The sequence below is a fragment of the Octopus bimaculoides genome, chromosome 20 (assembly GCF_046866305.1).
Source record: "Octopus bimaculoides isolate indiv1 chromosome 20, ASM4686630v1, whole genome shotgun sequence".
Classification (NCBI taxonomy): Eukaryota; Metazoa; Mollusca; class Cephalopoda; order Octopoda; family Octopodidae; genus Octopus; species Octopus bimaculoides.
Genome location: NC_142947.1, coordinates 7,656,083 through 7,713,967, shown reverse-complemented (window position 1 = coordinate 7,713,967; position 57,885 = coordinate 7,656,083). Strand labels below are relative to the sequence as shown.

The 57,885-nt window shown below is 38.0% G+C and overlaps 3 protein-coding genes across 3 annotated transcripts; 1 reads left to right on the top strand and 2 right to left on the bottom strand.

The window, feature by feature from the left end:
- Window positions 1-4,038: 4,038 nt before the first annotated feature.
- On the bottom strand, window positions 4,039-15,486 carry LOC106869853 (protein amalgam). Its single transcript, XM_014915776.3, has 8 exons — window positions 15,414-15,486; window positions 12,407-12,537; window positions 11,269-11,485; window positions 10,306-10,466; window positions 8,767-8,878; window positions 7,245-7,398; window positions 6,348-6,493; window positions 4,039-5,464 (listed from the first exon to the last, which is right to left on the bottom strand). The coding sequence occupies exons 1-8, from the start codon at window positions 15,472-15,474 to the stop codon at window positions 5,346-5,348; spliced, it is 1,101 nt and encodes a 366-aa protein (XP_014771262.2). The 5' UTR covers window positions 15,475-15,486; the 3' UTR covers window positions 4,039-5,345.
- A 6,219-nt stretch (window positions 15,487-21,705) lies between these two features.
- Window positions 21,706-40,813, bottom strand: LOC106869840 (salivary peroxidase/catechol oxidase). Its single transcript, XM_014915741.3, has 14 exons — window positions 40,607-40,813; window positions 33,870-34,033; window positions 32,710-32,827; window positions 31,944-32,152; window positions 30,449-30,628; window positions 30,044-30,086; window positions 29,150-29,271; window positions 28,526-28,627; window positions 27,743-27,856; window positions 26,875-27,340; window positions 26,209-26,421; window positions 25,615-25,781; window positions 25,089-25,191; window positions 21,706-24,074 (listed from the first exon to the last, which is right to left on the bottom strand). The coding sequence occupies exons 1-14, from the start codon at window positions 40,624-40,626 to the stop codon at window positions 23,753-23,755; spliced, it is 2,343 nt and encodes a 780-aa protein (XP_014771227.1). The 5' UTR covers window positions 40,627-40,813; the 3' UTR covers window positions 21,706-23,752.
- Window positions 40,814-47,868: 7,055 nt separating this feature from the next.
- On the top strand, window positions 47,869-57,471 carry LOC106869854 (large ribosomal subunit protein mL39). Its single transcript, XM_014915777.3, has 10 exons — window positions 47,869-48,023; window positions 50,741-50,941; window positions 51,565-51,704; window positions 52,082-52,181; window positions 53,103-53,164; window positions 54,193-54,305; window positions 55,056-55,203; window positions 55,768-55,842; window positions 56,212-56,259; window positions 57,225-57,471. The coding sequence occupies exons 1-10, from the start codon at window positions 47,951-47,953 to the stop codon at window positions 57,315-57,317; spliced, it is 1,053 nt and encodes a 350-aa protein (XP_014771263.1). The 5' UTR covers window positions 47,869-47,950; the 3' UTR covers window positions 57,318-57,471.
- Window positions 57,472-57,885: the final 414 nt, after the last annotated feature.

The window sequence follows — 57,885 nt, the reverse complement described above, 5'->3', positions numbered from 1 at the left end:
CACGTTCCTTGCATGGCTCTTCTCCCCCACCTGATATGGTCCAATCAAGAGTTTTGATGGCACATCTGGTGTATAAGAGAATTTGACATAGCTGCCCTAAACTGCGTCTCATTACGAGCCATTGGTTCATCTGGTATCGTGGAGAGGAAAGCGTCAAGTTTTGTCTTGAAGACCTCCACATCCATGTCTTGCATGTCTCTCAAATGTTTTGGCAGGGCATTGAAGAGCTGAGGTCCTCTGAAACCGATGCTGCTGCAGTATCTCGTTCTTATGTGAGATGCAGTGGACGGTACCTTTGGCACCATGCAGTGGTGACCCATGCGGGCATTCCTGTAGTACTTGATGCCAAAGTTTGGCACCAGTCCTTCCAGTATTTTCCATTTGTATATTATTACATATCTCTCCCGCCTGCGCTCCAGGGAGTAGAGACCTAGTGCCTTCAGTCGCTCCCTGTAGTTCATCTGTTGGACTGTGACGATCTTTTTTGTATAGTGCCGCTGAATTGCCTCGAGTTCTGCTGTCCGCTTAACACTGTGTGGTGACCACAACTGAGAGCAATAGTCTAGGCGGCTCAGAACAAATGTCTTCCATAGAGTCAACATGACTTTTTGATCCCTTGTACGGAATGTCCTCAGTATCCACCCTGCCAGTTGTCTGCACTTTGCTGTCAACTTGACAATGTGCATGTGAAATGATGCATCACTACACATGTTGATGCCCAGATCTCTTACTGCTTGTGGTTCTGGGATTGCAGTACCTCCAGGCCCTGTGTATGCCAGTTGGGAGGTACTTGTGGTCTTGTAGCGCAATACTTGAAATTTTTTTGCATTGAACTGCATATTATTTTGCTCTGCCCACTCATATATTGCATTTAGGTCATTCTGCAGGCTTACAATATCATCAGGATTCTTTATTGCCTGAGATATCTTTGTGTCATCAGCATAGCTAGTGACAGTGGTTCTCCGAGTGACCGTGGGCATGTCCAGAAGGGCCACTATGAACAGTAGTGGCCCCAGAACAGTTCCTTGTGGAACACCGCTCAATATTTGTGTTTCCCTAGATAGTTTGCCATTGGCTGCAACTGTCTGACTTCTACCATTCAGGAAGTCATGCAGCCACTCTCCTAATTTACCAGCTATGCCAAGGTTTCGCAGCTTGTGACATATCAAGCCATGATCAACTTTGTCAAAGGCTTTTGAATGGTCAAGTAGCTGCTTCAGGACCCAGTCATAATGCTGCAAGAGCTGCGTGAGGCAGCTTCTACCTGGACGGAAACCATGCTGGGTCTCATTCAGCAAGTCATTTTCTTCTAGGAACGCAATCAATCTCCTTCTGACAATTCGTTCCATGACTTTGCTAATATGTGAAGTCAGAGAGATGGGCCTGTAGTTCCCAGCCTCTGCTCTGCTTCCACCTTTATGGATAGGACATATGGTGCCTTCCTTCAACTTTTTGGGAAGTTTACCATTTGCAAGGAAACTCTGGAAGAGTATCCGGAGTGGTCCTGCTAATTCTTGTTTACACGACTTTAAGAGGACAGCTGGGAAACCATCAGGGCCAGTTGCCGAATTTGAGCTCATTTCATTTATGGCAGCTATCACATCTTCCTCTTCAATGTCGATGTAGGTAATGGATGCAGTCTTTTTCTGCTGAGTGCTATTGTCAAAGAAATCAGCTGGGTTCTTTATCTGCATGTGACTCAGAGGAGAAGTGAAGACACTCTTGAATTGTGTACTGAGCACTTCACTTATCCATGTGGGATCTGCAGTCAGTGAGCCATTAGGCAGGAATAGGGGTCCTATCTTATACTGTACCGTAGCAGTCTCTTTTGCAAATCTATAGAAAGCCTTGGGGTTTGTTTTTATGCTTTCTACTGCTCTCTACTCCTTCTCTGCTCTCTCCTTTTCATGGGAGAGTTTAATTTTGTTTTCTATTTCTAACAGTGTTAGTTTTAATTTAGCCCTTTTCCTATCCTCCAGTTCTCTATTTAACTGGTTTGAGACCTTTGTTCTGTGTCTCATAAGGATTTTCCTGTCTCTAGGAATTCTATTGGCATGTTTGCTGGTCTTTCTATATGGCACGTATTTGGTGCATATGTCTTGTATGGTTGACATAAAATGACTTAGTTTGAAAGGCTGTCATGCCAGTTTTGATTTCGAATCTCTCTGCGAATTGACTTCCAGTCCGCCCTGTGGAAATTCAGGTTGGATATTGCTTGAGTCCTCCTGGTGGGGTGGGTGTCAGTGGGTTGTCTAGGACCATACATAGTTAATTCTATAATGTTATGATCTGAGAGAGATGTGGGCGTTATTTTCACATTATGGATTAGGCTCACATTGTTTGTGAAGCAGAGATCCAAAATATTGCTTCCCCGGGTTGGTTGGAGTATCACTTGTTCCATGAACAGCATGTTGGATAGTTCTAGCAATGATTTTGCCTGGCTTTGTTCATGCAGTGACATCCCAGAGAGGATGTGACCTTCAGGCCATTTAACATTTGGGAGGTTAAAGTCGCCAAGGAAAAGTATATTGATGTGTTGGTCCAGATTTGTCAGGACCTCTTCTATGCGTCTGAGGCTGTCCTCAAATTTACCTTCCTGCTTTGCGGTATTTGGTGGACGGTATGTTGAGCATACAACTACATCAATTTGTTTTATGTGTACTATTAAAGTATCACATGCAGAGTTTGAGTGTGATAGTAGTAGTAGGGGTGTGACATCTTCTCGGATGTACATTGCAACTCCCCCATGACTTCTATCCCTTCTGTCTGTTCGGAGTATGGCATACTCTGGTATATTTATCTCCGCATCTGCTATATTAGGTGTTAGATGCGTTTCGGTAAGCACCATGCATATTGCTTGATTGCATGTTACTAGGTCTTTCAAGTATAGGAACTTATCTTTGCCGCCTGTTCGTAATAGACCCCGAATATTCAGTAGGAATATGGGTGTGATATCTGTGCAGGGGTTCCTGGTGTTAGCGGTGGCCATCCCTGATCCATCATCTGTGGTGGTCTTGGACAATGGTTCGTGTGGCGTTGACTCTGTACCCTCTGCATCCACGTTAACTGTTGTACCATTTTCTGGGCCATGCTTTAAAAAGCTTGCTGCTCAGCTACTGCAGTTCATACAGCCTTTTTTGGGGAGCAGAAGGAATATACGGACTTCTCTCTTTGTGAGTCCTGTTGGTATTATGTGTACGTAGATTTAAGCTTTCTGGTCTCCCTTTTCTGCGCTCCCGCTTATTTTGTTGTAAGTGGTTATCTACCTTGTTTAGCTGGTGGTGTTTGGGATGGGTAAATTTGCAGTTTCGTCCCTTTTCCCCGTGCCAGCAGGTATCATTTAGCTAGAATTTACAGATATGTTTCTTTTTCTCTGTGTGACGTGTTTGTGTTTACCGTCTTCTTGTCTGTTCTCCTGTCTTTGTCGTTTGTGGTGCAGCGTTGGCTGTATTCACCATGGTCATTGCATCCCTCATCAGTGGCTACAGCACTGGTGGCATCTGCCTTGTCTTGGTAATATATATATATATATATATTTTTTTTTTTATATATATATATTTTTTTATGGGTATATGTAGTGCTATATATATATATATATATATTTTTTTTATATATACATATTTTTTTTTTTTATGCGTATATGTAGTGCTATACATATATATATTTTTTTTTTTATGGGTATATATAGTGCTATATATATATATACATACATACATACAGCTAAGTTACGTGGGGGGATGAATTTTATTGATATCCATTGCCAAACCGCTAAGTTCGGGGGGGGGGGGCATTTTATCGATCTTCATTGCCGAACCACTCCAGTTCACTTCTCTGGTATTAGTGATGTAGCAACTCATTTCTGCAAACTGTATCGGCCTTTGCTTTGGATAACATCGGTGGCATGGGGATGAGAGTCATTATGCATAAGCAACTGCTGGTCTTCCATTAACCTTTCTAGGTGCAATCCCATGGCATTCATGATCAAACGGAGTCTTTACCCCTTCTATAAGTCATACTGACAATATTTAATGCGAGACATTTAAAATTAAAAAAAATTTTATTATATAAATGTTCAGAGTTTTTAGAAAAATATAAAAATTGCAAATAGAGAAACAGAAGTTTCATAAACAATAGTAAAATCATTTAATGTACTTTGTTATATAGTTATTGGATGATTATTCTATCTTATTAATGCAACGGTTTATCTACTTTATAGTTTTATATGTGAATGCGTCTGTGTTTATTGAATTATTGAGTTAGGTGTATATTTTGCCATGAAGGAGAATGTTATCAATCTATTTTATCCAAGCTGCCTACCTAGATGGCACGTACCTGATCAAAACTGAAGATATGGGGTTTTCAACAAGTACAGCTATTTTATGATTAATCTCAGAAGGGAACATTGTCATACCTGGCTACTTTGTTGATGACACTTATTTCCCAGAAGACAAAAATAGATTTGTTCTTTATTGTCTTCAGCAATGTAGTAGCATTCATAATTCAGTCAACTGAAATGATTCCACTGCTTGGCTGACGTTCATTTAAACCTATGGTTCCCAACTAGGGTCAATATGGCCCTTGTGGGTGCATGAGGGATTTTGCTGTTGAAATTTATCTGCAATAACTTGGTCATACTTCTACAATTTACAAAATATTCTCTTTTACTTGTTTCAGTCATTTGACTGTGGCCATGCTGGAGCACCGCCTTTTGTGTCGAACAAACCGACCCCAGGACTTATTCTTTGGATGCCTAGTACTTATTCTATCGGTCTCTTTTTGCCGAACCGCTAAGTTAAGGGGACGTAAACACACCACCATCGGTCGTCAAGCGATGTTGGGGGGGAAAAACAGACACACATATATATATATATATACATATATACGACAGGCTTCTTTCAGTTTCCGTCTACCAAATCCACTCACAAGGCTTTGGTCGGCCCGAGGCTATAGTAGAAGACACTTGCCCACGGTGCCATGCAGTGGGAATGAACCTGGAACCATGTGGTTGGTAAGCAAGCTACTTACTGTGCCTATATTACAAATTTTTTTATACAATTCCCAATAATATTTAATTATAAGAATAACTTTTTTTTCGAAACATCGAATGGCTAGGAAAATATATTTGAGTAAAATAGGTATCAAAATAATTCATAAGTATTTGAATTTTAGCTTGTAGGGGAGTTATGAGTTAGCAAGGATGACTCACAGTTTAACTGATTCTAATACTACTTCAGGGTATATATAAGAACACTTTAGGAACATTTTAATAGGCCAGAGCCATCACTTAGAGGAAGGGGCTATATATACATGTGGAGTGGGAAAGGTCGAGGGTATAAAAATAACAATCAACGGTTCATTAGGTGACGCTGAATAAAATAAGAGAAAAGAAAGAAACTGGAAGTGCCAAGAGACGATGCTGATGATGTCAAGGAACCAGTACGGTCTCTTATAGGTTCGCTGGATTCTGGAAGAGAAAAATGAACAGATTAAGTGAACATCTCAATAGAGCTAAAATATGTGAACATGTTAACTAAAATATGTGAACATGTTAACTATTTCATTTTAATGGAATCCTTATCTGAAAGAAACTAAATGGACAGATTGTTTTGGGTAAAATGTTTGAATGCTAATATTCCCAGTTAAAATATGTGAATGCATTATATGAACGGAAACAAACATACATGAGCACATTATGCGAATATATCAACTGATGTAAAAAATATGAAGATATTAAGTGAACTAAAACTGACTTGTCTCAAGATAACAGCAACTGTGAATAAGAACTCACTTGAGCTGTGACAATTCATCCAAGCCAACCAGAAATTATGAAAGTATTTTTTTTTTTACTTGTTTCAGTCATTAGACTACAGCCATGCTGGAGCACTGCCTTGAAGGGTTTTAGTTGAAATCAACCCCAGGACTTATTCTTTAAGCCCAGTGCTTATTCTATCAGTCTTTTTGGCTGAACCACTGAGTTACCAGTTGTCAAGCAGTGATGGGGGAACAAACATACGTACATATTACACACACTGGGTTTCTTTTAGTTTCCATCAACCAAATCCACTTGCAAGGCTTTGGTCAGCCAAGGGCTATAGAATAAGACACTTGTTCAAGGTTCCACACAGTGGGACTGAACCTGGAACCATGTGGTTGGGAAGCAAGCTTCTTACCACACAGCTACACCTGCACCTATATGTATGTACGTATGCATGCATGCATGTCAATAGTTAACACAGTTGGAATATTAATAGGGAAACTGCACTGGAGTGAGTATGACCAAAAATTGTGGCCAAGATGTTAAAGAGTGGAGTGAGTAGTAGAGAAAAGTGCAATGTTAAATGACTTACTTTCAAGAGAAATCTGTCTTTCATTAGAACCTTTAGTATTAGTTGCTTTACACACATAATTTCCGTAATCAACACTTTGTACTCCTTTGATGATCAGTTTACTGGTGACACGGTTGAATGCTCCAGAAATGAACACAATTTTATACCTGTCAAATAACAGTTACTGTACACTATCAACATTGAACATTATTTTACAAAGCAATTATTGCAAAGGTTTATGGGTTCCCTATTTGACACTTACTGAGACAAACCAGTGTGGATGCCACTATGTGGTTTCTCAAACTAATATAAATTAGCAGCTAAATGCCCTCAAATATACCCAAATGTCTTTAAAATGACATGGTAGACAAGGTCATCCTAAGATGGTGCTTTTTACATGCCACCGGAGCCTGGCAACGAACATGTTCAGATGGTGCATTTTACATGTCACCAGCTGGTCCCTCCATTGGATCAACCTTTGGCTGACTCTCTTCCTCCCATTCATTCTCCACATTCAGCAGTCTTTCATAATGGCTGAATGTGGACCAAACTGACCGTTGCCACTTCAGCAGAAATGGCAAATATATAGATTAAACACAGAGCATAAATTACCATCAGTAATACATAAAAGATAACAGTCATATATAGAATATGAATTAAACATTAGTAATACATGTCCTTTGCAGGTACCAGTGCCACATAAATGCTCCCCATGCTGGTGGCATGTAAAAAGCACCCAACACACTGTAAAGTGGTTGGTGTTAGGAAAGGCATCTGGACAATTGGAATCTGGACAGCTTGTCAGCTCTGGTCAAACTCATGCTAGCATGGAAAATGGACATTAAACAATAATGATGAAGAATACAGATGCATAGGTCATATTGAACATAAATTAATATTAGTAATAGATAGATATACCGGTCAGAATCTCTGTCTATAGGGGTTCCAATCCTGGTCCAAGTAATTAGTTCTTTGGTAACATCAGGGAAAGCTTCAATGAAACATACCAATTCTGTTCGATAACCAAGTGCCTGTGCAACACGACTTTTCTCAGGATTGATTTGAGGAGGAACTAAAAACAAAATTTTAAAATGAGTGATTATTTTATAATTAAGATAAATGATTAACCTAATTGACTCTAGAAAATTTTTTACTGTGAACATCAGAAATAACCCATTGTGAAGCGGTTATGTGGAAGTAGGGACTGTCACATGTGCAGATGGGAGTCAGGTTGGAGAGTCGCATGTACAGATGGGAGTTAGGCTGGAGAGTTACGTGCAAATGAGAGTCACCCCAGAGCAACAATTGCATGTAATGTACATCATACTGGAAGTTATACTGAAAAATTCCCAACTGCTATTCTAATGGCTCCAGACACATCACAATTCACTCGGTTACAATGTGCTTACTATACGTTAAGCCATATGCCTTTTCAACATGAAGCTTACAGCTTATCAGAAAATGCAATTGGCCAAACACTAAAATGGTCAATAGCTTCTTTAGTTGCATAACCAGTAAGTGACAAAATTCTATAATAGAAAAACACATAATTCTATTGTAGCAGTAAGTATTCTTTCTTTCACTTGTTTCAGCCATTTCACTGCGACCATGCTGGAGCACCACCTCCACTTGAGCAAATCGTCCCCACGACATATTTTGTAAGCCTAGTACTTATTCTATCAGTCTCTTTTCCTGAACCGCTAAGTTACAGGGATGTAAACACACCAGCATCGGTTGTCAAGCGATGTTGGGGGGAAAAGCACAGATACACAAACATGCACATGAACACACTTATGTAAATATGGGCTGCTTTCAGTTTCCGTCTACCAAATCCACTCACAAGGCTTTGGTCAGCCCGAGGCTATAGTAGAAGACACTTGCCCAAGGTGCCACGCAATGGGACTGAACCTGGAACCATGTGGTTGGTAAGCAAGCTACTTACCACACAGTCACTCCTGCGCCTATGAAGTTTTCTTTAAATAAATTAAATAAATATGAATATGAGGTAGAGAAAACTTAGATGCATGAGGGTACTCGACAACCACAAAGCTACACTTCACAAAGAGTCCTACCTCTGCTCCAACAACTTTTGCTCTTCTGAACTTGATAGTTTCACCCAATATGCTGGTTTTCCCAATTCATATCCTCCCCATTGTATCTCACTCATTCCCAAGGCCTTTGCATTAACCTACCTTCTTTCCTTTCTTCTCAAAATGTCTCAAGGCCCTCCTCAATCTTCTGCCATCCAAACATGGCATACAATACTTCCTCAAGAGCATTAATGTCTCCAATGTGAGAATGGACCCCAAACCACTTCTTCCTGTCTCACAACTAACCCTCATCACACACAACTTCAAAAGCCCTACAGTAATCATGGGCACTGCACCTTATGCCTGGCTAAACTAGATAAAAAAAAAAATTAAAACAGAAAGATACTCACATCGCACAAGGACTGAGATGACTCTCTTATCAACACCTGCTTCATTGACCGCTTGGCAAATATATTTGCCTCGATCTTTGGGTGTTATCTTGTTAATTGGCAGCAGCGTATTCTGGAAGAATAAAAATAAACAATTGTTTCCCTAAAACAATTTTGTCATTTATTTATTATCCTGCTTTCAGTTATGACCACATTGGCCCACCATCTTTTCATCATATAACTGACTATTAAACTTAATGCTTAACAGTTATTTCATCAATCTCAGAATGATAAAAGACATAACTGACCCTCCAATAGAATTTGAAACCAAACTGTAATTTTAATTTCTGAGGTGCAAGTAGCTTAGTACGCCATAGATATACACATCCTTCATGTAGTTCTTAGGGATATTCAACTTTACATAGAATGTGACAAAGCTGGCCCTCTGAATTACAGGTACAACTAATTTTTACCAGCTGAGTGGACTGGAACAATGTGAAATAAAGTGTTTTGCTCAAGGACACGACACACCACCAGGAATTGAAGTCATGACCTTATGATTGTGAGCTAAATACCTCTAACTATCAAGTCATGCTCCTTCGCACCATTATCACTTACCATGGTAGATTCATGGATGGTTGAGTTTTATGACAGCAAGCATTCTTTCTATGAAATCAGAAGAAACTATGTTTCCAAATGAGTTTAATAAACTAGAGGAGTTGTGTGGGGAGTTCAATATATGAAAATAGGACAAGCTTGTAATCCAGCCATGGTGTTTGTAATATATATATTTTTCATCTCCTTTCTTTCCATACATACATACATATATATATTTATATATATATATATATATATATATATATATACACATATACATGGTGCATGTAAGTAGTCATATCTAAACAGCACAGTGTATGTGTGTGCACAGCAGTCATAGTACATACACACACAAATACTTTTCACAAAAACAGATACACAGGTACATTGACACATACAAAACAAGCCACACACAAATGTATGGAAATAATTTCAATGTTTGATTATAACAGGTATTTCATATAGTGTACAAATTATAAATAAGTGGGTGATAGTGATGTGAAGGTGCATGGCTGAGTGGTTAGAGGAATTCAGCTCACAATTGTAAGGTTGAGAGTTCGATTCCAGGAGGTACACTGTGTCCTTGGACAAGACACTTTATTTTATGTTGCTCTAGTTCACTCAGCTGGCAAAAATGAGTTGTACGTGTATTTCAAAGGGTCAGCCTTGCCACATTGTGTCATGCTGAATATCCCTGAGGACTACATTAAGGGTACACGTCTGTGGAATGCTCAGCCACTTGCATGTTAATTGCACAAGCAGGCTGTTCCATTGATCAGATCAACTGAAACCCTCGTCGTCGTAACCGACAGAGTGAAAGAAAAACAGGGAGCACAGATTGTGGTGATGGCCTGTGGATGTTTTAATGACTTTTCCATGTCAACAGATATGCTTTATGATACGATGTGATGCTAACTTGAACTCCTTACCTCAGGATAAAGATACATACAGATAGACACTTACCCATCTCTCCATTCCACCGTCTGGTAAATCAGCTCCAGCCATTCGTGACCAGATGACCTTTGGAGGGGGCATTCCTTGGGCATTACAAGATAGGGTCAGTTTCTCTCCATAATCAATACTGGTGTCACTACTTGTTCTCATGTCAAGGATTTGAGGTTTTTCTACAAATAGAAAGCATCGCCATTACAGCAATCATAATCAACATAATTTAATATCTGCTTTTCATGCTGATATATGTTGGGTGGCTTGACAGGAGCTGACAAAGGGATCTTATCAAAGGTTTTCTCCAGGTCAAAAAATGCCAAGTACAGTGGTTTTCTCTAACTTCAATACTTCTACAGTTGTCTGGCTAAGATAGTATTAGTAGCACTTCTCCCTGGCATAAAACCAAATTGCATCTCAAAGTCTTAGTAAATACCTTCAGGTAGATGGCCCTGCTCAATTTGTAGAAAAGATGTAGGTAGAAACTCCATAAGATACACCTAGTGTAAGCTTTGAACACATAAAAGATGAAGCAATATCAGTGAAAGGTTAACAGGGAAACTAACTTTTGTATGTGAAAGATGCACAGCTACAATAAATGCAGAAAATGTGCAGAAAAAGACTCCATCAACTACTGGGGGGGAGGGGGACAAGTTAGAGGTAGTAGATAGCTTCCGTTATCTAGGTGACCAAGTTAGTAGTGGTTGGCATTAATAAGGGCATCCAGCTGTAGAAAACCATGCCAAATCAGATTGGAGTCTGGTGCAGCCTTCCAGCATGCTAGCCTGGTCAAACCATCCAACCTATGCCAGTAGGATGTATGATGATGATGGGTCTTTTTCTGTTTTTTAGACAGTAAAGTATGATTTGAGAGATCTGTGACTGCTATTTGTAGTACTCTGAATAACCTCATAATGACTCTGGTTGGCTAAGAATGTGGGTGCTGGGGGGGGGGGGGGGCGTATACATGCATGTACTCACCTACGACCCTCACAAAGCGAAAGTCAGAACTATATTGTTTCTCATCTATTTGGACCTTACACACATATTGTCCTTTGTCACTCTCTTGGATATTCTGGATGGTCAAACGCCAGGAGACTGCAGTCACCTGGACAATAATGTATTTCTGGGTGTTTGACGAACTGGTGTCAGTGCCAACATCATGTCTAACTTTGCCATCGATACGACTCCACTTCACCTGTGAATATCAATCAGTTTTACATTAAATTATTGTATTAATCAATAAAGATATTAATGAAGATGATGATGAAGGATAATGATAGTTATGATGTTGAAGCTGATGATGATAATAAAAACTGTCTCCCATCTCAATATGCTGCATTTGCCAATGTGTAAGACATACTCTCTTGCACAAGACAAACCTCTACGTTTTTGTGGAAAAGCAAATTCAATACATTTCATCATACACTTGGTATCCTATCCATAATATGGTCACATTAGATGCATAGTAATTTTTTGTTACATTCAAGAAAAAAATAAAGCATGGCTCATACAGTACAGATGTGCTGTAGCCAACAACAGCCTAAGTATTTCTATTAAAAATATTTATTGCAATAACAATAATGATCTAAATACAAAAGTGACAGACAGAATTAATGTCTTAAGTTTTCCAAAGAGTTTCGTGGGGATGAGGTGAACTGGAAGGAAAGGGCAGTGATGTCAATGGCTGATGGGCCCTACCGAAAGAGGAAGGGTGAGTGAGAAAGTGAGGGAAGTAGCACCAACATGGTCTTCTTTTGCGTTGGGAAGCCGCAGGGAAAGAATGTCGGGGAGACGAGTGAGCTGGAAAGGGCTTTAGCAGTAGGTTAGACAGGTAAGGAATGTCTTGAATTCAACACAGATGGACAACTGCTGTTCTATAAACATGTAATTTCATCTGACTAAATGAACTGGCTATCTACAGCCCATTTCATCCAACTTGAGTGGCGGGGGGAACAAACCAGAAAGGTAGTCGAAGGAGGTATGCTTTTAAGAGGAGGAAGGTTGAGAATGTAAGTCTCTACTGAGAAACAAGTGAACAAAGTAGATTTCAAGTGAGATCAGAAGAACAGAGACTGTTATTGTAGTGATTTTGACAATGATGGTGGTTAACCCTTACCGGAGTATTTGAATCTTTGTTCATGACAACGCACACCATTGCGACATCATCATTTTTTAAAGCAGTAATCGTTCTATCTCCAAACTTATCTTCAGGTTGCTTAATTGTCACAATTGGATCAACAGAAATAACTACAAAGAAATGAAAAAGTTAATTCTAGTTCAAGGATTTATTGACAGAATGTTTAAGCAATATACTTTACTTACCTTAGCGGAACAACTTTACAGGTTCATATCCAAGATGGTATTTGAAGTTGGTGCTTATCAATAATCAACTCCACATGTTAAACTTGTGTCCAAAACCTCTCCCATCAACTGTTTTCAGATCTGATTTGAACCCAGCCTACACATCTTACCAACTAAGACCTTAGATGCCTGGAGCTGTAGTCAGTGTAAGGCCTGCCTTGATGGCCGTCATCCAATTGTCCACTACAACAGCAACACCATTCCAAACATGGAGGTAGAAGATCAATAGCATAGGTGAAGGATGTCAAAACCAGCAGGTTCTAGGTTCAAATCACAATAACTTTTAGCACAAGGGGGCACACACTGTAAGACACCAGTGGAGAAAAACCTTCAAACAATGGAGATTTTTCAGCATTCATTAGCACAGATCATTTAGTCATAAACAAGGTACATGATGGTGGCACAGTTCACTACTGTATCTTGGCCACCTAAATAAATACGCTTTTGTTTTTAGCCTCAGGTCAACCTTAATTAAACAAGCTTATGGTCAAAAGCTTCCAATGGTGACCATTCTGTCAGAGGCTTGTAGGACTGTATTATCTAATCTACTCTTCTTTAAGGTAATTCACCTTAGCTTTATCTAGCTGAACAAGTCAGCAGTGGAGAGGGATGCTCTGAGAGTGTAACTGCTCGGGTGGGTAAAGTTCAGGGAGCTTTTATCTTTGTTTGTAACAAAGGGCCTCTCCCTCAGAGAGAAAGGCAGATTGTATGATACCTGTGTGTGAACAGCCATGATATGGTTTGTATGGTTGGATGCTCTTCCTAACGCCAACCACTTTACAGTGTGTGCTGGATGCTTTTAATGTTGCATACAAAGCTGACAATGGAACATATGGAAAACAGGAAAAAATACAACAAACGTAGAAACATTCATCTTTCCATCAATTATCGACCAAAAATCATAATTTCGATACCTTACCAATAATATTGTTCAATTTGGTGGCGTCAACAACAAAAACATTTCTCACATATAAATGAACGAACAAAAAGGACAGAATGAAACGAGTAAAAATGGACGGAGTTGTAGACTGAACAGTAAGAAGGGCGAGTTATGAGGACAACAGGAAATATATAAAACAAAAAAAAGCAGAGACGGTAACGAAAAATAATATACACAAACACACTGAAAGTCTTTTGGATACACGAATAGCTGTGACATTTGAGACAAAGATGTTAGATTAACAAACCATGAAGTGATCAGAGAACTCAAGAACTACGAGAGTTAAACTATATTTTCTCCGAAATGATCTTAGAACTTCTGCTTATATAGGGAACTTTAAACTTCTGTCTCCTTACGACATAGTAACTTCTTAAAATTTGGTAAGTTTGTATACAGTAACGGAGATACGTTTGCTTTACAATGTGTAGTTGTGGATTTGGTTCCAATACGTTATACTTTATTTAGGTAAATATTTCCTATCATCGCATTGGGTTGACAAAAGTTTTGTGAAAGTAGATAGATAGCCATCTGAGAGACGCAACATGCTCTTGGGTGCTAAATTTCGTCACTCGATGTAACACATCTTTAGGCCATTATCGAACTCCACTAACTTACAAGCATTAGAACCAGCAACTTAGAGTTCCAATCATAGAGACCCTGCTAATACTTCTCGACATAAACCCACTACGACCACAAAATAAAATTATCAAAATATTTCCAATTTAGATCAAGACCAGAAATTTTGAAGAGTTATAACGATCCCAATATTTCATCCAAAAAGACGAAAAACAAAGTTGACCTCGTCGACATTTGAACTCAGAACCTATAAATAGCTGAAACAAATATCGCGAGATATTTCCTACGACGCCATAACGATATTGCTATGCCACCGTCTAATAATAATAATAAATTCTTTTATTGGCCATAAGGGCTAATATAGGTCAAAACATTAAAGGACAACACAAGACAAGATACAAAGGGTTTTGCGAAAAAAAAAAAAACATTCGTGTTAGGGGAAGACACTTTAAAGGTTACTTATGGAAAAACTCATAAATACAGGTGTATTCTGAGAATTGGTCCATACCTACTGACCATTTTTCCGACATCCACCCATCTTTCAACAAATAATAATAATAATGGTTTCAAATTCTGGGAAGGGTTTAGACAATTGCATCGACCCAGTTGCTTGACTGGCACTTTATTTTATTGACTCCAAAAGGATGAAAACTAAAGCTAACCTAGAATATAACTGAAATAAATACTGCGGGTAATTTTCTTTGACACCTTAACGATTCTGTCAATCCACCATGCGAATAATAATAACAACATACCCTCTTTATTGACCACAACGGTAATAATAAAAAGCTTTCTTAACATCAAAAGTTGAATAGTTAAGCCATACAAAAAAGCTAAAGATGTACTGAGAGAGCTAAAAGGTGTGATGAATAGCGTTAGACCTTCTATACACCTGTCACATCAAGACCACACAAAATACACAATAATATCAACGTTAAGAACATTTCTAGAGTAAACTTAAACCATCAAATTTATAAAATAACTGGGCGTTCATATCAGGATTATTTGGTCTCATACATTTGTAAAACAATTTCATGACGGTTATAATGAGGTCATATACAAGATAATACAGACATACCATATATATATATATATATATATATATATATATATATATATATATATATATATATATGTATATATATATATATATATATATAAACGCAATTAACTTTCAAGTGAAACTATAAATGAATAAAGGTGAGAAGATATCATTAAGAGAGTAGCCGTAGGAAGACAGACTTACCTGGAGAAAGTGTAAAAGAATAGAGCAATAAAATATAGGTCAACCTTCGCAGGTTCTCCATTTTATAGGAAATACCTGTTGGAGGAGGACGCATGCGCTTAGAGGACACCTGAAGAGTGAATGTGGACAGGTGAAGAATGTATGAGCTGCTGTCACACCTGTAGCTGTATTTGACACGCACTTCACTCTAACTACTTCTCCTTGATGTCTCATGCTTATATTTAATGACAAGCCTTTCCACTATAGGCACAAGTCCTGAAATTTCGGAAGAACGTCCATTACGTCGACCCAATGTTCAACTGGTACTTATTTTATCGAACCCCAAAAGGATGAAAGGCAAAGTCAAGTATTTAAATTTGGAACGTAAAACCGGAAGAAATGCTGCTAAGCATTTCGTCCGGTACAGTAAAGATCCTTTTATTAATGATTTCTTTTATTGACAACAAGGGCGCAAGACATTGAGGACAGCATTGAATGATGAGTTCCACCACACACAAAAAAAAAATTACAAAATCATGTGGGGTTAACATCAATCAAGCGGGGATACTACCACATTAAGGATATAACAGAGGATATATAATAGAAAGTCGAGAAGTGAATAATAAATAAATAGAATCCCTGATTAATATCTTGTTTAACACCCGGCCACCAGTAAAAAAGTGTAATAGGTGTACAAAAAAAATGTGTAGTAAACGAATCTGAAAACGAAAATTTGCGCAAACGAACCGGGGCGGGAAGAGGACTTTCGGAAAATTCACACCCCCGATTTTTCCCCTCATAACTGTCAGGAAAATGGATATCTTTTAATGAAATTTTATATAAATACCTTTCAAACGGCATAGATTAAGATTATAAAAAAAATTGTGGGAAAATTTTTTTCCTGGGGAAAATCTTTTTTTTTTTTTTTTTTCCCTCAGGCTCTACATTTTCTCACACATTCTCTCCATACATATTTTTTTCTCAAGTTGTTTGTTTCTATCTCTTGATCTTGGACTGCTACAATTAAGCTCTCTGTTTCTTTTTCTTTTTTTTTCTGTTAATAGCAATAAACTTTTATTGCCTTCACAGTGTCTACCATTTTACAAAATATTAAATTAGAAAATTGGACAAAATAAAGAACACAATTAAAAAAAATTAAGAAGAAAAAAGAAAGAAACTAAAACAATTCACACCACCTTGGGTTGAAAAGTTGGGGCCGCTGGGAAACCCCTCTAATGGCTATTGAGGCACGCCAGCACAAATGCAGCGTTGCCGCGGGTGATGGCGAGGCTGATGCGCTGGAACAGCCAAGCGCCCCCACGAGCCTCACCAGTTACCTCTGGAAGGCGAGTTGCCAGTGAAGACAGTAATCTCGCAGTTAGTGAGTTCGACCCCACCAAACGTCTCGAACGCCACAGGATGGAAAATGTAGTTGGCTGACAGATCGCGGTATATCAGGATTTTGTTCCAATCGGCAACAGAAGCTGTGGATCTCGCCCTGGCCGCAGCATCCAGGATGTGAGAAGACGCAAAGGAGTCGTTAACAGTGACATCCTAGACAAGGTATCTGCCGTGGGACCAGGGTCACAGAATGAGACCGTCAGGTCTCTTCCCATCATTTTTGGACAGTCCAGATGGTTCCGAAATTGGAGGGGATGTTTACCCGGACCAAGATCTTCTTGAGTATCAGGTTCAACTCCGTATGACGCGCGAAGCAACCAGCATTCAGGCGGCAAGAAAGGTCGTGGAAGTCTATGGAGTCGATGAGCCTGCCACAACGACAAATCAAGCACGTGCATACGTCAGCTCCCACTCTGAGGGCAATGGAGACACGAAGTTCGTCCAAGCTGAGTAGGCCACCAACATTAGCCACGGGGATGGCATCAATCCAGTTACCTGAGTATTTGGCACTAGGAGACAGTAAGCAGCACTTTGAAAACTGGTCCGACTGGCTGAAGAGGGAGTCGAAGGTGGTCTTCAAAATTATGTTGTCCCAAGCTCTCTGACTCCGACAGTCGTCCACCTTCTCAGGAGCAGACAAGCCCAATTCTCTCCAGTGTTGGAGAGCTTCATCCAACTCCCTGTGGGAATTGGTCCGTGTTGGAGAGGAGAGGATGTTGCTCACCCAGGTGAAGCAGGCGTGGGTGGAGGAAAGGAAGCAAAGAAGAAAGAGGGACGAACACTTACGAAAACCAAGACCTCCAAATCGTTTGGGCAATGCAGCCTGATTGCGGGATGTTGGAGTGAGTCTGACATTGACTAAGCATTCGAGTCTCTCAAAGATTAGGTTCTCCAAGCGTTGGAGGCATGATAGGAATCGATAAGATGAGCTGGCTCTGAGTAAATATAGAAGCTTAGAGATCGAGAGGTAATTCCTCAGTATGAAAAAACCTTGATGGGGCTCGATAGCTTCAGTATTTTTCAGCAATTGCTCAAGGGCAGCCACCTTCGACTGGAAGATGGACTCAAAGGCAAGGTTAGTGATTGGGGCTCCTAGGGAGCACCAAGCCGATGGGGGAGGGACTGCAATGGAAGGGAAGGACTCTACAAAAAGTTAGTAGTTGGTTGATGGTGAGGAGTCGGGTGGCTGAGGATCCAGCGCTCACATTCGGAGCTGTTTTCTGGAAGACCCCGGCGACCAAGCTCCCCAACCACCATTGTTGCAATGGCGAGAACCCTGTCCGGAGGTCCCCCACCCCACCAAACAAGCATCGTCGAGATACTAGACGTTGAGGTCTAGCTCGACCCCTATCTTCGTGATGTCATTAATGCCCAGTACGAACCGAGTGGGTCGCCCTCCTGAACTCCTGAGGTGGAGGTGATGATTTGGTCACCGAAAGAGAGATAGGAGGGCTCCCGATAAGCCTGCCATGCAAGGTGGTACAGTTGTGGGACCTTCTCTCTTACTGAGCTGGAGACAGCATCGCAGCTGATCGAGTTGAAGGCATTCTTAAGGTCAAGTTTGAAGATGACCTTGGATGACAAGGAGGGCAAGTTGGCATAGACTCTGGTAGCGTGGGCAGCAGCTTCACATCCCAATTTGGTGCCCACTCCTACCTAGGTGGGGGAAAATTCCTCTTCCAATAAGTTAGAGACCGATTGTAAGCACACCTTTGCAGTGAGACGGCGAAGGGTGCAGCCGACCGCAATGGGACGCAGGTCTCCGTTGGGTTTAGTGAAACCGAATAATTTTACACCGAAGAATAGTGGGCGGATATAAGGGAGGACATTCACTGAAGAGAACTGGCTCAGAAACTGAGTAAAATTCTCCAAGAGCTCAAGTCCAGCGTCACTGGCCGACAAGGAGGTACCATCCTTGATATGTTGAGGCTGTAGTAACGCCGGCGCATGCGTAGTCTCACGCATGCGTGGGATTCAACATACCAAGCTTTCCCGCTTTGATCTCTCTCTTTCTCGGTCGGCCGGCCATGAGCATGGACGTGTCAAGCAGTGTCTCCAACATTCCAACTCTGGAGACAGTCTCTTTCTTGCTGGCCAGCGAATGAGCATAGACGTGTTTAGCTGTCTTTCTACATCTTTCGAACTTACGCTAGACAGCTCGCTCACATCTACATAACAACGTCCCAACAACTATGCTCACACACAGGGAAGCTGTAACAACAAACAAGAGCTAAAGATGTATATATTTACCACCTGAATAAATGTTGTTTAAGTTGATAGTCTGGAGTTCAGCGTTCCGTTATATTCTTAATTTCATATAGGAAAGTCAGGTATACATCTAATGATGTAAAACCAACTTTCCTATAAGGCCAAAGGCCAACAATTCCCGCATCTGATAACCATCTGTTATCAGAGGTGAAGACTAGCCTAAGGCCAGTTTAGTTGATTATCAGGGAGTGCCAGTGGGTGCTTCTCTTTCAAACGTCTAAGAGACTCAGAGTCACACGGAGCGATAGAGGATAGAGAAGAAAGGAGACGGACAGCCCGTTTTATGTCAAATTCACGGAATTTGGCATTGACTGCGCGCTTGAGGCGAATCGGTTGCCTACCGGTAGGTACCGTGTTCGATGTCAAATTAAAGTGAGAAATGGTCGGGGTGGACTCAAATAGCTGGAACTGTTGCTTGAGAGAAGATGTAAGGGAGCCCGATTTCACATCGTGCACGTGGGGAGAGATGCGAAGGAACAGATACAGTTTCTGCCAGTCGGACGCATTGTTGGATAAACATACGTTTTTCAACAAGCTGGAGAGCACGCAAGTAAAGCTATCCCGAGCTCCCTTAGGGATCCGGTTAATGAGCTTCGATTTCGATAAATCCACACTGGGCATGCTATATCTATGATCCAGTATCGTTTGTTTTCTTTCTCAATTAACACTATGTCTGGTTTCCTATTCCCCATATCATGGTCGCACTGAATCATAAAATCCCATAGGATCTTTGCATTATCATTTTCGATGATGCTTTCGGATTTATGTTCGTACCACTCTTTTGCTCTGTCAAGTCCATACTTGTTGCAAAGCGTCCAATGGACAATCCTTGCTATATTGTGATGACATCTCTTATATTCTTTCTGGGTTAGTGGCGTACATTGACTGGTAATATGCCATACAGTTTCGCCATTTTGTCCACAACTTCTGTACTTATCAATTTCTGATGCAATTGGTTCTTAATGCTTGCTCTTGGGCAGCACAGATTGGGAGCCTCCGTTTCCGGTTTTAAATCACGTTTAGTCATCTATAACCATCTTTTTTCTTTGTCTGTCTTATCTTCAACATCCCTACGAAATTGTCTATGCATTTTTTTCTTTATCCACCTATTTTCAGTTTCATTCATTCTCAAGTCTTTGTACAGTGCTTTATCTTTGCAATCTTCCATCCTACACAAGTCTGACCTTCTTACTTCCAATAAAAGTAGTTCTGTGACATTTTTTTCCTTGTTTTTCTGTCTAAGCTGCTTAGTTCGTCTACTGTCCATGCCATTACCCCTACTCCATATCTAAGTAGTGAAACCGCCCAGGTGTTGATAGCTTCAATCTTATTCTATCCGTTTAATTTCGACTTAAGGATCAGTCTCAGTCTGCGCAAGTACTCTACCTTAAATTTTTCTGTCATTTCTTTCTCCATCAATTTATCCATTTCCAATATCCCCAAGTACTTACAGCCTGTCTCTTCTATCTGCTTCATAACCTCCCCCAATGGTATCGCTAGTCCGTCCATATATTTGATTTTGCCTCTCTTCAAGACTAACACACCACATTTTTCAGTTTGAACTCCTTTCTGATTTCAGCACTGTAAGTATACACAGTATCAGCGAGGGAACTGACTTGGGATTCATCTTTACCATAAAGTTTGAGGTCGTCCATGAATAACAAGTGGTTGACTTTTTGTTGGGGGCTCTTGAATACATACCCAGCCTTTGCTTTCCTCAGAATCAGTGTTAGTGGTACAAAGATCAGTGGGAACAGGTAGTCCTCTCGGAAGATGCCTCTTCTGATTTCTATTGTCCCTAAACTTCTTCCATATGCTGTCAGTTCCGTCCTCCACTTCGCCATACTTTTTCCAAGCGATTGCTCAACATTCGATGCAATATTACATCGCTATACTAATATATCCTCCATTTGCCCTTATGAGGATTCCACTGATATCAACTGACATGACCATATTGTCATGGCTTTGCATCCACAGTCAGATACAATAAATTCCCTTGTTTAATGCAATAGAACCACTCTTTCTTCCTTTCTTTTCATCTCACTCCTCTCTTCTTCACCTCCTCTGATCACCTCCTCTGACCACAACCACCCTCCTTATAAACACAACAAACATGCTACATAGAAAATAACAACAAAAACTGGAGAAAAACATCTGTTTGACTTTGATAAAAATGCGTTTATTAGATGATACAATATGTACAACAGGTCCTTTTCTTTCATGGAAACCATTGAAATGTTACAACTGATAAATAGACAAACACGCATACACATATAGATAAATACATATAAACAAATTCTTATGTCTGTGTGTGTATATATATATATATATATATATATATATATATATATATATATATATATATATTTATATATATCCCACATTTGTGATATATGGTTTATATTTTTGCAGAATGTGACTTAAGCAAAATTGAAGGCTCAATCTTTAGCAAGGCAATTGAGCTTCCTCTATATTTAAATATATAAAAACGTGAGTGTGTGTGTGTGTGTGTGTGTGTGTGTGTGGTGTGGTGTGTATTGTAGGCAGATGGAGAAAAAGCAGTCGGTTATGGAACAGTAAGTATTAAATTTTTCCACCAAAAATATCTCCATTCCTTTACAAAAACACTACCTAAAACATCTAATTTAGAAATCAGAAAGTTTTTTTTTTATTCAAATCAGTTAAGAAGCATATTGTTTTGACAAAGTTATACTGAGAATCCATACAAATAATAAATTAGGAGTTTGAACAAAGAAACATCTTACAAACAAGGAACTGGAACCATTTAAAACAAACTTTACATATTGGTAAAAATAATCAACTTCAGGAAAATTCATGACAGTTTTCAAAAGTCTTTAGACACACTCTATGTATGATTGGACAAGACAAAGAAATTCTTTATGGCATTGACAGAAATATAAATAACAAGCTATTATCTAACATGACTAACATTTACAAAGACTCTGGCACAAACGCATTCAGTTCATAAACCTTCCAAACAAAGAAATTGCCATTATCTTCATCATAGTAAAATATTTAAATCTATGCAGACCATACATTACACTTAAAGATCACAAGTAAATATCTCTAGTATCCCTATACATAGTATTGGTCCACAATTTTCATTATAGAATAATATTTCATTTATAATGAAATGACTGTGTAGTATTAATGTCAAGCAACACTTCAAATTCACCAAATATGATAATGTAAAATTCTCTAAACCCCTTCTGCTCAAAGCATTTACTTTCACCAACAGCATTCTATCATATAATGAATCTAATATTAAGATCATGGAGACTGTTTTTGGTCTTTTTATGCTCACCATAAATTTTTTCTATTGGTTAAAAAAATGAAAACAAATTGTTTGGTGTTTGCATGGGATCTCACAATGGGGTTGAATTATGCAAAATTATTGGAATCTATATTTTAGACTCTTTGTATAAAAGATCGCCTACCTTACAAAGAGGTTTACATAATGATGACAGACTTACGGTCCTGGACAATATAAATGATCATGGACTAGGTATCTTACAAAAAAACACCTCATAAAATTATTTAATGAAATATACTTAAGGACTATGGTTAATTTATACAATCTTCAGTTTAACTATTTTTTCTGGATATTACCTTAAATTTAGATAAATGTATTCTGCACTTTCTGAAAGCTTAATGAAAGAATACTTTATACAAATAAGAACTTAAATCATCTAGCCTACCACTAGTCTACAAAATTTGTTCTTAATCATTTTGTCTTTAGATGAGGCTATGTTTATTAATGTTCTATTGTGGTTTTACAGAAAAATTATTACATGTAACCCACCAATTTTAAGTCTCCAAACCTAAAAATAGGTCAAGAAATATGTATCTATTTCAGAGGTATCTACACACACACACATACATACACACATATGTATATATACATTATATGTGTAGTGTTCATGTCATTTTAATCTTTAATATTCATCACATGGACATCTAACATTCATCTACAAACTTAACATTATCTAACCAACTTAGCATTCATTTAACATTCATTTAGAGTCATTTAGAGATACAATGCTATTCATTTCCTTTCCATTATCTCACCATCAATATCATCGTCGTCATCGTCGTCACTGTCATGTCACCATAAAATTGGTTCTGGGATATTTACTTCTCTGACATTCTTAATAATAACAATTCTAATTCCAGTTCAGGAATATTTTGAAATCTAGTTAGGCTTCACAGCATCTAAACAGTTTTTGATTTAGATCTTTTTGCCCAAATATGGAGAAGTCATTGAGAGCAGCAAGTGATAAGTATTGTCAACTGAGTAGCCATCTTGATAGTCTTTCAATTCTTTTTAATTTTCCACATTAATGAAGTTACTCTATCATTTTACCAGAACAAGCAAAAAATTTTTTAAATCACAAAAATAGATAAATATTCATTAAATTAAATTAGATTTGATACTTGTAAATATATTTAAACATATTTCTAGTCTCATGACAAAGAGATTTTCGTTTTATCTCTAGCTTCTGTTGTGACAGCAAGGCCAAGAGTGTTGATAACCAACAGTCGGTTACACAATACTGAGGCAGCTGATAGCCTTGCCTTCTTTGGTCACCTTCAGCTAAAACAAAACTTTGATTTAATATGTATTTTAAAAAGTCAATCTTTCGAGATGAGAAAACCCATGAAAGTGTTGCTCAAGCTACCATCACAGGTGCTGGCCGGTGAGATAAGAATACTTTGGTGGTTTGTTGCATAACTCTTTCTGTGGGCTGTTGTGTTGGTTGTTGATGTTGTTTTTGCTGTACTGGTGGTACATACCGGTTTTGACATGGACGGATTTCCATTGAAGAACCTTGACATGGACAAACAATCTTTGAGTTGTTCTGACAGATGCGCCGTCGAAGTTTTGTCCCTTGGTAACACAAACTCCAGCTGCCCCATGCAAGCCAGTGACTTGGGGGGCCCCATTTGCATAGATCTATTTTTGCCAGGGTCCCACATTTTACCAATGGGTTGCTGTGTAAATGAAAAAGAAAAAAAAATAAGAAAGAAACAGTTTGGTATTAATTATCTAATTATCTTTGTATGAACTTTAGACATGTTATAGACATGAAATATAGATGTGAAATATAGACACAATGTAAGCACTAAACATAGATGTGAGATGTTGACAAAAAGCATAAATGTTAAATTTAAACTTTACACCAAGGTAAATGAAAATATTATTGCCTTATCTTCTTACCCCACTTCTCTCTTTATATATATATATATATATATATATATATATATATATATATATATATATGCATAGGTATATATATTACATACAAAATTAAGATGAATGACTACCAAAGTGGACTCCTAATATGCTAACGGTAGATGTCAAATCGCCTTAAATTGGATTTTTTAAATATGCTAAGCCACTGGTTTTAATTGATTAATATCAATTTCTACCCTCATTATTTAATTCTTTATATATATATATATATATATATATATACACACACATATATACATATACATATATTTATGTATATAGCTTTCCAGGTGGGCTAACCATGTATTCACCTCTTCAGCAAGACACCTGCTGCTCTCCCTCTATCATAGTTTCTTATTCCTCCTGTCTGTACCCTGCTCAGTCGAGGGCTCTTATCTTGCTGGTTCTTGGCAACCTCACCAGTGCTGGTGGCATGTGAAAAGCACCTTGTACACTCTGTTAAGTGGTTGGCATCAGGAAAGGCGTCCAGCTGTAGAAATCATACAGACATAGAACCTCATCTCTTCTTATCAAACCTTCCAACCCATGCCAGTATGGAAAAAGGATGTTAAATGATGATGATTACGATGACGATGATGACAACAATGATGGTGGTGATGACGACGACGACAGCGATGATGACCATCACCACTATCATCGTCAGCAGCAGCAGCAGAAGCAGCATAATAATAATGTTGCCAATGATAAGAAGACTGCTAATAATGTGTATTGTGATGTTGATGGTGATGGTGATGAATATGTTGCTAACATACCTTTCGCTTGCTGCAACAAAACTGTTCTTCTGAATTTCTGTTATGCGTGTGTTTCGACATAAGATTTCCGTGAGTGAAACTTTCCTGATTTCCTGGAGTTGGACTGAAAAATAGAATTAGTGATCTCTCAGAATATCATAGACACTGTCATCACAGGGAGATATCACTAACATAATACACAGTGGCAATGACAACAAAAAGTATGGCATACAATCATGCAGGAACATTTAGAGAATAATATATATTCACATATCAACAGGGGGAAATAGAAATTGAAACCATGTGAACATGTGGCTGTTTTGCCCTTGGGTCAGTTTTGTCCTTGTCCTGGCCACACAGTTAAGGTGTAAAACCTTATTGAGATGACACCAGGTGATGGGTTGGGATGATGTTGAATTTCATGTACACCAAAGGTTAAAACAGTGATGATGATGATGATGATATTGTTGATAATGATGATGACAATAATGATGACGATGATGATTATGATAATGATTATAAAAACAGAAATTAATTAAAAAATTACCTCTGCTAAATGCTCCCTTGTCGTTGTTTTCATACCAAAATCGGTCTCCATTTTTCAGAACCTCGAACTGCTTAGCAATGATGTTGCCAAATGTGGGACCAACTTTCCCACCTAAGACAGGAATCTCAGAAATTCCAGCAGTCCACAAATCAATGTCATAGATATTCCTGTTGAATAAACAAAAATATAAATTATATATGTGTGTGTGTATGTGTGTACATATAGATATATGTATATACATATACAGATATATATATATATATATACACAGGGTGTCCACAAAGTCTGGGTACATTGGGATTAACACATACTTTAAGAAATTATTGTTTCTTATATTTAATTGTCTATGTTATGATTTTATTTACTCCATGTACCTGGACCTTGTGGACCCCCTGTATATATATATATATATATATATATATATATATATATATATATATATATATATATATATATATATATATATATACTACCCTACCACTACCACTTCTACAACCCCTACCATTAGTACTACTACTTCTACTATTACTACTCCTTTTGCTACTGCTGTTCCAAGGCCACCACTACAGTGGAAAGAATCAAGATGAAACTCACCTATAAATCTGTGAAAGGCGGGCTTGATTGTCTGTCGAATGGTTTGTCAAAGATTTGAAATTTGACCAACGTGGCTCCCCAGTCTTGATGGTCCACATTGGGTACGACATGATACCATGGTCCCGTCCTCGTTGGATGTGATCAGCAGCGAGATCAATCCCTGTTCCAGGAAAACTTTCTAAGTATTTGTTGGTCAATTCATCTGTTACATATCTAAAATAGACAAAAGGGTTATTAACTGATATGTTCACTGTGATTTGTAAATTGAGTAACCACATGGAGTTTCTGTTGGTGCAGATAGGTGTGATATTTATGGCCAAGCTGTGGCAAAAGCGAACTGTAGAAAGTGTGACTTATGGTAAAGGGGTCAGTGGAAAATGTGGCCAGTGAGGTTGTGGGAAAGGTGGCCAGCAGTAAAGATACTGTGGAAATTATGGCCAATGGTGAAGAGAACTATGTGGTCTATGATAAAAGAAATTGTAGGATGTACAATCTGCGGAAAATGTAGGAAAGGAGTCTGTGGGAAAGAAGTCTGTGGAAAAGGAGTCTGTGGGAAAGAAGTTTGTGGAAAGCATGACTTGTGGGAAAAGGAACTGCAGAAAATGTGGCCTCTACAACAATTATGAAATATGATGGTATTGATGAGTATGTTTTAAGTCAAATTACCGATCAACTGTTTGGCTGGAGTCTGTGAGCATTCCTTTAATGATTTTACTAGCAACATCCTCATTGCGGTAGAACATGTCTGCACGCAAGAATGTAGAACTCAATTTGTGATAGGTGTCAATGGTGAAGTTTGATCTTATCATCGAAGTGGAATATAGACCAGCAGCTACGGAGAAGACATTATATATACCAGCGCTTACTTGACTATCATAGCTTGTATAGCCACTGTTTTGGACATTCAGATCATGTTTGGCCATCAGCTGTGGACCTAAAATGTATGGCAAGTACTCATTGTATGTGATGTGTTGCATCTCGGCAATAACAATACGACGACTCTCCTGGAAGATTTTCTCATCATCCCATGTTGGGTGCATGCTTGACAGATGTGTGGCAATACGGTTGTGTTCACGGAGGAATACAGCATGTAGAGACAAGATCAATGGGTTCTCATTCAGACGATCATCGCCTTAATGAAGGATGAGAAAAGAGAAAGAGAGACATATTTAATTAAGAGTTAAGCAGAATCAAATGGTACATAATATAAATGTATGTGTGTCTGCATACATACATACATACATACATACATACATATATGTATTCATGTATATATGTAGATAAACACATACACACAGACAGACATTAACATAGGCAATAAAACAGAAGGCAATAAAATAGAAGTAAAATTTTAAAATTTATTCTTTCTGTGTGTCCTGGGACCAAATAATCTGCTGCTCAATATTAGCCCACAACCTGATGGTTGGAGACCCCAGCACTCAAGGATAGAGCGTCTCATTTGAATTAATGCTTCTCAAACATGTTCAACCTTTCACCTCTGACCTTATGATTAGAGAAAGACAAAAGTTCTTACCTCCTGTGAAACAGTAAGTGATATTCCCATTGACATTCTTCAGTTTACAGTTGGCAACATTGAACAGATCCAAAGGCATCATTCCATCACCTATGTCAGAGGTCTTCATCTTACCTGGTGATTAGAGAGAGACTTGTTTGAATGGTGGTGGTGGTGGTGGTATATTGGTGGTGATAGTGTGTTAGTGGTGGTGGTGGCGGGGGTATTAGTGGTGTAGGATATTAGAGATTGTGGTAGGGTGTTAGTGATGGAAGTGATAGTATTAGTGGTGGTGGTGTTGGTAATGGTAATAGTGTTTACGGATGTGGTAACAATAGTTGTAATATTTACATCAACAACAACAGCAGTAATAGCAGCAGTAGTGGTTGTACCACTACTACAACCACTACTACTACCTACTGGCACTTTGTCAGTTACAAAGGCAAAGGTTCCAGTTGATCCAGTAAATGAAACAGTCTGCTCATGAAATTAACATTCCAGTGGCTGAACACTCCACAGACACGTGTACCCCTAACGTAGTTCTCAGGGAGATTCAGTGTGACACAGAGTGTGATATCGCTGGCCCTTTGAAATACAGGTACTACTCATTTTTGCCAGCTGAATGGACTGGAGCAACATGAAATAAAGTGTCTCGCTTAAGGATACAACACATTGCTGGGAATTGAACCCATGACCTTATGATCATGAGCTGAATACCCTTACCACTAAGCCACATGCCTTCACTACTACTACTACTACTGCTGCTAGAAGTAAATTAGGAAGAAATAAAAAAAACCAACTGACCTGCAACCATTGTCCTCAGTGATTTTGTGGTTGCCTCATCTGAGCCATAGATTTGTGAGACATCGATGTAGTGAGTGTTTTGGTTAAGTTGTTCTCGGGGACCTTGAAGAGAAAAACATGATGGTGTTAATGTGATAGTAGTGAAACGCCACTGCCAAGCCCTTACAATATCACTACAACACCCCCACGACACTATTACAACACCATGACAACATCATTAACTAGAATACAGTTATGTTATGATGCCATTATATCTGGGAGAAGAGCAATGAGATGGCAGAATTGTTAGCATGCCAGGCGAAATGCTTAGCGGTTTTTCATCTGAGGTCGACTTTGCCTTTCTAACCAGTCTGAAAGGGCCTACAGACCCGTAAAGATGCTTCAGTACTGACCATCCTTCTTCAACTCAAGTTACCAGATCAAACTGGGGATGTTGAACTTCACTTCTGAATCTATCAATTATTTGAGGTATGCCTTAATCATTAACGACTTGTGTCATCAACAGGGTGACCACCACCAGCTGGACATTTTCTTTGCTAATGTGGACATCCTTCTATAGTTTTACAAAAATTGTTGACTTCAGAATAAAACAGATCTTCAGATTTGTAGGAAAACAAGACTTACCAAGTTTGCAATTAAGTGGAGGAGATGTGGCTGAGCGAGCAAATGACAAACACTTCCTATTGTAGGGTGTAAAGAAGGGGTCGACTTTACACATTTGAATGGGCATGCACATGTGACCTGACCTGAGGAATAAAAATATCGAGATTAAACAGTGAGTTTGCTAAAATACTATGAAGCTAATTCATATATTCAATACAGTTACATCCTCTGCAATTATTGCATTAAAACCCCTTTGGATAGAAAAAGTCCAATGGCAGAATGCCTGTCGTGTTTACAGGAGATGTGGATTCAAGTCCCATAGGCTGCCTTCAACTTTCTCTGTCTAAAAGGGTTTTTCAACCTAATATTTTCATGCTATTGTTTATAGCTTTATTTGTTTCAAGATTTGCCATTTCTAAAAAAGATTATACATAAATATACATGATGGTGCCCAACTGACCCTACTATACTGTATAGTTAGCAAAATCAAAAACAAACAATGCACATGCACAAATTTAATAATACAAAACTGCGACAATTTACCCATTACACAATGTATATATATATATATATATATATATATATATATATATATATATATATATATATATATATAAGTATGCATATTTAGTGATAACTGTTGGAACACCATCATGGAAAACAGATGTTAAAATATAATAATAATGATGATGATGATGATGATTCTATTTTGGTCAAGCCAGTCTCTTGCTACTCTGAGTTTCACTTCTAGGTGTATAGTGCATCTACAAGTGAGACTCAAAGTAGCAAGAGACTGATACTATCGAAATATAAATCATATTATACACATGTGTGTAGGAATGCATTCATGTATGTATGTGTGAATGTAATGTGTATATTTTTACATGTATGTATGTAAGTGTATATTTTACTTACATGTATCCAAATTTACAACAGTCATATCTCTTGCCACTTGATGCTGAAATAGAAAATAGAAAATGAATCAGTTACGACTTTTAACATCGTTACTACATCATCAGATATATAATTAATTGCAACTGAAGTAAGGTGGGATACAGCCGGTAAGAACAGTGCTACTTGTGGGACAGCTGCGATTGGGTATCCATATACATATGTACATGAGTGAGTGTAAATCTATGAATGTGTGTACATGTCTGCGTATATTTGTATATGTGTGTATGTGTATATGTATGTGCATGTATGTACATGTGTATTTGTGTGCATGTGTTCGTGTGTGCGTGTGGGGGTGTTTGGTTGGGTGTGTGTGATGGTGTAATGGTGAAAAGAAAGGGGGCAATGAAATATCTTCTCGCCACATACCTTGCATAGTGGGGACATAGGCAATGTCTCTCATTAGGAACTCTCCAAACACAGCAGCCAGGTGTGTGGTGTCGTGGTCCATGAGTGGATCTTCTATCTTCTGGTGGAAATATACACTGATATCCCTTGCTCCGGGTAATGCAGCGTTCTGGACACTAATATTACGGGGTGTAAAGACAGCTATGACAGCAAGAAAGAGAGATTGTTAAATGAGGAAATATATTAAAGTAGCAATACATACGTGTGTGTGTGTGTACAGGTAGGTGTATATATATGTATATATATATATATATATCATCATCATCATCATCATATATATATATATATATATATATATATATATATATATATATAATTTAAAATTTAAAGATAGGGTGAAATCTTTATAAGAATTTATCAAGTAGTCAACATGAAAAAAAACCTCATAAGGGAAAAATTATAATCATTCCCTTTAAATATATTTATTTATATGAAGGGCATTACTACACATAAATGCCTCACGCTGTGAGGGACTTGTAAAGTCAAAACTACTATAAGAAATATTGTGTACCGAACGCGAGGGAATGCTAGAAATAAGAGCTAAAATGCTCTAATGCAGCAGCCAAAGTACATAATTGTATACATATACACTGATGGAGACTATAGTCACCCCAAAACACTGATCAAGAATTCCCTGTACTGACTGGTCAGTTTCAATGAGCTGCATTCCCTCGTGTTCAGTACACTGTATTTATTATGGTAATTTTGACTTTAAGAGTCCCTCATAGTATGAGGCATTCATGTGTAGTATTTTTTATATATATTTATGTGTGTGTGCATGCATGTGCATTTGTATGAACACACATACACATGCATAGACTGGATTCTATATTTAATTAACTTTAATTAATTTTAACTTCTATGGTTGTCTTCTTTGCCTTTCTTGACCAGAATTAACATAATGTTTAGTTCTCACTATGGCTACAATTATATCAATTAGTCATTAACATAAGGATTCTTTCTCCTTACGATGACTGAGATGTTAATTAATTAAAACATCTTTATTCATCGTTATGCATGTTAGAAGCCACTTTAATATATGTATGGTTGTGGTCTGTGGTTGAGAAATTTGCTTCCAAAGTACATGGTTTCAGGGTCAGACCCACTGTGTAGCACCTTTGCCAGATTTCTTAAATTCTCAGCTTACCTGAACTCAAGATTACCCAATCCTTCAGGTTCACTTATGTCTCAGATGTTCTTAATACTCAGGTTCACTTACGTCCAGATGTCCAAATTCTCCAGATGTTTTCATCCTTTGATGCTCTAATCCTCAGTTATCCTATTAGAAAATCTTTGTCCCTTGACAAATAACCTAATATCCAGACACCCAAATTTAAATTTCCAAAAATCCTAACATCCAGATAATCTAATCAACAGATATCTTAATCCCCAGATATTTTAATTTCCAGATATCCAATTAGATCAACTAATCATCATATTTGTTACTAATACTCACTATCTTCATAATATGGAGGCCTCATTCGTAGCAGTGGTGTGTAACTCTTGCCCCAGTAAGGATAATTCAAATTGTTGCAGGAACCACTAGCTGTCCGATATATGGAGTTCTTGTCACAGGTAATTGCTTCACGGAAAGGACATGAGTATTGCAAAAGCTCTGGAGTGCTCACAAAGCGTATCAGTTCTTCAGCAACATTTCGACTGAAACTGAAGTTGGACAGAATATTATTAAGGAGTGACCAGTTAGGTGGTGAGAAGAGGATGGATGATGGGAAAGTGATGATTGGTTTGATGACGTGCAGGAGAAAGATTGAGAGTGTGAGGAATGAAGAAGAGAAAGTGAGAGGAAGTTTGTGAAATGGGAATTGGAGTAAATGAGGGGAGGATATGAGAGACGGAGGGGGAGAAAGGAAGGAGAGACAGAAAGACACATGGCAGACACTGAAAGCTAGATAGGCAGACAAACAATTTGATACAGACACACACATACAGACAGATACAAAGATACACAGACACGTAGACAATCTAACAGATACAGGCAAACAATTAGATAGACACATGCAGGCGAGTAGACACACAAGCACAAACAGACAATCTGACAGATAGACAGATACAAATACATACATGCATGCATACGTATATGCATACAGACAGAGAGACAGACAGACGATCTAGTAGACACAGGCAAAAATCAGACGGACGAATGGACGGACAGACAAACAAACAAGCAGACAGACAGACAGAGACTAACAGGTGATACTCACTTCTTGTAGAACTGACTGACTGTGGCAGCATAGATCAACCCTTTCACTGAAATATCAGAACCTTTCTTGGAGAGAACTGTCATGGAATCTCGGTATTTTAGAGACATTTCACTGAAGCCTGTCGTATAGAAAAACAGTGATGTATAGGTACTAGTGTCGGTGGTAGTGTGTTGTGCAACAGTGGTGTTGGTGGTGGTGGTAGTAGTAGTAGTGGTGGTGGTGGTGGTGGTGGTGGTGGTGGTGGTGGTGGTGGTTAGTGGTGGTGGTGGTGGTGGTGGTGGTTAGTGGTGGTGGTGGTGATGGTGGTGGTAGTAGTGGTGGTTAGTGGTGGTGGTGGTGGTTTTAGTGGTTTTGGTGGTGGTGGTGGTAGTAGTAGTAGTAGTAGTGGTGATAGTGATGGGGGAGAGGAGGTATATGAAATGCTTACACTGAGCTACGTGTTCCAAGTTGGAGCAGAATAATTCCAATCATGGCACTGTACAACAACAATACAACAACAATAACAATAAAAACAACAATAACATCAACAACAACAACTATAACAACATCAGCTACAACCTCAATTACAATAGTGGCTTGTTTCAGATCCAGAGAGAGAACTTTGTGTGGAAGTGGATAACTAATTAAATAAATTCCCCGTTCTCATCACACCCTTCACAATGATGAAGGTAATAATAATAATAATAATAATAATAAAAATGATAATCCTTTCTATTATAGGCACAAGGCCTAAAATTTTGATGGAGGTGGGGTAAGTCAATTACAATGTTCAACTGGTACCTTTTTTTATAGACCCCCAAAAGGATCAACTCTTATAGACCCCGAAAGGATCAACTTTTATAAACCCTGAAAGGATCAACTCTTATAGATCCCAAAAGGATCGACCCTTATAGATCCTGAAAGGATCAACCCTTATGGACCCTGAAAGGATCAACCCTTATAGACCCCAAAAGGATCAATCCTTTCAATGAAGAAATTGCTTAAAACAATAACAGTGCTTGGTTGGTCAATAAAATAATTATGATCATACGTAAAGTTGACTCTAACAAGATTTGAAGTTAGAACTTAGAAGTTGTCTCTAAATAATGCCTTTCCAATTCTCCAACCACCAAGAGAAAAGTTTATATAAAATATATAAAATAGCTAAAAGAAATACTCACGGTCGGAGACATATTCGTGTAATGTTGTGATTTCCTGAATTTCACTGTGAGCCTTCCCTGTTGATTGTAATAGTGTCTTGTCCACATATTTCTTTTCAACTGACAGGGCAGACACAAGAGTAAGGTAACTTGTTCCCGTTATAAATAACACAAATAATTTCAGTCTGGAAAATATAAGAAAGATTAAATTAGTTTGTTATTTTCAGTTTTTTGTCCTATGGTTCTGACACCTCATCACCACCAACTTTGCCTCCAATCCAGTTATTCCCAACCATCCTTGTATGATACGAAGATTATGTCAATAGAGTGGAGAGGGTCTATGAGGTGTCGTGCAAGTTTTATTGGACCTAAAACTCTGCACAGGCATTGCTGACCTCAGCTCAACATGTATGTATGTAGGTACATATGTATGTATGTATGTATGTATGTATGTATGCATGTATGCACGTATGTATGTATATAGCAATAGATGAAGTAGATATACATGGATATAGACCAAATACAAAATGCACCAGACGCAGATTTATGTGTAGTTGTTGTTGTAGCTGTTGTTTCGCCCCCAGGTCATTCCTGATCAAACAAAGCTAAGACCAAAAACATTCCACCTATGCCTATCAAGTGTTTTTCCCTATGTACAAGGAACCCAAGACCTCTTAACTCCATTAACCCTTTAATTACCGTATTTATTTTGACATGCTCTGCGTTTCTTTCAATTCGTTTTGAATATAACAAAGTAAAATAACTTAGTTGTCATTAAGTTGGTGTTAGGAACATAAATTGTGACAAAGGTTTGGTGGAAGATTTTAATTCAAAACTTATGAAAACAAGACATTTGTACTACAGAGCCAGAGCCGGTTTCAGCCGAGTTGGTATCAAAAGGGGTTAAGTGGTCTTGGGTTCCTTGAGACAGAGGGAGATTTGACTGATATTTCAAGCAGATCAGTCAAGCACTCTCATCTGTTATGTTTCCACACCAAATCACATGCCAGTACACATGCTGGTTGGCATTTGGGTAGGGTACATACAATGGATGGGAAAAGAGACAGAGTCACATGAGCATAATCTTATGTCCAGCTTGACAAAATCACATGTCGGTGCACATGTTGCCAGGAGTGGCGGAAATGAGTAGACAGGTAGAGGTGGAAGTGGTGGTGGTGGTGGTGGTGGTGGGCACAGGAAAGCTGCAGCGACTTAAATTTATTTATATAGGTGCTCATTGCATATATATAAATATGTATATAGACTCTTTAAACTGGTTTTACAAGTTTTCTTCAATTGTAACGGTATTGCTGGTGGTGGTAGTGGCAGTGGTGACAAAGGCAGCAACGGGGAAAGCAGTGGCAATGATGGTGGTAGGGTAGTGCAGAAGTGGTGGCAGTGGTAGAGGTGGTGGAAGTGGTAAAGGTGGTGGCAGTGGTAGAGGTGGTTGCAGTGGTAGAGGTGGTGGCTGTGGTAGAGGTGGTGGCAGTGGTAGAGGTGGTTGCAGTGGTAGAGGTGGTAGCAGTGGTAGAGGTGGTGTCTGTGGTAGAGGTGGTGGCAGTGGTAGAGGTGGTGGCTGTGGTAGAGGTGGTGGCAGTGGTAAAGGTGGTGGCAGTGGTAGAGGTGGTAGCAGTGGTAGAGGTGGTGGCTGTGGTAGAGGTGGTGGCAGTGGTAGAGGTGGTGGTTGTGGTAGAGGTGGTGGCAGTGGTAAAGGTGGTGGCAGTGGTAGAGGTGGTAGCAGTGGTAGAGGTGGTGGCAGTGGTAGAGGTGGTGGCTGTGGTAGAAGTGGTGGCAGTGGTAAAGGTGGTGGCAGTGGTAGAGGTGGTAGCAGTGGTAGAGGTGGTGTCTGTGGTAGAGGTGGTGGCAGTGGTAGAGGTAGTGGCAGTGGCAGCAGTGGTACTGGTGACAGTAGTGGTGGTGGTGATGATGACGACGATGATGACAACAACAACGACAACAACAACAATGATGATGATGATGATGATGGTGATATCTTGTTTCACCTTTGTTGTTCTTATTGTTGCACTTTAATGCTGTTTGTTATTCTATTATTCTTTATAAATTTGTTTATTTCCTTGTTGCTGTTGTTGTTACTATTTTTAGTTCATTTAAAATAAAATATTTTTGCTGTTGGGAAAATTCTTAGGTTTTTCCTGATTCTTTAATTTTTTTATAGACATACCATTCTCATAGTATTGTTATAGGATAGCTGTCTATCTCTCTCTCTCCTTATATATATATATATATCTATATATATATATATCTATATATATATATATCATCATCATCATCATCATCATCATCATCGTTTAACGTCCGCTTTCCATGCTAGCATGGGTTGGACGATTTGACTGAGGACTGGTGAAACCGGATGGCAACACCAGGCTCCAATCTAATTTGGCAGAGTTTCTACAGCTGGATGCCCTTCCTAACGCCAACCACTCAGAGAGTGTAGTGGGTATATATATATATATATATATATATATATATATATATACATATAGTTCAGTGTATATATCATCATCATCATCATCATCACCATCATCATCACCATCATCATCATCATTCTCATCATCATTTAACGTCCGTTTTCCATGCTGGGATGCGTCGCATGGCTTAACCAAGACTTGTAAGCTAAGGGCTGCACCAGATTCCATGGTCTGTTTTGGCTTGGTTTCTACGGCTGGATGCCCTTCCTAATGCCAACCACTCCACAAAGTATGCTGGATGCTTTCTATGTGGCACCATCACAGGTGCTTTTTAAATGGCACCAGCACCAGTGCTTTTTACACAGACCCAAGGTTTTAGGATCTCAATTCTGTTGTGGTGGGTGGGTCTTCTCAAATACAGCAATGCACCACATATATCAATCCTCTGTCATCTCTTTCATACACACACACACACACACACACACACACACACACACACATATATATAAGGCGCAGGCATGGTTGTGCAGTGAAAAGCTATATATATGTGTGTGTGCAGGCATGTATGTATGTATCTATGTATCTATGTATGTATATATGTATGATGTATGTGTGTATGCATGTATATATTCATTATATCTGAATAAAAATCAGGAAGACTACAACTAAAAAAAATATTCGATACATTGTACCTATTCCACATATGTGTATATGTGGTTTGTGTGTGACTGTATAAATATATATTTACATAAATTGTTATTTATATATGTGTATATGTATATAAGCATACAGAGAGAGAGAGAGAGAGAGAGAGAGAGAGAGAGAGAGAGAGAGAGAGAGAGAGAGGAAGAGAGGGAGAGAGATTGTTTTATAGAGATATGTCAAATAGATTCCTTTGTGCAGTCTCTCACACATATATAAGAACACACAAACAAGTATGCAAAGACTTGTATACACATATACATAAACACATACACAATAACCAAGGTAGACTTATGAAAAGGAAGTGAGATTTAATGAGAAGAATTTTCCCTGAAAGTGATGTATGAACCCCTCACCTCACCACTCCACATTTTCTCACACTTTGCTTCAGCATTAATTCTTCACAAATCTACTTCCACACAATACCAACCCATGTGACTTTATTCTCTCACATGTCTGGCAACAATTGTCCATGTGAGAATCATTAATGAGATCTCGTGTTTGGCCCAGATAAGTTTTTCACTTCCAATTAAGGTGAAATACTTTAGCAAAGAAACGTAATCTAAAAATAGCAGTTTACACCTCTCACTTGCAGTGTAGTCTGACTTGTTTTTATAGATATAATGCAGAAATAATCTTGATTTTTTATTTTAGAAGGCCCGTGGCAAACAAATAAATATAATGCTATTGTTAGGAAACATAGTATAATTGATTCTTAACAAGTATTTGGTGACATGACAATGTTAATAACGACAACAACAACAACAACGACAATGGTTCTATGATACAAGAACTTCTATTTTAAAGTGATCTAAATTAAAGCCTTCTGACAATATTTCATGTTAACTAATATTCCAAAATACCAGCTTAATAGCATCAGTCACTAATATTGACTGTTTCCTTATAAAGGGAGCTTCACTTTCTAGCTACATCAGAGTTGCCTGTCTTTTGGTATCTGGTGCTGATGAGCAGTAAGGATTCAAAATGCTTGCCTCCGTTGGTCCAGTAGAAAGTGCTCTTAGCTGTCTGTGGTGTTTTAACATCTTTTTGTCTTAAGCAAGAATTTTTTTTCTTCATGACAATCTCTCTCTCAAATCTCTCTCAAATTACATCCTACAGTCTTAAGAAACCACATACATGTACTCACATACATACATACATACATATGGGTGGACGAATGGACAGATGGACAGACAGACAGATAGATAGACACACATACATACACACACAATTACATATACATATATGGAGTGATAGTGGGGAGACAGACAATGAGACACTGAGAGAGAGTGAGAGCTAAATACACACACATGCGTATGCATAGGTAAATACTCTCACCCACACATCTTCACATATAGACACATTCATGTACACACACATAAACTTATACACAAGAAAAGGTAGTGAGACATAAAGAGAAGAATTTTCCCTGAAAGTGATGTATGAACCCCTCACCTCACCACTCCACATTTTCTCAAACTTTGCGCCACCATTTATTCTTCACACATCTACTTCCACACAATCATGTGACTTTAATCTCTCACGTGTCTGGCAACAATTGTCCATGTGAGAATCTAGAATGAGATTTCGTGTTTGGCTCAGATAAGTCATTCACTTCCAATTAGGGTAAAATACTTTTGCTAACGAACTTAATCCAAAAATAGCAGTTTACACCTCTCACTTGCAGTGTCACTTTTCTCATTTTGATAAACACAATATAGAAATAATCTCAGTTTTTATCTGATAAAGTCCAAATGGTGAACAAATAAATATAATGTTATTGTTAGAAAAAATGGCATGATTATTTCCAAACACACAGTATTTGGTGATACAGCAACCCCGCAAATGCTGGTGGCACTCAAAAAGCACCCAGTACACTCTGTAAAACGGTTGGCTTTAGGAAAGGCATCCATCTGCAGAAACTATGCTAAAGATGGCATTGCTGCATTTTGGCATGGAACTCGATGCAGTCCTGCAGCTCACTGGCTCTCTGTCAAATCATCCTACTCATGCCAGTATGGAGCTACTGTTGCTACTACTACTACTATTAATAATAATTCTTTCTAATTTGGGCACAAGGCCAGCAATTTCGGGAGAGGAGTTAAGTTGATTACATCTACCCCACTTCTCAACTGGTACATATTTCATCAACCCTGAAATGGATGAAAGGCAAAGTCAAGACTTTGCCTTTCATCCATTTCAGAACAGAACAGAAAGTCAGAAGAGATGTTGCAAAGCATTTTGTCTTGCATAGTAATGATTCTGCCAGTTTGCCACCTTTATTATAATAATAATAATAATAATAATAATAATAATAATAATAATAATAATAACAATAGTCAAGATGAAGAGCGCGATTCAATTGTAATAAATACTTTATTGGTTGAATGATATTTCAGCAGTAAATCTGTCTTTATCAAGTTCTGTCTTCTTTTTTCTGTCTTTTTCTTTTCGCCTGTTATAAAATTGAACCTTAAAGACTGATGATGTCATTCCATCAACGTGTGGACGCTGGTTGCTCTCATTCATACTTTAAATTTCTATAATTTTGAATTTTTATCACTTCTTATTTTGAACTTGACAAAGACAGACTTACTGTTGAAATATCGTTCAACCAATAAAAATATCTATTACAATCGAATCGCAGTCTTCGTCTTGACTGTTTACCTTTGTGAAGAGTTACGTCAATCCTTTTTTAAAATGTAACAATAATAATAATGATAATAATAATAATAATAATCCTTTCTACTACAGACACAAGGCCTGGATTTTCTAGAGAGGGGGACAGTTGTTCACATCGACCCTGGTACTCAACTGGTACTTATTTCATTGACCCCGAAAGTAATTCCTCGGCGGAATTTGAACCCAGAACATAGCAGCAGATGAAATACCGCTAAGCATTTCGCCCGGCTCGCTAACAACTCTGCCAGCTCACCACCTTAATAATAATAATAATAATAATAATAATAATAATAATAATAATAATAATAACTGATAAGAAAAATATGAACACTATCTCTGACCAGTCACCTGAGACTAGTCATATCACGATCTTCTGATATTTAACTATCAGATATAACCAGATATAAACCTAGATATAACAGTTAAAAAGCATATTGATAAAACTCATCTCCTAATTCATATGACTGTCTCCACGGATAAAAATGTTGCAGTCAGAGAGCTCAGTAAAATACAGAGGTACAGATGCCTGGGTATAGAGACCACCAAAATGTTGAAAATGGAAACCATTACAACACCTGTAATCATAAGGCACTCAGGGTAACAAAGAAAGGAACAGAAACATTGATAGGTATGATACCAGGAAAATTATACTTGAAAAGAAATATAGAGAATAACCCTAATTGCGCAGTTTATGAAGAACACTATCACCTTCAATTTCAAAGCTTCATTGCATTTTTATCATGCGCTCATGTGTGCACCTGGTTTTTTTTCTTAAATCTGTCGGGTCCTAGCACATCTCAATTTCATATAATCATCCAATGTATTAAGAACATCATATTCATTATCTACCTTAAGTATCTGGGTAGCTTCCAGTGGATAATGTGCAAATGTAGCAGATATCAAGGAAAATTTTTCCTAATAATAATAATAATAATAATGACTTACCTCAACATTCTTGTATCCATTTGTTTACTTGTCTAATGAATCGTAAAGAGTGAGATTTTTGCTCCTATTTATACATGTATATAGACACGTGAGGTGGATGTGAGGGGGTGTCTGTGTGACAGTGTAAGGGAAGTGTATATCGATACAGAGGCAATGCATGAGAACATATAGCTGTATGTGTGTGTGGCTGTGTGTGAGTGTGTGTGTGACTACAGAAGACAATGGAAATAATATAAAGAGAGACAATAAGAAAATGAGCGGAATGAATAAAATAACTGGACAATGAGAGAGTGAGAGGAGAGTAGGAGTGAAAATGGTGAGAAAAAGAGGACAAACTGATAGATAGATAGATAGATAGATAGATAGATAGATAGATAGATAGATAGATTGATAGGCCGACAGGCAGGTAAACAGAGACTGATAGACAGAGAGACAAATAAACAGACAGAGAGACAGGTACATACTTAGAGAAAGCGAGAGAAATATTTTTAAAAAGAGCAAAATTACTTTCAAAATTTTGGGAAAAATTGATATTTTGAGTGTCTAAATTTGACAGGTTGCATAAAAAGAAAAGAAAATACAATATCTCATCAAAAAATCAAAAAATATCAACTAGATTATGGCTGGGAGACAACATTTTACTCAAAGTAGCTTCCACCATGACCTGAAGACAGCTCTGAAACCTGGCGCATGTGTTCCTCATTGCATCCCTGGGAAGAACTGAAAACACCTCCTTAAACTTGGTCACCAGCTTCAACTTGGTTTTGCAGACAGAGTGGTTGGTTTCTTTGTCTACCAGGCCCCATGCATAGAAATACATGAGATTACAACTGGGGAAATTAGGAGGTTAGAAATTGGAGTTGGTGAAGTCAGGATTTCTCCAACAACCACTTCCGACTCTTTCCTGAGATATGGCAAGGAGTCAAATCCTGCTACTACACATATGGCCTTCCACCAGCAACCCTCTCCAGTCAGAGTTAGACCACAATCTCCAGCAGCTTCACACAGACATCTGGATTGACCCCAAATCCCAGTTCAAAGATGTGGGGCAGTATGACATTGCTCTCACTCAAGACACACACAAAGACCATCACAATTTGGGGAAACTTAGTTTTCATGAGATGTGGGACATCACCTGGTTTATAAGCAGACCACTCAATTGTTATGGTGTTGTGCAATTGATCCTGGTTTGCTAATGGTTTGCTAAAATTGTTGTTTCTTTCCAGATATCATCAGAAAAAGGTAATTAAAATTCGTTAAAATGACAGATCTATCGGACTTTCAAAGAGGTCAAATTGTCAGTGCTCGTATGGCAGGCACTAGCATAATGAAAATAGCCGAAATGTTTGGCGTATCAAGAAGTACTGTCTTGAAAGTAATGACAGCCTTTGAGAAAGAGGGAAAAAACCTCCTCATCAAAACAAAACTCTGGAAGAAAACCAAAACTTTCAGATAGGGATCATCGGACACTTACGTGAAAGGATCACAAAAGTACAACTCCCAAAATTACTGCAGAGCTTAATGACCACCTCAAGAACCCAGTTTCCACAAAAACTGTTCGCTGGGAGCTGCACAAAGCCAGATTTCACAGGAGGGCTGCAATCAGAAAACCACTACTTTCAAAAACAAACATTGCAAAGCGTTTAGAGTGGAGTAAAAACCTACAGAATTGGTCCCTAGAGCAGTGGAAGAATGTTATTTTCTTGGACAAGTCATCTTTTATCGTATTTCCGACCACCGGCCAAGTATACATGTGGAGACAGCCAAAAGAAGCATTTGACCCAGACTGCCTTTTTCCAACTGTTTAACATGGAGGAGGATCTGTAATGATCTTGGGGGCTATATCTTGGAAATCCACTGGCCCAATGGTTTCCTTTCATGGCAGAATTAATAGTGAAGACTATTTAAGCATTTTATCTGATCAAATTCATCCTATGGTTGCGGAACTGTTTCCGGAGGGAAACACAATCTTTCAGGATGATAATGCACCAATTCACACAGCTAAAGTTGTTACTGAATGGCTCAAGGAACATTCTAGGAATATTTTAGGAAGTTGAACATCTTATCTGGCCACCACAGTCCCCAGATCTGAATATTATCGAACATTTATGGTGCATTTTAGAAAAACAAGTCAGGAGTTGATATCCTCCACCATCATCACTACAAGAACTGGAGACTGTTTTAGCTGAAGAATGGACAAAAATTCCTTTGGAAACAATTCAAACTTTGTACGAGTCCATACCTCATAGAATTCAAGCTGTAATTACTACCAAAGGCGGTCCTACCTCATATTAAAATAAATTTGTTTGAAATTTTAAGGTGTTTCCATTATTTTGTCCAATCCCTGTATATATACATATTTGTGCATGTGTATATGTATATATATATGTGTGTATATATATATATATATATATATATATATGAAACACATCCATGCACATATATACACACATATACATACATACTCATATATATACACACATACACGTACTCATAAATGTACACACTTGTGCAGAGACATAATGTATGTACACATACACACACACAGGTTGTTTCTATGAACAGAAACCTGCTCCAACAGAGAAGGAAGTTAGTTGTTTGGTGAGAAAATTTAATACTAGAGAGGGAGAGAGAAATGAGAGACAGACACACAGACAGACAGGGAGTGAAAGCGAGGAAGAAAGAGAAAATTCAGGATTCCCTTCACAACGCAGCATATGTTTATCAAACGTGACTCTAAAACAATGATGGTTTGACAAAAGCGACACTAAAGCAACTCCAATATAATGATTTGATGCTCTCATTCAGTTGTTTCAATATACAGACATCATAAATAAATAAATGTGTGTGTGTGTGTGTGTATCGACATTATATATATATATATATATATAGACATATATATATATATATATATATATTTATATACATATGTATAAATATCTATATTTATATATATATATATATATATATATATATGTATATATATATATATATATATATATATATATATATGTATATATATGAATATAGATATACATACATATACATCATCATCAACATCATTTTACATCCACATGCTGGCGTAAATTTATTGCATCATCATCATCCAATACAGATCTTATTTGGAGTTACTGCTCTTGGTAGACGTGACAGGTCTCAAGTCTCTTGGGTACTTCTTTTTAGAGCAGGGCTTTAAGGTCTGGATGCCATTTTTTATGCCAAATCTTTCTTTACTGAATGTATTTTATCATGCACACCACTAAAGCAGTTATTTAGTCCCTGACAAGACTAAAACATCATATATATATGTGTGTGTGTATCTATCTATCTATATATATATATATCTATATATATATAAATAGCATATTGGCATAGAAATTTTTTCTTTTGCCCTTATTTATAATTGTATATATAAATTTTGTATGACTCTGTTATTCTTTCATTCTTTCTATCAGCCCCTTCACACTTACTTTTCTTCAAAGATACATTATCAGACATGTCCTGTTCTAAGATGAAAGGGTGTGATTTGAGGGTTTCCTATTTGCCTTTTTGAGGATATCGAATGACCATGCCAAGTGGCAATGTATTTACGCTTGTGTGGTGTAGATGTGCGTGTGTGTGCATATTTGTGTGTGTGTGTGTGTGTGTGTGTGTGTGCACGTGCATGATTGTGTGTGGTGTAAAAGTGTTATCTGTATGCAAATTAAAGGAGTGATAAAAACAAGGCAGGCAGAGGAAGTCAATAGGAAAGACCTGAAGTTTTTCAGGCTGTAATGTTACTATTGTTAACTGTTGTAATGTTGCCACTACACAACGTGACATATCCAAAAACCACAATGATTGTAACGAAAACAATGGCATTTGTAAATAATAATAATAATAATAATAATAATAATAATAATAATAATAACAATAATAATTATTATTATTCTACTATAGTGGTTCAATAAAAGAGATCAATGGAATAATACCATGTTTATAAAAAAAAAAAATATCAGTACTGGGGTTGATTCATTCAACTAAAAAAAAATTCTTCAAGTCAGTGCCCCAGCATGGCTGCAGTCTATTGACTGACACAAGTAAAAGAAAAGATTATTAAAAAAAAGCATAAGTCTGGTGCAGGCTTCGGCCTGGCCAGCACTTGGGGTACCATTCCACCCATGCTAGCATGGAACATGAAATGTTAAATGGTGATGACGATGATGATGATGATGAGGAGGAGGAGGAGGAGGAGGAGGAGGAATGGTGAAACATCCTGAAACTACAGCATTCACTCCTTTCTTTGAAAAAAATGGGTGGTTTCCAAGTATAAAGAAAATGCTGCCCTTATTCCCATATATATAAGTTTCTGTGTCAAAAAGGACAATAGAGAAACAGTTAGTCAATGAAAAAGGGAGGGCTGCTATTATAGAAGCATGATGGACCACATGAAAATAATAAACAAGAAAAGAATAGAAAGGAGACAAAAAGAATGCAATATAATCTTGTCAGTTGTTTGTCTGTAAAGGTTTTATATTCAAAGGTAAATGGGTCTCTCTTCTCAGATTTTCTATCAATATGGAATGTATCTTTCTTTTTTATTCTCACTGAGTAAAGTTATTTTATGGCTGTCTGTGTTGTAATATACAATGTAAGACATAAACGATAACATTTTCTCTTTTCAGTCTCATATGGTAACTTACAATATGTGTTTGTGCGTGAGTGTGTGTGTATGTGTCTATACATACATATATGTATGTATATGTATATATATATACACACACACACATATTTATAAACACATATATACCTACATATTTCCAAGCAAAGTAAAGTTTCCCCATGGCCCATGGCTGAACATGTGAATGTGTTTACACAGAATATTCAAAACAAGCAATCCCATTTCAATGATGGTGACACATGCTTAAACTATCAAACAAGGAAACACATACACACACACACACACACACACACATACATATTCAGGGGTTGGACAAAATAAAGGAAACACCTTAAAATTTCAAACAAATTTATTTTAATATGGGGTAAGACCACCTTTGGCAGTAATTACAACATGAATTCTACAAGGTATGAACTCATACAAAGTTTGAATTGTTTCCAAAAGAATTTTTGTCCATTCTTCAGCTAAAACAGTCTCCAGTTCTTGTAGTGATGACGGTGGAGGATATCAACTCCTTATTTGTTTTTCTAAAATGCACCATAAATGTTCAATAATTTCGAGAATGTTCAATAATACTGAAACAGTTCCGCAACCATAGGATGAATTTGATCAGATAAAATGCTTAAATAGTCTTCACTATTAATTCTGCCATGAAGTAAAACGTTTTGCAATGTTTGTTTTTGAAAGTAGTGATTTTCTGATTGCAGCCCTCCTGTGAAATCTGGCTTTGTGCAGCTCCCAGCGAACAGTTTTTGTGAAAACTGGGTTCTTGAGGTGGTCATTAAGCTCTGCAGGAATTTTGGGAGTTGTTTTTTTGTGATCGTTTCACATAAGAGTCCAATGGTCCCTATCTGAAAGTTTTGGTTTTCTTCTGGAGTTTCGTTTCGATGAGGAGGTTTTTCCTTCTTTCTCAAAGGCTGTTATTACTTTCGAGACAGTACTTCTTGATACACCAAGCATTTTGGCTGTTTTCATTACGCTAGCACTTGCCATACGAGCACCAATAATTTGACCTCTTTTGTTGTCAAGCAATGGTGGTGGGACAAACACAGACACACAAACATATACATTAACATATATATAATGGACTTCTTTCAATTTCCATCTACCAAATCCGCTTACAAGGCTTTGGTCAACTTGACGCTATAGTAGAAGACAGTTGCCGAAGGTGCCACGCAGTGGGACTGAACCCGGAACCCTTTGGTTGGGAAGCTTCTTACTACACAGTCACACCTGCACCTATTGTTTAGAATTTATTCACGTATGTAGAGCTTTGTAAATGAGTATGTTCAGGTGTGTCCCTTTGTTAGGTGGGCACAGGATGTTAGGAGTTTAGTCTTGGTTTGATTAGATTTAATCCTTTGCTTCTTTGATACTGTAATGGTCAAAGGTACAAAATCCAATCTTAAAGACTTTAATAGTCAGGTGCGTCAACATTTTTTGTAATGCAATTTTTTAGAGGTTCACAAAAGAATATAAGTAGGTTTTGGCTGATCAGTTTCTTTACTTGTTGTTATGTAGTGTATTTCCTATTTTTATTTGGGGAGGAAGGGGAGGGATTTAATTACTTCCTGGAAAATTCCGAGGAAGGGGACGAGGGGGATTAATTACTTTCTGGAAAGTTCCAAGGAAGGTGAGGGTATTACTTCATTCCTGGAAAGTTCCGAGGAGGGGGAGGAAGAGGATCAATTACTCCCTGGAGAGTTCCGAGCATGGGGAAGGGGGAGGGGATCAATTACTTCCTGGAAAGTTCCGAGGAGGGGTTTAATTACTTCCGGGAAAGTTCTGATGTGGGGAGGAGGGGGTTAATTACTTCCTGGAAAGTACCGAAGAAGAGTCTGTCCTGCGGTATCCTGTCCCTGCGCCTGGCCCGACCTGAAGAACGCTAGAAATAGCAGCTGCCTCTCCCTCACCTGGACGATCGCCTCGCACGTCCTCGCGTCGCAACAACCCCGCTCGAATAAAAGGCACGAAATCCCAATCGAGGGTCCCTCTGCCCCTCTTCCTCTTCCGGTCAGCGGTCAGCTCCCGAGTTGCTGACGTCATACCACAGTGTGTGTGTGTGTGTGTGTGTGTGTGCGTGTATTTATTTATATATAATTATTTCTAGCCCACTCTCTATATATGTACATTGCATGCAAATCACTCAGACATGTGTGTGTGTATGCATATACACCCCCAGCGCGCATTTTTCTTCATATTCGTTTACTACACTTTGTTGTACACCTATTACACTTTTTTTTTTTTTTGCTCGGGTCAAACACTGGAGTTTAAAGGTCAAGGTCTGACGATGTGAATGTTCCGTGTCCTCTCCTCCACCACCCACCCCCGTTCGCGAGCGCGCATTTTTTTTTTTTTCATATTCGTTTAGAGCAAGTTGTTTTACACCTATTACACTATTTTTTTTCTTTTTTCTTTTTTTTTTGCTCGGGTTAAACCCTTTAGTTTGACCAATATGTTTATGCGTGATTCCGAAGTTACATGGAACATGTTTTCTTTTTTTCTCAAATATTCTCTGATAATGCTTTAGAGGTAGGTGCAAAACTCAAGTCTTCGAATAAACATTAAAGCAATACCTGAGTAAGAATGTAGAATATTAAGAATATTAAGAATACTAAGAGCGGCCTTTTTATTAGAAGGAACGGTTAGTTAGGTGACATCGGTAAGTGGCATGCTACACTTACATGTGTTCAATGGCTGCTCTGTGTGTTAACAGACGACCTCTACGATGGCTCTCTGCATGGAGCAGTTTCTCTCGTGAGTATATATATATTGATTGAATATTGTAGTTACAATAATAATTATTATTTTAGTAATGATTGGTCTGTTAGCAAGGGGGATTTGATAGCTTGTTGTGTTCGTTGTCTTTCGACAGAACGTTGTTCATTTAAGACAGTGTGGTAACAACAAAGATTATTTATGGTTATTCTTATTTATAAGCGAATGAAGAGGACGGAGTACTTTGACTATGAAGTGTTAATGCCTCTTTCACTGAGTATAGTGATGTAAATAAATGCAAGTCAGAAACACTGCTGAAAATCGAAACCCTATCGCAGATTCTCCTGTCCCGCTTCTATCCATTCCTATCGCTAAAGGGATGCACTGGACGGCACAGCTCCCTCCCCTCATTGTTCAATGGGGCATCCTCAGATTTAGAAAAGGTCAAACTGCGGCCCGTGGGACTTTCTAAATAACAAACCGAACAAAGAATTACTTTGAACGGATGATGAGCCTTCTCGAAAAAGGTTGCCTGTGTCTGTTCTAAATTATCATTTAACTTGTTAAAAATAGCAGCGAAATCTCTCTGAAAGATCTGGCTACGCTTTCTAGCATCTCTACCATCTTTAAAAAAAAGAGGAAGAACACATCGAATTATGTGATCTAGATGCATAATGCCTGGAAAAAAGATAGGATAGTCGTGGCTGGCATGTCATTTGATCATAGGTCGGCTAGATCAAGGTTTGGACCCGAGACTAAACAACAACTGAAGGAACTATTATATCATTAAAGGGATCGGATATAATGTTTGCCTTGACATTTCATCTCAATAACAATAATAATGGTTTCAAATATTGGCACAAGGCCAGCAATTTAGGGGGAATGGGGCTAAATCGATTACGTCGACACCAGTGTTCAACTGATACTTATTTTATCAACCCCAAAAGGATGAAAAGCAAAGTTGACCTCGGCAGAATTTGAACTCAGAACATAAAGACAGACAAAATATCACTAAACATTTTGCCCGGCATGCTAACAATTCTGTCAGCTTGCTGCCTTTATAACAATAATATTGATAATAATAATAAGTATTGGGGTCCTTTGTAAAGTCCCCATGGAACTCTTGCATGCAGATGGACCATCAGATAGCACCTAACAAGCTCAATAAGTGTTAGTATTTGCCATGGAAATACTGACTATTCAAGGGGGTGCTGAAAAGTTCCTGACTTTAAGCGTATCCCAAAAGGCTTGATTGATGGTCCAACTTCCCGAGTTCTTTTACAGGGCTTAGAAAAACTGAAGGACCACCGCAATAAGTGTGTGAATCTGAGAGGGGATTATGTTGAATAAAATCATAATTAACTGATCCTCCTGTATTTTCTTTTACCCAAAACCAGGAACTTTTCAGTACCCGCTTGTAATGTTGTGAAGAAGGGAGCTGCAAGAACTCAAGAATTCCTTTAACTGTTGAATAAAGACTTCAGGAATGTATCCCGTTATCCGATTTGTAATTCATACAACTAAAATGATAACCACTTCTTTTTGTGAAGATTTTGACATGTTACCAGTGAATATCTGTACATTCCAAACATTAGCAAACATAAAGGTGGATAAATAGTGTGGGAGTATTTGAATAGTTCCTTTCCCAACCATCCATCAATATTAATATGGGTGTTTTCTAGCTCATTCAATAAAAGGAAACTATGAGTAATTAATTATAATATAGGTGCATACGTAGCTGTGTGGTTATGAAATTCACTTCAGGTCCTTGTGGTCTCAGGTTCTATTCCACTGTGTGGCACCCCGGACAAATGTCTTTTATTATAGCTTCAAACTGACCCATGCCTTGTTAGTGAAAATGCTAGACAGAAACTGTTCAGAAGCCTATTGTGTGTGTCTGTGTCTGTTTTATACACACATATACTCATATATATCAGGTCATTCCATAAGTTCTGTCCGAATTTTGAATAAAGAAAACAAGTGATCAAATGTTATATTTAATTGAAATTTAATCATCAATATTACCTCATTTGGCTACAAATGCCTTCTTCCTCAGAGTGAAGAGCAGACAGTAGACACAACTGCAATAATGCATGGTAATGAGACAAAAGCCTTGATTGCAAAAGCTATAAAGAAATGAAAGCGGCATACTTCGATGGATACCTTTTACTTATTACTTGTTTCAATGATTAGACTCTGACCATACTGGGGCACTGCCTTGAAGAGGTTTTAGTCAACAAATTGACCCCAGTGTTTTTTTTTTGTTTTTTTTTACCTTAATGTATCTCTTTAGTGGAAGACACTTGCCGAAGCCATGCAGTGGGACTGAACCTGGAACCATGTGCTTGGGTAGCAAACTTCTTGTTACACAGCCATGCGTGTGTAATGTTAGTGCACCTGAATACCAGAGTACAAATGAGTTGAGAGAAAAACTGTATGTGTGAGGAATCAGGTGTAGAAGAGAGAATGCTACATTGAAATGGGCATCTGATGTGCATGGAGGATAACTGTTGCATGAGAAAGTACTGAACACTCCAAGTTAGTGGAACTCACTGATGAGGAAAACCAAGGAAGACTTAGTTTGAAGTGGTGAAGGCTGCAGTGCTACATAAGACCCATCCCACCTACACTGTATATTCCCCATCCCCACTCACATTATGATACACTGCCACCCCACCCCCTGTTTAATACTACAATACCAGTCCTGTTCCTTGTGTCATTCCAGTTCTGAGATCCCTAAATATGTCATATTTCAGGTTATCAGACCTACTGCTCCCAAAAGAAGAACCCAGCTGAGATCCGGAAGAGACAAAATGAATTGTTTGATGAGGAGAAGAAACGGCAGCTGTCCTTTTTCAAAAGGATTGAGAAGATCCGAGTGGAACATGTGGGTGCTCCTGAGGATTGTACTCTAATCATGAACAAGGGTTTGTCAACACCCTTTAATTGTGCCATGCGTAAGTAGTCTTTCTTTCTAACTTCCCCCATCAAGAAGTCCTACATCCCTTCTATGTAGGTAGATTTTAACAATGACCTCTAGGTTTCACTGTTGACCTTCTATCATGTCAAAGGTCAGACAGATGGATAAAGGTTATGTGTCCAAATCTACTGCTAGTGTGTCCTTGAGTATTTAGATTGAACACACAGCTTTTGAGAATGTTACACACAAGTAACTGGCAACTATCCAAGGATAGTTTTTTAAAAGAATATTTACATAGTATTCAAATACAAGGGGCATTTTCCTTGTCTCTCTCTTGTTTACTCTTGTGGGTTACAAGAGTAAACAAGAGAGACAGAGACAGGCAGAAACAAGGAAAATGCCCCTTGTATTTAAATACTATGCAAATATTCTTTTAAAAAATTTTTCATTTAATTTTTCCAAAATTTAATTGTTTTCCATTCTTAAGGTTGAAAATGTCTCAATGACTGAAACCGAAACTGAAATGTTTTTGATAAAATTATTTTAGCATTTTTTACCTTGACTTTTTTTCCATATATATATATATATATATATATTTACATACATATGTATACATATATTAAGCTTTTCTTCTAAATTTGTTTTATGTTCTGCCTACAGACATAGCAGAGTTGTTAATGAAGCGGTCAGTAGTGGCATGTGTTAATGGTCAGATATGGGACATGCATCGACCTCTTGTTGAAGACTGTCAACTCAGCTTCCTTCATTTCAAAGAGGATGACTGTCAAGAAGTCAACAGAGTAAGTACTTCAATATATTGTTGTTGTTGTTGTTCTACACTTCAACTCAGCTTTGGTCCACCATTTCTATGATCAAAGACATTCCAGATGTGTCCATCCCATCTATTATTCAGAAAAACTGTATCTAGGATTACATTATCTAATATTTCCTTCCTTTGTTTTTAATAAGGTTCAGTGGAATTGAGGTAGATTTGGTTGAAATTTCTAGCAGGTCAAATGGCTATATAATGGCTCCCTCCTTGATTCCAGGGTTGTGCATGTGTTCATGTTTTTTCATCTGTATGCATGTGTTTATACAGTGTGTTTGTGTGTTTATATAATATGTGTGTGTTCCTGATATCAGCCACAGTTATCAAATGTAATTTATATATTTTCAGGCATTTTGGAGGTCCTGCTCTTTTATACTGGGTTACGTTTTAATGTCAGCATTTAAAGATGACTACCATGTGGAGCTGTGTCGCTTCCCATCCCCTAATGGTGAGTGTCAACTTTAAATACCAACCTTCACTTTTAACCTGCCTGTGGTCAGTAAAGCCTTCAAAAGGCAAGTTATTACCATAGTTGTCAATTTTACTCTGGCCCTAAATCCTTTGTAGATTGAATAACCCCATCATGGGGCTTTTTACGCAATTCGAGTTGTTAACCTTTTGTTCTTCCTTCATACCCGAAGTCAAATATTTATTTACATCAACACTGAATGTGTTATGAATATGTCTCTGTATGTATATATGCATGTGTGTGTATGGATATATGGTTGTCTGTAAATATGTATGCATGTGTGTGTGTAGGTATGTGGGCCTCTTTAAAGCCAGGAACTTTTCAGCACCCCCTCATAAGTGCGGAGTGCAACAATAGGTGGAATCAGCAATGACTTATTTGGGTTTTACGTCCCCTACCTTTCTTGCCATGTGTCTCTTTTATGTGTCTGGCATGTGGTACATGGTGTACCAGTTCAGGTTACACAATTAACGAGAGAAAGTGGGGTAGACTCTGCATAGACTTTTTACATTTCAAACAAATTCTTTGTGTGCTGGTTATTGACTAACAACATATTTGTTTTACATTTTGACTGAGTGGTCATACATTATTCTCAACAATGCATGTCATACATATAATATATGCATATGCATATTTGTATGTATGCATGTTTATATACATGCATGTACATGCATAAACACATACACGCATATCTCTCTCTCTCGATGTGTGTGTACATAAATATATGCGACTGTCTGTCTCTCCAAATATAATTTTATATATATGTATACATGCACTCACACAAACACATTATATGTGTATATATTTTAATCAATACTTCATATTTGCTCTTCTTCTTCTCCCACTTCCAACATCTTCCACCTCGTTGCTGTAATTAACAACATTGTTCTTTGTCTGCAGTAAAAAGTGGCAGTTTTGTATATGATGCTGACCTGAATTTACCGAACTGGAAGCCAACTTTGGTATGTCTCCTACATCATCTCTGTCTTTTACACACACACACACAAATATATTCACATGCATCTGTATATGCTTTGTGTGTGTGTATATGTGTATTTTTACTGGCATACATTTATATATACATACATACATACATAGGCATATATTTGTTTAAAGAAATAGGTATTGTGTATAGATCAACTCAATCAGCTGATTTATAATCAATGACAACCCAGTCATGACCATCACGTCTTTTTTTCTCTAAGGATTTCAATGTAGAACTACATTAACCAGTGTATCCCTGTTTATTTGAAATGTTAGCATTTGAGCCAACAGAATTTAGTTGCTATTTCTAACAGATTAGGTGTCTACATCGAAGATTTAGTGAGTACCTGTGGTAAGGAGTAGCTCACAGAAACAGGGGGTAGCTGTGGCATGGTGCAGTGTACAGAACTGTAAAAGAAATTAATATCAAGTAATAGGTGCTGGTGGCACATGAAAGCACCCATAGCAGGGTCATAATCTAAGACGTCTATGTATGTTATAGCTCTGTTGTCTTAAGTATGTAAGTGAAATCATAGTCAGGGCCAATGCCGGTGTCATGTGAATCGCACCCATTACACTCTTGGAATGGTTGGCATTAAGAAGGGTGTCCAGCCATAGAAACCCTGCCAAATCAGGTTGGAACCTGGTACAGCTCTCCAGCTTACCAGTTTCAGTCTAACCCATGCCAGCATAAAAAGCTGATGCTAAATGATGACGATGATGATCATCATCATGGGTAAGCTAAGGTACAGTCTAGGATGTCTACATATGTCATAGCCATGATATTATAAAGTCTTAAATATGTTGTGGGTAAGTAAGATCTTGTTCTTACTGTTGTCGATGTTGACAAGGGATTTGGTAAACTGATTTGCATAAATATTAATGTAAAATCTTATGTTGTGATAACTTGATGTACACTACCAACCATACTACACCACTGACACCCTCACCACTAACACCATTAACACCACCACCACTACAGTACAGATCTTTTATTTATCTGCAGAGAGAATTATACGCCCTCAGCTCTATTGGTTCTAAGCTCCAGTACCAGGATTACAGGTTTGAACCTCTAACAGTCAACGAACAGACAGCAAGAGAAATGTTCCAACACAACAGGTTCATAGCTTTATTTACTTCTATTTAGTAGTACATACTTGTCTATCTATACCTTGTGTGTGTGGCTGTTGTATGATGTATGGATAACATCTGTGTTGTCCAGAAGTTGTGTTGTGTCTGGATGGGAGTTATTCTGTTGGTTTTTATCTACCAACGCACTAGTCACCCTGGTGCTATAGTAGAAGTCACTTGTTCAAGGTGTCACACATTGAGACTGAACCCAAAAACCATGTGGTTGTGAAGTAAATTTCTTAACCTCTTGTGTGTACAAATGCGTACGTGTAGATACACACATACACATTTGTAATATGAGGTTGAATGGTGTCATTGGTCTCATAGTGGTGAATTCAGTGTATGGAGTGTTTTAGAGCAAGGCAGCTTACTTTGCTTGCCTCACAGTCTGTCTGGCTAACAAAAAGACGACCACAATTAACCATTTAGTATTCAGGTTATTCTGTTAAATGTAATGCCTATTTATTCACATCCATTTGAATTAGTTATGCATGATCTTGTAGCTTTGAGATGTCAATGACATGATTGCTTAGACCAGATCTGGCCAGTTTGAACATAAAATTAGGAGAATATTTTGGCCGGATATGGCCAGTTTAAATGCTAATGGGTTGAGTATTTTGTGTGTTGAGTTATAAATATAATTATGACAACCGTATATATATTTATGAAAACAAAGCCAAAGCTGAAATTGAAACCTTGATGTAAAATATATATGAGAAATGACAACTTTATTTTCAGATTCAAATTGCAGCAGATTCCCAGCATTGCATCTCAATCCAGTACCGGAGATAGTATAAACCTGTATCGTGTTGGTGATCATATTGATATCAGCCAGGGACCCATGATATCCTCCACAGCCCATCTGTGTAGATTTTCACTTACAGCAGTATGTTTCACTTTCTTATCATTTTTATCAAACTTTCTCTTATTGAGAGAACCCTACAGTCCAAAGGTCTATATTATGTTGAGAGACCCTGCAGTTCAGTCCCTGTCTTCTGGAGCGAACCTCACTGTAAATTTCCTGTCATGTCAAAATCCTATAAGTTAGCCCCCTGACACACTGAAGGATTCATTAGTTTAGCATCTCTCATGTTGAAAACCCCCTATAACAGCTTCTATCATGTTAAAAGACCCTACACTTCAGCCTTGCTATCATGATTAACAGACCATAGAGTTCAACTCCTATCATCTTCAGAGACCAACATTTCAGCCCCTTGTCATTTTGAGGTACTTCACAGTTGCTGCCAGCCTCTCATTTTGAAACCATATAACAGCCACTGTCATGTCAAGATAACCTAAAATTCAGCCCCTGTTTTATACATATATATTGCAAGACCCTACTGTTTAGTCCCTCTCATGCTGGGGGACCCTACTGTTCAATCTCTGTTATATTGATCTTTTGTCACCCTAGTAGAATACACTGATTACTACTACTCTTAAATATTTTCAGATACATAATATTGAATGTCCTGACTATGGAAAGTTACAAAGAGTACAAGGAGTAGCGATACCAAACCAGTTCTGGGTAGGTAACATGCCCTTGCTTCTTGTTTCATTGTAGCTGTCCTCATTGACATCACCATCATCATCATCTCTATCATCATCATCCTTAAAGAAACATAATTATTGTTGACTTACATGAGTAGAGGAAGATTTCACACAGGCAGGAGTAACTGACAATATATGTGGATGAAATGAATGATTGGTCTGTAGTTTCATAATGAGGCTAACATTGGCCAATTGTGTAAGAGAGACTGATGTTTGTCAGTTGTGTTTGAAAGAGACTGTAGTGTTAGTCAGTAATGTACAAGCGAGTCTGTAGCGTTGGTCAGTTGCATTTGAGAAAAACAACAATATCCATCTGAATTCCTCTGTCTTTCTGTTTCATTGCCAGCTCCACCAATGGACATACAATTTATTGGAGAAACAGTCCCAGAAACTGGTAAGTTCACTGTCAGCTCACTGTAACATTGGCTGTTAGTGTAGGACAGTCTTTACTTCAGCCACAGCTGTATTAGATGACTACTGTATTGATTTATGTATCACAAACACTCCTAGCTTTTAGTAAATAGATCACAGAAAAAAATATTATTTGTATGTAATGTGTCCAGCTGGTTGGTCCTAAAGTAATTGCAGATTGTTTTATATATAAACACAAACACACTATGGATGTGTGTGTGTAAATAGATAGATAGATAGATATTTGACCATCACAAAATACACAAAACCAGTATAATACACTCCTGGTTATAAGGGGTCTACTCTGAAAAGGGTTTTTTGCTATGCATGAATAAATACAGAATTATTAATGCTATCTTCTTATGATCCCTAATTATCACATGGTTCCTAATTTTCACAAGATAGAGTCCCTAAATACTTCTTAACTGGAGCCATCAAACAAGCAAATGATTGTTCTGTAATGTAACCCTTACTTATTATCTTGTAACTTGACCTCAAATCTCCCACCAAAACTTAGTGTTAATTTGTTCCTAATACCAGCTTAACCCTTTTAGTGTTCAGATTTTTCTCTCAAATGTAATGCTTATCAATTCACATTGTTTTAAATTAATCATGCATTATCTTGAGATTTTGATGATGGGATTGTTTATTTTTAGAATAACATAGTAGGGTAGGTGTGAGAATCCAGATCTGGCTGCTTAAGCATTAAACAAGAATATTTGGACCGGATAAGGCCAGTTTAAATGCTAAAGGGTTAATAATAACTAAGTTTAGATGACTACTGTATTGATTTATGTATCACAAACACTCCTACATACGAAATAACTAAGTTATTTTACTAAATTCTTCATTACATTTAATGTCAATCACTCGAAGTAAACGCAGAGTATCTCAACAAAAATATGGTAACAAAATATTTAATGAGATTATTTTCCTATTCATTTTCAGAACTGGTGTACTTACCCAAATGTACGGAAAAAGATAGAAGCAGAGAAAAGCCAACCAGAACCTGTACAGCAAGACACCCAGATGCTACCCTAATGTCAAGCCTTGCTACACTGTACCCAATGATATTCTTTTGTTAATCCTGAACACTCAACTTTACAGTGGTAATCCTCCGACTCCACTCAAGATATTTCAGTTCAGTTTTATATTCTTTTGTAGATATTTGAATAAATTTAATTTTGTCAGTCGATATTGTTTTGGTGTTACTGGGATGAACAATGGTCTGAGGGGTGTGTGATGTTATTGTAGTGGACAGTGATCAGAGGATTGTGTGATATTATTGGATTGGACAGTGGTTGGAGGGCTGTGTGTGGTATGTCAACAACACATAACTGGCACTCTGTCAGTTACGATGACAAGGGTTCCGGTTGATCTGATCAGAGAACAGCCTGCTCAAATAATCAATGTGCAAGTGGCTGAGCACTCCACAGACACACATACTCTTAACATAGTTCTCAGGGAGATTCAGCATGAGACAGAATATGACAAAGCTGACCCTTTGAAATGAAGGTACTACTCATTTTTGCCAGCTGAGTGAACTGGAGCAACATGGAATAAAGGGTCTTGCTCAAAGACAAAACACGCCATCAGAAATTGAACTCAC

Bases quoted from the DNA above. Each gene is read 5' to 3' on its own strand.
- LOC106869853 (XM_014915776.3), bottom strand. From the start codon at position 15,474: ATGGAGAACCTGCGAAGGTTGACCTATATTTTATTGCTCTATTCTTTT. The intron at 10,467-11,268 runs GTGAGTACATGC...TTCTATTTGTAG, and splicing joins TCGCTTTGTGAGGGTCGTAG to AAAAACCTCAAATCCTTGAC. The intron at 6,494-7,244 runs GTATATCTATCT...GTTATTTGACAG, and splicing joins ATAGACAGAGATTCTGACCG to GTATAAAATTGTGTTCATTT.
- LOC106869840 (XM_014915741.3), bottom strand. From the start codon at position 40,626: ATGGATACAAGAATGTTGAG. The intron at 34,034-40,606 runs GTAAGTCATTAT...TATATTTTCCAG, and splicing joins ATGGATACAAGAATGTTGAG to ACTGAAATTATTTGTGTTAT. The intron at 25,782-26,208 runs GTGAGTTTCATC...TTTATTCAACAG, and splicing joins CGCCTTTCACAGATTTATAG to GAATATCTATGACATTGATT.
- LOC106869854 (XM_014915777.3), top strand. From the start codon at position 47,951: ATGTGTTCAATGGCTGCTCTGTGTGTTAACAGACGACCTCTACGATGG. The intron at 54,306-55,055 runs GTTCATAGCTTT...CTTTATTTTCAG, and splicing joins GAAATGTTCCAACACAACAG to ATTCAAATTGCAGCAGATTC. The intron at 55,204-55,767 runs GTATGTTTCACT...AAATATTTTCAG, and splicing joins GTAGATTTTCACTTACAGCA to ATACATAATATTGAATGTCC.